Source organism: Salvia splendens, chromosome 13 (genome assembly GCF_004379255.2).
Source record: "Salvia splendens isolate huo1 chromosome 13, SspV2, whole genome shotgun sequence".
In the NCBI taxonomy this organism is placed as follows: domain Eukaryota; kingdom Viridiplantae; phylum Streptophyta; class Magnoliopsida; order Lamiales; family Lamiaceae; genus Salvia; species Salvia splendens.
Genome location: NC_056044.1, coordinates 24,976,797 through 25,037,744, shown reverse-complemented (window position 1 = coordinate 25,037,744; position 60,948 = coordinate 24,976,797). Strand labels below are relative to the sequence as shown.

At 37.6% G+C, this 60,948-nt stretch overlaps 2 protein-coding genes and 1 long non-coding RNA gene across 3 annotated transcripts; 2 read left to right on the top strand and 1 right to left on the bottom strand.

Moving 5' to 3' along the window:
• Nucleotides 1–11,890: 11,890 nt before the first annotated feature.
• LOC121762643 (kirola-like) lies at nucleotides 11,891–12,813 on the top strand. The gene is made up of 2 exons (XM_042158602.1): nucleotides 11,891–12,117; nucleotides 12,328–12,813. Exons 1-2 carry the CDS (start codon nucleotides 11,931–11,933, stop codon nucleotides 12,597–12,599), a joined length of 459 nt encoding a protein of 152 aa, XP_042014536.1. The 5' UTR covers nucleotides 11,891–11,930; the 3' UTR covers nucleotides 12,600–12,813.
• Nucleotides 12,444–33,488, bottom strand: LOC121762650. The gene is made up of 2 exons (XR_006042263.1): nucleotides 33,421–33,488; nucleotides 12,444–12,594 (listed from the first exon to the last, which is right to left on the bottom strand). It is a non-coding gene; the product is annotated as an uncharacterized LOC121762650 (long non-coding RNA).
• Nucleotides 32,636–33,636, top strand: LOC121762641 (kirola-like). The gene is made up of 2 exons (XM_042158600.1): nucleotides 32,636–32,890; nucleotides 33,154–33,636. Exons 1-2 carry the CDS (start codon nucleotides 32,704–32,706, stop codon nucleotides 33,423–33,425), a joined length of 459 nt encoding a protein of 152 aa, XP_042014534.1. The 5' UTR covers nucleotides 32,636–32,703; the 3' UTR covers nucleotides 33,426–33,636.
• Nucleotides 33,637–60,948: the final 27,312 nt, after the last annotated feature.

The window sequence follows — 60,948 nt, the reverse complement described above, 5'->3', positions numbered from 1 at the left end:
TCTCCTAAAGTCATCAAAGAGAAAAGACAAGTCATAAGAGTTAGTGAAAGAAGAGTCATTCTCCTCACCAAGGGCAAAAAGGATAGGGTGATTTAGAGTCCTCCCAAGGTTGATCTTAGAATCTAACAAGCAACTTTTTTTCCTCACATGCTGGTAGTTTTTCTCTCTCGGTTTCTTTGATTCACACTCACCCCCACCACTCTCTCTTGGCTTTTGCGTCTCACATTTTTGCCTTTTCTCACACTCTATTGGCTTTTGAAGCATGCCCTCACTCTCTAGCTTTTTCTCTTTCTCTCGATCCTCTCTCAAGTGCTTGTTTCCATTAGCAACCTCATGTAGCTTTGGTTTGGTGTTCAAGATTTGAAGGGCATTCAACGGCTCACATTCGTCTTCGGCTTCCACTATGCTAGACACACCATCATTGAAAGTTGGGTGTGCGTCTAATTCATGTATGGTCGTGGACTCTTTTTCATCGTCACATTGCTCTCCATCTTCGTTGGCAACAAAATCCACCCTATATTTGACACGCTCTTTAATGCGGTTAACATTGTCACGTTCACTTTGAATCAAGCTCTTTGAAGGAGCGAAATTGGATGACAACCACGACGAAACCTTTGTTCGATAGCTAGAATGAGATAGGTCCACCTTCTTTGGGAAAATGCTCTTTTGGCTCGTGTCACCACCACCAAGTCGGGGGTTAAAGCCTTTCCAACTCGAAGTAGTGTTTCTTGGATGAACTTGCTTGTTTATAGAGACACTATCTTTAAGCATGGTAGAGGTACTAGCTTGTATTATGGACACACGTGTATCTATCTTGTCCACCTTATTTATCAAAGTGGCCAACATCTCCTCAATTGAGGACTCGGCATACGAACCCATATTGATGTACCTACAAAACAAAATGTACAAAACTAGGGACAAGTCCCTTTTGTTAGTAACACAAATAACACACACACCCGAGAATTGAGAATTTAGTGAGGAGCTCACTTCCCATATTTTGTACCCCTTTTCCCCAAAACTCACACCCAATGTCACTCGAAGGGCTTAGAAATTTTGTTGGTTAGGATACTCTCCCTCACTTGCTCTCAAGATGATAATCCACAAGGGTAGCACAATTCACAAACAAGATATGCAACTATGCAAGTAATTACTAGTTCTAGAAGCCAAAAGATAAGTGAAAGTAAGGTGCTAGGCCAATGTGACAAATCAACAAACACTTTGTGTGCACAATCTCACCCAACAACAATAGACCCAACAATTGATGTAATTTTGGTCTACAACTTTGGAATAATCACATTGACATACCCAATGACACATATAACAATTTATAGCTAAAGCCCATGAATATATTTTGAAGTATCTCTTTTTTTTTTCTTTTTTTTTGATAATTTTCTAACAATTACAAGACAAGAACCAATGGCTCTTGATACCAAATAATGTAAATCTTAAGGATTCAAGACACATATGTTTGCCCCAGACTTGCTCTTGTAAAATTTCAATAACTCAAACAAACCCAACAAGAAATGAAACAATAAAAATGGTGGAAAAGGGAGAAGGTGAAGGTGTTATAATTTAGATAGATGCTTGGAACCTATGGACCTTCTACAAAACAATGAAGACAACCCAAGGCAACTTTCACCAAAGTAAGAATCTAATGGCTCCACAAAACTAGCAACACAAGAACTAGAATTGCATACCTTAACATTCAATCTAAGCCCGGCAATAGATTAAAATGCAACCACAAGGGATTTTGATAAATCTTCAAAGATGAAGAGGAATGCTCACAATGGAGTCTTTGGTAGGTTTACAAAATGTTCAAAGCTCCATAGAAAAAACCCTAACATGTCTATTTATACTATGAGAGAAAAGGAGCAAAATAAAACAAATCTTGGTCAAAAAGTCACATTCCGGACAAAACGCCCGACCGGGCGTTTCCCTAGGCTCATTTCGCCCGACCGCGCGAAGTTTCTGGACAAAAACTAATCTTTCGACAAATACGCCCGACTGGGCGTTTTGCATGAGGAAAAACGCCCGCCCGCGCGTTTCGTTCAGCATTGCGCGGCTTTCTTAAAACGATCATAACTTCCTCATCCGGGCTCCGATTGAGGCATGCAAGATATCCACGTGAAGCTCTTTCGATGATGAAGACAAAGATGATCTGAGGAGTGTATTTGGTTTTTATCTTCATAGTGAAATTCTAGTTTGAATCAGACCTCTGAATCTGGCTTGGCTCCTTGCCATGCCTCCACCTTATTCTCGGACCCCAATCAACCCATGGCCCGCGATGTCTTGGTAATTCATGATGTTGAATATCTAGATTCACATCAATTAGGATATTATTTGCAATAGCTACATACTACAACTTTGATATTTGGCAAATGGATGTCAAAACCGCATTTCTCAATGGAGAATTAGAAGGCGATGTCTATATAACACAACCTGAAGGTTTTGTATCGAAACAAAGGCCGAATGCACTGTGCAAGCTAAAGAAGTCCATTTATGGACTTAAGCAAGCTTCGAGGAGTTGGAATATTTGTTTTGACAGAACAATTAAATCGTTTGGTTTTGTCAGAAGTAAAGATGATCCATATGTTTATAGTAAACGTAAGAATGGAAACGTCGTATACCTTATCATATATGTTGATGACATCTTGGTTATGGGAAGCGATCGTTCCATGATGCAATCCGTGAAAGAGTGGTTGTCTAGTTCCTTTATGATGAATGATCTGGGTGATGATTCCTATATCCTTGGAATTAAGATCAATCGAGATAGACCAAATAGGATGTTAGGATTATCACAATCCACTTAGATAGACAAGTCGTTAAGGCGCTTCTCAAGAAAGGTTTTCTTCCAATGATTAAACTGTTTTGTTAAGTGTCTACAGTTTATTAGTGCATGGAGTATGTAATAGTCCTTGGATCTGAGGTCATTACACGTTTTGTTTGTTGAGTGATGTGCTTTGATCTTGTCCAACGCTTTGCCTCCCAAAGGAGGATTAAGACACAGACATGTGTTGGGTATTTCATAAGACAAATGAAAATGATAGTTGAGCCAAGAATGAGATTCATTCCTCAATTAGAATTTTGAAAGGACACTCAAATTCTCTATATTATTTGACCATTAAGTCATTGGCCAATGCAAAGATATATTCAATTAAAGTAATTGAATATGATCGAATCGGTCATTTAATAAAGTTGAGATAAAGTGATTGAGCTATTTCGATGACACATGACAAATCTTAGGCTCAATCGGGTGGTTCGTGAATGAAAGGATATTACTATAAACTTTGTGTAAAAGCTTGTTTACAGAATTCACGTAAACGTCCTTCATATATCGAGCTACGCTGTCAACGCAGTCTAGGAGTTTTGTGCAGACTTCGATTAGATCGTCGTCGATAATGAGGTCCTAAAGGGTCACACTATATGTGTATTTTGATCCTCTCAAGGGTACAAAGTTGGAACTATGTATTATATCTAATGCTAGTCCAACTGGGAGATTGAAAGAAAATGAGCTAAAATTAGATTAATATGGATTAAGTAATTATAGTTGGGCTACAATTATATTAGTCCATAAGCCCAACAATCATGGAGCTCTAGTGACTCTTCATCTATTTAATGGTTATTTATTCTCCATTGTAGGGTATGAGAAATAGCGTAACAATAGAGAGAAAATACGTAAAGCTTTGTAGAGAGAATTCCTAGCTTTCTTCTACATAGCAATTGTACCGGGATAGTTCGTGCATCTGATTGGATTGCACGTGGACCTCGATAGTAGTTGATTCAACTTGTAGGATTCAGTCAATCGAAGAAAATAAGACAACAAGTAAGATTTAATTCTGTTGTGTTTTACAAGCTCAACTTGTAATATTATTATGAATCTAGATCTGTTATTCTTGTATGCTATTTCCGCTGCTCTCATTATTACATGATTACAAGAATTCCTTACAAAAATAAAATGATAAATTTTCTTTAATGACAATATTCGATCCGATCGAAAATCCACAAATCAACATATTCAGAGAGAGAAATGCGTTTATATAATGAAAATATGCGATCCGATTTTCTCTTTCAATTTGAAAAAAAAAATGATAAAAAAACCAAAATTTGAGTTTATACTTACGCTAGACTCATTACATTAAGTTAACTGCATTAGCCCTAGTCCAGATGTCTCTTGGACGGTTGCGTCACGGGCGCATGGTGGTCTTCGCTTGTGGCTTGGGACTGATCCGTATCATTTGCCTTCTAGATAATAATAAAAATTTATTTTATTGGGTTTCAAAAAAAATTAAAAAATATATTGTGTTTATAATATAATGGTTAAATACTCTCCTGAATATCCCAATCTTGTGTTACTGACATGGATGAACTATGGTTTGGTTAGTTTTATAAATTTCTTTGGGTTCAATTCTTGTCTTTGATATGTTATTACATTTGTTATTGTAGAAACGTTTGGTTTTCAATAATATAATAAATTCTAAATTTCTAATGGAGTATGTATAGAGCAGTTAGGTTAACAAATATGAAAACTAAGAAGTAGGATGAAAACTTAGACGACGAATTTATGATTCTTGCTTATTTCAACTATAGGAATTGTGAATGGAGTACTACGCATTTACAGGATTGTTAAACTAATGGTTTTTAATGTCTTGCTATTTGTTTAGCTAACATCAATTTCCTCTAATTTATAAAGTATGTTTAACACTTTTAGAATGAAAAATAAATTAAATACAATCTTTGTAGCCATTGAATAAATTGAAATTCTGCTTAGGAATTATTTATAATATATGATCCAAAACATGTTAGGAGAATTTTTTTTTATCTTTGTGACTTTATGTTAAGGGTGAAGTTCCCTTAACACGATAAACGGTAGTCGCGGGAGTTTTGGCCGTCGATCAAACCAAGATTTAAGATTGCAAAAGAAAGTAAAACACGATAAAAGGAAAATAAGATAATTTGATATTTTTTGAATGATGGAAATGAATAACAAAGTCCCTATTTATAATGCTAAATACCCTAACTTAGAGAATAAGATACTAATCCTAATCATATATGAAAAGATACGGTAAATCATTAATTAACCAAATAATGATATGAGGGATATTCTCATATATCTGCACGTATCAACTCCCCCACGGTTGAAATCCACCTTGTCCTCAAGGTGGGAATTACGAAGCAACGAAGAGAGTTGAAATTGAACGCTTCCGCGAGGTATCTCCTCCTGGATCAAACATACGCCGAATAGTTGAATATCCCCATTCGCACACTTCTGGCCCCGAAATGTGTAAATCGAGATGGAGGAGTCTCAAACCTTCCTCGTGATCAAACTCCAGCTCCTTCACTCTTCTCCATCTTGTGATCCTTTGAAGCCTAAGGGAAGAATAAGCTCCCAACGTGCCACATCCACGAAATCTTACAACGGTTCCAACCCTCTTGGGCTCATAACCGAAGTGTTTCACTTGTCCATCTGAAAAGAAAATTTTGACAACCTTCATTGGAATAAATACAGCACCAAGTGACACTTTAGCCAGTACTATCACATACATCAAATGCATCTCCACAAATTGTTTCATGGAAGGATCACAATTTTCCAAGCAAATTTCCAACACATCCCGTGCATTTTTATGGAGCACAAAATGGAGCACAACCCTGAAATCCCCTTTCATAACCGGCATGAGAGTAGCAACAGGCAGCAGCATTTTATGGAGCACAAAATGGAGCACAACCCTGAAATCCCCTTTCATAACCAGCATGAGAGTAGCAACATGCAGCAGCATTGTTAATTGGGTATCAATCCTATCGAGGCTGCTCGACGGAGAGATTTCTTTTGGAAATGAAAGTCGTTGGTCTTCGGGTGCATGGGTGGATCCCAAAAACTAGGCGAGCGCGGCGGCGGCTGATACACTGTTTCCTGGCGCAGCCATGGCGGGTCCCAGGAAGTGGGTTGACGGGCTTGATAGGGATGGTGTTGTGGGTGGAGTCTCCCATCATGTGGAAATGGATATGATGGCTGTTGATCTAACGCTCTGATCGGATGGAGCGGGGGTTGACATACGGGCTGCCATGGGTGGTAATCCGCCTGCCGGAGTTGATATCCGGTGTAGTTGTACGACATGTAGACAGCGATTCGAAGGAAGAGCTCTCAATGAGAGCACCAATTGTTAAGGGTGAAGTTCCCTTAACACAATAAACGGTAGTAGCGGGAGCTTTGGCCGTCGATCAAACCAAGATTTAGGATTGCAAAAGAAAGTAAAACACGATAATAGGAAAATAAGATAACTTGATATTTCTTGAATGATTAAAATGACTAACAATGTCCACTATTTATAATAGTGAATACTAACTTAATGAGTAAGACAAAAGATATGGAAAAGATATGCAAATCCATAATTAACTAACTAACTAAATAATAATAATAATCGTATCACTTTACAACCCTTCTTGTTAGTTACTATCTCCGTCCACAATAAGAGTTCATTTTTACCATTTTAATCTGTCCCATAATAAGAATTCACTTTTATTTTTTATTTTTACTATAAATGGTAAGTATGTCTCACATTCCACTAACTCATTCTACTCACATTCATTATGACACTAATAAATAAAAGTGGGACTTTTACTCTATTAACTTTTTCAACTCACTTTTCTTTACATTTCTTAAAACCCCTGTCGAGTTAAACGTGGACTCCTATTATGAGACGGAGGTAGTAATAATTATGTGATCTATCGTAATCTAAAAATGAATGTTTTAGCTCAATTAGATATTTTTTTACCTCCCGGTGGATCAACACCCTTGATACCACAATTACAACTATAGTCTTGCAGTAGCCAGTAATTGTACTATTAGAGACAGTTTATTAAACATTGCATTTTCACATTTATATACAAACTCTAATTTACACTATGTTTTGGCACCGTTGCCGAGGAGGTAATAGATTAGTATTTAATTTAGTTTTTTGTTTTCAATTTTTGTTTTTTTTTTTGTTTTAAATTTTGTTTTCAATATTTCATTTCTTTGTTTTCATTTTTTTGTTTTATTTTGGTTGAAACCTAGGGAATCCACAACCGTTAATGCACACCTGATCTAGAGGTACACCATTATTTGGACCACTCTCTATCAGTGCCATTGGGATACCGATCATGATAAAAACTTGCGATAATACTTGTTTATATGTTTTTGTTATAATCATTTATGAAGTCAATACGAGTATAAAAATCTGTTCATAACAATAAGATCAAAATAGTTAGGGCTGACAATTTTTGACACGACACGATAACACGACATGAACCAGCACGAAAATAATGGGTTTGGGTAAGAGTTTATTGGGTTCGTGTCCTTATCGGGTCGACCCGTTAAGGACACGAAAGTTTCGTGTCATGTTCGTGTCGTGTTCGTGTTATCCGTTAACAATACGTGTTCGTGTCGTGTTCGTGTTATCCGTTAACAAATAATATTTTAATATTATTAATTCTTATTATTTTTATTTTTAATAGGTTTAACCGTTATCAGGTCATGTGTTATCGAGTCGTTATCGTGTCATCTCGTGTACTTGTTGTTATCGTGTCGTGTTGACCCGAATTGGTTCGTGTTATTAATGGGTTCGTGTCGTGTTCGTGTCGTGTTCGTGTTCGTGTTTGAGGTTTTCTTAACGGGTCATGTTTGTGTTTGTTGTTATCGTGGTCGTGTCGTTATCGTGTCGACACGATAACGACCCGACACACACGATTTGCCACCCCTAAAAATAGTACGTTGTGGTTCGGAACAGAGCAAAAACCATTTTAAACAGGATGAAGGCCCATATTCCCCTAATAATTTAAATTTTTATCTATATATATTACATAATTATAATTTATTCATATCCAGTTGCCAGCACAATTCAATTCGATTCTTCCTTAGTCTACGAAAATAAGTGTATATATCTCTAGTTTCTCTCGCATTTTCTACTGCTAATGTTGCTGTTGATTTCAGATTTTAACAACCATTATCGTGTAAATCTCTTGTTTCTCTCTTCTACTATCGATGTCACAGCCGGTTACGTCGATGACACCGGAAAATATTCCATAATTGTTAACAAAGGTTTAGACCCGAGTGTAAAAATTCTAGTTCCACCATTGATTTTAGAGGAGACAAATATATATGCAATTATTTTGAGAATCTAAGGAAAGACATCTAGTGAATAAATTAAAATAATTCTCTAATTTTACAAGAAGCAAAATATATACTCCAAGTATATAATTTGTATTTCGAGAATTTAATGAAGACATTCATTGATTTTAGAGAAACAAAAATATATAGTAGTAGTAGTATCTGTTCTGAGAATTTAAGGAAAGACAATTAGTTAATAAATTACCAAAATTAGTCATTAATGATTTTACAGGAAACCAAAATAATAGGTAAATAGGAGTAGTATATAAGGAAATTTGAGTGGATTTAGCCCTCCTTGTGATATGCTAGACAAGATAACGTTTCGGATGGGGCCATGCTAATTAGTAGGCCATTTTTGCCATTAACGATTTTGCCAACTCTATAAAACGACGAATATTTTGTGGTTTAAGCACCCAGAAAGTAAAAGTATATGTTGATTGTATCAAATTATCACCACACTTTTTTGACTAAGAAATTTCCTCATGTTTTACGTGACACAGCCTACACAGTAGCTCATGCCCAGCTAATTGAGAGTACTATTTTTATTTATTTTTCCCTTTTATACGATAGTACTACCTCTGTTTCACTCAAGATATCCACATTCTTAGTGACACGAGATTTTAGGAGGAGTTGTTACGTGGATGTAGATAGAAAAATATAATTTGAATATTTTAATGAGAATAAATAGATTTATTTCTAAATATAGAAAGTTGACATCTTAAGTAGGATAAACTAAAAAGGAAAAATAGATATTTTGAGTAGGAGGAAAGAGAGTATTATTTTTTTTAGATGAACACATATGTACTAGATGTTCTAAACCAGACTTTCGATCCAGTGTCCTAATTTTTTGTATACCCTTACCTGTGTATCACATTTATTTTTAAGAATATATTTGGTTTATCGCTTTCAGATTTTAAGAATGTATTAGATGCTATATATAGAATATGGAAAGCTATTAAACCTTTACATTTTATAAACGAAGATATTAATATGGACAGCTAATTATATATATTAAAAAATAAAAAAAGTCTTAAAAAATAAAATTATGGTTAGGAAATCCTAGAAACTCAAAAGCCTAGTATTATTTTCTATGGTTAGAAAATCTTAGAACTCAAAATGAAATAAAATAGAAATTAAAATATTAAAATTAAATCCAAGAAAAATAGTAAAATGATTATTTTCACAAACTAGGAAATTAGTTTTGTTTCGCAAGTATTGTGAGAATTTCATTTCACTTCGACATCGGCTGAAATTGCATCAGTATTTTTAAAATTTTAATGCTCCTACTCTTTAACTTTATACTAAAACCTACATCCCCTCGTACGATTATACCATTAAAATACATGGAATCTCAAACACGTTAAGATGATGAGTAAGAGTTGAAGGTTTCCTCGTAAAATTAGAATTTGGAAGAAGTTGGAGACTGAAGAAGGCTAAAATTTTATCCTATTTCTTCTTCACCCTATGATGTTGAATCGCTAGCTTTTCGAACTCAATTCCATCAATAACAAATTACTACTATATGTTTATATCTTATAGAGTGGAGTAGTACACTTATTTAGAGAGTAATAAATTTTAGTAGTATATTACTACAAAATACTCTATGTTTATATATTATTAATATATGATCATTTGAACAAAGAGGGAACTATATAAATGGTTTTTGGACAATTACATTTGTACTACCGCAGTACCTGGTAAATTTTATTAGCACCAATAGAACCCGGACAATAAGGATAATCATGTGTTTTGGTCCTTTTGCATATTTTTAGGACATTAATTTCTATCATTTCTCAATTTCTTTTTTTATCTTTAAAGGCATATTCATCCATTATTTTACCTCTACTTTTACTTTCACTTCTTTATTCTGTTTTTCTTATTTCTACAAATCATTTTAAATTTTTACTATTTTTTTAACCCTTAATCACATTTATTGAATTATATGGAAAGAAATATTAAAATTCTTGTATAAGCCAAATTAATTTACTCCAGCTTATTATAAATGATGGTGTAAAAATTTTTTAGACGGATAAAATAATTTTTTGTCAAATTTATCATGAATAGATCTAGAGAATATTATTCATGTTAAATATGTTTATAAGGCAAAACAAGTATAAATGGTCAATAAATAAATAATTTGTTGAATGATAAAAATTAAAAATAATTTATAGAAGCGAGAGAAAGAAAATAAAAGAATAAGAGAAAAACAATGGACATATATGGCCTTAAATACAAAAAAATTGAAAAGGGTAGAAATGTCCTAAAAATGTGCAAAAGGATAAAAAAACGCCCTTACCTCTATTGTCCAAGTCCTAAAATTTTGGTCAAATTCTATTTCTTCCACAACCTTTGAAATTGAAATTTAAATCACAAAGTTTTGGTTTTTTTTAGTTGTCTCATCCATGTACACTATATCATTTTCTTAATGATGTTCAAAATGACGTGTTTTATTTTAACACTCTCTCCGTCACACTTTACTTGAAGCAATTATTTCAGCACGAGATTTAAGAAAGTTGTGTTTAGTGAGTTAAATAAAGTAGATGAGAGAATAAAGTAAGAGAGAGTAAAGTAGAATAAAGAATAAAGTATGTGAGATTAGATGTCTTGTTTATAGCTAAAAAAAGAAATGACTCAAGTAACTTGGGACAACTCAAAAAGGAATACGACTCAAGTAACTTGGGACGAATGGAGTATAATATACAAACTTAATTTTTGTAATATCTAAAAATTTGTTACTCGTTAATTAAATTGTACTATATAGACAATATGGGGTGTATTATGGTCCTCACAGCTCTTTAGTATCGAACACAACACAAATCACAACTCTTGGATCCTTGGATTTGATGGTTGTGGTAATCTACATTATTATACTAAGATGCTACATTATTAGACTAAAATAATACATTATTTAACTAAAATAGTACTCCCTCCGTCCCATAGTAGATGTCACACTTTCCTTTTTAGTTCGTCCCACAAAAGATGTCATATTTCCTCTTTTGGAAAAAGTTCATTCTCACATCAATTATAAAATTATATTTTCTCTCACCACTTAACACACAAAATAATATCTCATAAAATCCCGTGCCATCTCCCAAGTGTGACATCTACTATGGGATGGAGGGAATACATTACTAGCTAAGAATGTGAATATCTTGAGTAAAACGAAGAAAGTAATTTTTTTCTCTATAATGAGATGAGTCATATGCTCCACTGTCCTCCAAAAATTAGTCTTATTTTCTCTTTCTATTTGTCTACCAAAATTAGTCCTATACTAAAAATAAAAATGAATTGTTACTTTCAATTATTACTTACTTTGTATATTTATCTCTCCTATTTTATTTATATTTTATTTTTTATTTCTTTTACTCTCCTCATTTAATCTTTTTATCTTTTATATTTTTATTATTTCGCATGATATCTGATTATTTTTGGAGGATTGAGGAGAGAGGGGATTAAAATATTTGAAAAATGACAGCATATCTCATCTGTGCCATCATATAGCTCTGGGCGGAGCAAAATGATTAATAATTATTAAAAAAAAGGACGCAATGATGAATAACTAAAAATAATTAAAATAAACTTTACAAGGGACCCCATGAGGCCGATTACAAAAAATAATATTTTCATATAGATAAAAAAAAGGAAAAAAATTTGGAAACTTAGACTAAAATATTACAATTGGGATGATCACGTGAGCCTCGCCTATATAAAGGGAAGATGGCAAAGACCCTTCTCTTCACCTGCAATATATCTAGATAATATATTCATACTATATATTTACCTTGAGATGGGATTACATGGGAAATTGGTTGCAGCAATAGAATTCAAAGCCGGTGGAGATGTATTCCACGAATTTGTAAAGCACAGGCCACATCAGGTTTCCACAATTAGCCCTGAAATAGTAAAAGGATGCGATCTTCACGAGGGTGAATTTAGTCATGTTGGTTCTATCATTTGCTGGGATTATATCCATGGTATGTATTCATGATAATTAGATATGGAGTACTACAATTCATGTAGTACATCTTTATTTGATTATAAAGTGCATACTAAAATTCAGATAAATTGACCTAATTTTTTTAGTATTTTTAGTCCCACGTCAACTTATAAGTAAAGGAGCTATAAAACACTATAAAAAAGCACCCATTTGCAATAAAAATAAAAACGTTGTGTGCAACATGCAGATGGAAAAGTGAAGAAAGCAAAACAAGTGATTCAGTTAATTGATGAAGAGAAAAAACTGATCCAATATAAGGTGATTGAAGGAGACTTGTTGGAGCTTTACAAAGATTTTGTTATAACAAGTCACATAGAGACAAAGGATGGCATTGATTTGGTGACAAGCACCTTCGAATACGAGATGGTAAATGAGGATGTGGAGCATCCCTTTTCAACTCTCTCATTGGTCGTTGACGTCATCAAAGCTGTTGAAACTCATCACCTTGCCCAACCTTGAATCTACTCTGTCATATTTTAAATTAATTATGATGGTTTGCTTGTGCATCGTTGAACTCAATAAGAGTGTTTCTACCGTGTGCCTGATTGTGTGTGAGAGAAACCCACTTTGTTGTGTATGTTTATTTGTGGCACTTGTTTTTCCTATTTGATATTGAGTGTAGTTTGTTTGTGTTTATTACTTCTAGTATATAGTGCTATGAATGTTTATTTTATTGGGACTATAGGGGATATTCCTTACAGTTACAGAAATCGGTTAAGACATTCTCTATATAAGTACGTAGGAGTACGGTCCAATTTTTAAAAATATTAGCAAAAAAATATCATCTGTATAGCTTTAACAATATTAAATAGATTATTAAAATATGTGATTTTTTTTATTGAGGTTCGAGGTAACGTTACGAAAACTAAGAATTTGAAATTAGTATTTTAGAATGTCTAAAATTAAAATTAGAAATAAAATGTGTAAATACAATTAGTAATAGTATATTATATATCAAATTTTAATTTATCGAATATTATTGTGAGGTAAGCTAAGAAAAATAATATTACTATTTTATAAAGGCGCAAAGAAAACATTAAATATATAATATTAAGTAGATAAGTTAAGAACATAGCATAATTTATTTTATTAATGATGATTACTATTTCACTAATGATTATTACTCCCTCCGTCTTATTCAAGATGACCGTCTTTCCTATTTTGTTTGTCCCCAATCAAGATGGTCACTTTCCAATTTTGGAAATAACCTCTTCTCTCATCTCTCCTCATTAAAATATTCAACTACCTTTTTATTCTCTACTTTGTTCCACCTAACAACACTTTCTAAAATCTCGTGCCACTCAAGAATGTGGTCATCTTGAGTGGGACGGAGGGAGTACTATTTCATGATTATTTTACTTTCTTTAATGATTCATTCTAATAAAATAGATTGATATTAAAAATGTATTCTTGATGTTTCTCAACTTATTATCATTATCAGTTACTACTATTTCTTTATTCATTCTAATAAAATAGTTTGATTAAAAATTTATTCTTGATGTTTGTCAACTTATTATCAGTTACTATTTCTGGATTCTCGAGGCATTACATTTCTAAGACCATCTCCAAGAAAAAAAAAGTAAATTGAGAAGGTATATTTTTCATGTACCTTCTCAAAAAGATAATTAGACTCTAAGAGTATTGGCAATGGTGGCCGATCGCAAGGGCCGAGCGATCCGCCACCCCATTGTGGAGAGGGTCCGATCTCCCATCCCATGCGGCTTCTTGTGTTGATAGGTTATATGGCGCTGTATAGAAATCTCATAATATTTGCAGAATTCAGGACTCAGTGGCATGTTGCTCGGTGCTTCTTTGTTGTTGTATAAAAACGAAACTAAATATTTGGTATATATTTTTAAATGCACGGAGTATATTTTATTATTCATTTATTTGCTTCATCATGGAAGTTAATGAAATCCACAAATTAACATATTGAGAACGAGAGTTAGTGCTTTCACACAGCGGCCTGTGAGAAAATAAAATGCTAATTTTCTTTTTCTTTAATGACAAAGAAAATGAGTTTAGAAAAAAATGACAAAGAAATCCGATTTTCTCTTGCAATTAAGAAAAAAAATGACAAAGAAAACCAAAAATTGAGTTTATGCTTACTCTCGACTCATTACGTACATTAGCCCTAGTCTAGATATCTCTTGGAATGGTTGTGTCGCCGGCACATGGTGGTGGTCGCTTGTGGCTTTGGACAGATTGTATCATTTACTTTCTTAAAATTAATAAAATTTATCTTATTGGTTTTAAAAAAAATTATAAAATATATTGTGTTTATATAATTGTTAATTATTCTCCCAACCTTTTGTTACTGACATGAATGAACTATCGTTTGTTTAATAGTTTTATAAGTTTCTTTGGGTTCAATTCTTGTCTCTGATGTGTAATTACATTTGTTATTGTAGAAGACGTTTTTGATAGTATAATAAAATCTAAATTTCTAATGTTGTATGTACGTAGCAATTAGGTTAATAATTATAAAAACTAAGAAGTTAGATGAAAACATAGAAGACAAATTTAGGATTCTTGCTTATTTCATCTAAAGGAATTGTGAATGGTGACTAATGTTGTATTTAGCTATTAGGTTACGCATGTTGGAATCTATGTCCGGTTAAAGGATTTTGACCAATTATAATTTTAACGAGACATTTAATTTTATGAAATTAAATGATATAGCGTCGATCTACGTTCGAAGTAGATGACCGTGGTATATTCATTTTCTCAAATCCGATTCAGGGTGAGTGAGAAATAATGGATTAAAGTTGTGCAAAATTGCAAGCTATTTAAATGAGCTATGAGAAAAGCTATGGGATTAATTAAGAGAGTTAATTATCCCACATTGAAACTTACAACCTTATTAATCAAGTATTTAATAAGAAGGATTATTCCATGTAATAATTCTAGTGGACTAAGATGGGCTGTAGAGCTCACACGCGCGTGTCGCCGCCGCCCGCCCCGCTGTGAGCCGCCGCGAGCACGTGCCCGTGTCCTTGTCCTTGTCCTTGGGTGGTCTTTGGACTGTTCTTTGGGCCTGATTGTGGGGCTTGGTGCTTGGGTTCGACCCGAGGATGATCTAGTTCTTTTTAGACCACCACCGTTTCCACGTCAGGGAGCTAAATGGGATGACACCTCATCAATATGACGTGGATGAATTCCACGTTGTGAGCGGACCTAGACGCCCATCGTGTCCCGGTACGTCTGTCTAGGAGCAGCCTCTCGTATCGCCTTGTAACGGTCGGAGGTTATGGTCTTGCAATGATGACAACCATCATAGCTGTTGAACCCTGCAGTGGACTGAGCCTATAAATAGGCTAGCCATTCCATGCATTTCATACACCACTCACAAAGCATTTTGCACCATAAGCTCTCTCCCTCTCTGCATTGTCTTTCTGTCGAAGCTCTGTCCTCTCCTCCATCAAGTTTGCCGGTGCTCTGCTGATAGCGGTGCAGCTTCACCAAAGACGTAGCCGTTTTATCTTTGGTGACGAAACGCCAATCCGAGAGCACTACCGGGGCTTATCTTATCTTGCGGAAAGAGGACTCCTCGACTCGGCTTTTCCTTCTTTTCGGTTTACTGTTTTGAATTTGTTATTGTAATTTTGTTTTAGTTCTTCTTTCTGTATTCCTTCTTTTGGGTTGTATTATGCTCGGCTTTTATCTCTTGTACTCCAGAAACCAACAATCACAAGACGAGATAACTTGCCTTTGAAGGAATTTGGACCTTTAACTGAATCTAATTACTTTCGAAACTTAATAACGTTGTTTGGAGATGTCGACTGACTTCAATACCGTCGCTGCCACCACCGACTCCGCAACTCCCTCCACCATGTCGACCACTGCACCGGTCAACACGTCGTCAAATCCGACGATGATGCCCACCTCCCGGGTTCACTACCTCTTCATCAACAACCTTATTGGGGTTCATGACCCCCTTTGGACTCACTGGTGGATCCACCTCGAGTGGATCGATTGGTTCCACTTTTAGTGGTTCCATAGGATCCTTTAATGGATCAGGTGTTGGGCCCTTCGGGTTCAACACGGGTGGTGGTTCCTTCGGGTCCGGTACGACCATGGTGGCCTCTATGCGCAACATGAATGGTAGGGGCTCTATGCCCAACCAAAATGTTGGTCCCTTCGGGGGCAACGGAATCGGTTCATTTCATGGACCAGGCACGACATCATTGGCACCAAGAATGATGCCACCCGCCGAGAAACCACCAAAATTTGGAGGATCAGACTTCCAAATGTGGTATCAAAAGATGTTGTTCTACTTGACAACATTGGGCGTCGCCAAATTCCTCACGAAAAACGAGCCACCCACCCCAAGTGATCAAGAGACGAGGATCGAGGTCATGGCAGATTATGAAGCTTGGCAGAAAGGAGATTACCTTTGTAAAAATTTCATTCTAAGCGCATTAGATGATAGTTTGTACAATGTATACTTCGTTGTAACCACATCAAAAGAGATGTGAGAAAGCCTAGAAAAGAAGTATATCATAGATAATGCAGGTAATGAAAATTTTGTAGTAGCCAAATTTTTGGACTACAAAATGGTCGACTCTCGACCCGTTATGGAACAAGTTCAAGAGTTTCTAATGCTCATGCATGCACTTGTGGCCGAAGGGATGACCTTGCCCGACAACTTCACAAGATGCGAGATAATTGAGAAGCTTCCTCCTAGTTGGACGGACTTCAAGAGCTACCTCAAGCACAAGCGAAAGAGGATGACCCTTGAAGACTAGACCGTGAAATTGCACACAAAAGCGACCAAAAGGCTAAGGGCTACAGCCCACTTGATGCAAAATCCAACTTGTTGGAGAGGGACGGTCCCTCCAACAAACGCCCTCGCCCAAGTCGTCCCAATAATAAGGACAAAGGGAAGGGAAAACAACCTGCAAAGAAATTTGAAGGCGACTGCTACAAATGTGGCAAACCTGACCAATTTTCCAAAGACTGCCGAAGCAAGAAGAAGAAGCTGGCTGCCCACGTCGTTGAGCAGGAGTTCAAGGACTGGGATGAGAGTGACCTCATTGTTGTGGTCACCGAAGAAGTGAACCTTGTTGATAACAAGGGTGGCTGGTACATTGACACCGGTGCTACTGCTCATGTCTACTCCGACAAGAGCAAATTTACCACCTACAATGCTGTTGAAGGGAGGAAGATTAACATGGGGAATCAAGCATCATCCGAAGTCCTTGGCATTGGAAATGTTATCCTCATGATGACGTTCGGTGTCACAATCACTTTGAAGGATGTGCTGCATGTCCCGGACATCCGCAAGAACCTAGTGTCAGGATCAATACTAGTTAATAAGGGGTTTAAACTTGTATTTGAGTCCGATATGTTTGCATGGGAAGTCCCTCGGAAAAGGTTATGTAACCGATGGACTTTTCAAGCTTAGTGTGGCTACACGCCTTGTCCCAAAGCCATTGGCTAATAATAATAAAGCATCTACTTCCTCTTACTTGACCGAGTGTTCAAATTTGTGGCATTGTATATTGGGACATGTAAATTCAAAAGCCATTAAAAGATTAGTAAATTTATATTTTTTAAAGGCAAATGAAGTGGATACCCAAGACAAATGTGAAATATATCTTGAAGCTAAAATGACTAAGTTACCGTTTCACTCAGTTGAACGGAACACAAAACCCCTTGAATTAATTCACAAGGATGTATGTGATTTAAAGTTAGTGCAAACTAGAGGTGGTAAAAAGTACTTTATCACTTTTATAGATGATTGCTCAAGATATTGCTACATTTATCTTTTAAGAAGTAAAGATGTGCAATAGAAGCGTTCAAAAATTATAAGAACGAAATTGAGAATCAACTTGGTTGTAAAATCAAAGCGATTCGAAGTGATAGAGGAGGCGAATATGTAGCCCCGTTTGAGAAGTTATGCAACGCAAGTGGTATAATTCATCAAACAACTGCTCCATACTCACCACAATCTAATGGTGTTGTAAAACGCAAAAATCGAACTCTAAAAGAGAAGATGAATGCGCTGCTACTCAGTTCAGGATTTCCCCATAACATGTGGGGGAAGCTGTCTTGACGGCAAACTATATCCTAAACAAAATCTCACTCAAAGGAAAAGACATCACTCCTTATGAGTTGTGGAAAGAAAGGAAGCCATCCTACAAATACCTCTAAGTGTGGGGGTGTTTGGCGAAAGTAATGGTTCCTCCACCCAAAGAAGTTACAATTGGCCATAAAACAATTGATTGTATCTTCATTGGATATGCACTTAACAGTAATTTATATTGATTTGTTGTTCACAAGTCTGAAATATCGATTGTGACAGTAGGAACAACAATCGAGTCAAGGAATGCCGTATTTCTAGAAAATACATTTCCTTGCAAAGACAAAGAAGAGGTCGCAACCAATTCTGAGACGAGAATTAAAGATGAAACCACTAGTTCTAAATCAGTGGATGAAGAACCTCAATCGCGAAAGCGAGAAAGGCCTGATCCAAGTGATGCAGTACTAAGACGTGGTAGTAGGGTCAGAACGCCAAAATCATTTGGTCCTGACTACATTGCTTTCATGTTGGATGAAGAACCAACATCAATAAAAGTAGCCTTTGATGGCCCAGACTGGCTACATTGGAGAGAAGCTGTTCAAAGCGAAATTGACTCAATTTTGCTAAACCACACTTGGGTGTTGGTTGATCTACCCGAATGTGCTACACCTTTAGGGTGTAAATGGGTACTTAAAAGGAAATTTAAGGCCGATGGAACAATGGATAAATATAAAGCCCGACTGGTAGTAAAGGGTTTTAAACAAAAGGAATGATATGACTTCTTTGATACCTATTCACCTGTAACGAGGATTACATCTATCCAAGTGCTTCTTGCGATTGCTGCACTGCATAATCTTGAGATTCATTAAATGGATGTAAAGACTGCGTTTCTAAATTGTGAATTAGAAGATGAAACCTATATGGAACAACCCGAAGGGTTTGTAGTACCTGGACAAGAGAAAAAGGTATGCAAACTGGTGAAGCCCCTATATGGATTGAAACAAGCGCAAATTTGATAATGTGATGTTATGAAATGGGTTTAAAATCAACGAATGCGACAAATGTGTCTATATTAAGAACACGGATAATGGATGTGTGATAATGTGTCTTTACGTTGATGACATGTTAATCATGGGTAGTAATACTCAAGTAATTAACGAGACAAAAGCCATGTTAAAGAGAAACTTTGACATGAAAGACATGGGTCTAGCCGATGTAATTCTTGGAATGAAAATTCTAAGAACATCTAATGGAATCATCTTAACACAATTTCATTATGTTGAGAAAATTTTGAAGAAATTTAATGCCTATGATGGCGCGCCGGTTAAGACTCCAATTGAACTCGACGCTCACTTGAGCAAAAACAAAGGCGAACCCATTGCACAAGAAGAATATGCACGGGTCATTGCTTGTGTCATGAACAAGTTGAATCGTTACACGAGTAATCCAAGCAAAGAGCATTGGAGAGCTCTAGTAAGGGTTTTGAGATATTTAAAACATAAGGGTACTGTGATGCGAATTGGATATCTGACAACAAAGACTTACTTTCAACAAGTGGATATGTATTTACTATTGGGGGTGGTGCTGTCTCGTGGAAATCCACGAAACAGACATGCATAGCCCGTTCAACCATAGAATCGGAATTCATAGCTTTAGTTAAAGCTGGGAAAGAAGCCGAGTAGCTTAAGCACTTCCTTGAAGATATTCCAAGTTGGTCTAAGCCAGTGCCACCAGTGCTGATCCACTGTAATAGCCAAGCTGCTATTGGAAGGGAAAACAATGGCTTCTATAACGGTAAGTCTCGACATATTCGTCGACGACATAATAACGTGAGACATTTGATCATAGCAGGGGTGATTACAATTGACTATGTAAAGTCAATAAATAATCTATCTGATCCGCTAACCAAATGGTTAAACCGTGATCAAATGGACAACTTGCTAGAGGGAATGGGTTTGAAATCCACAAACTAAAGAATTGTCATAGTGGTAACCCAACCATGATGACTGGAGATCACAAGAACTTGGTTCAACGGGAAAACTAAGCTTTGAGAGTTCGTGTGAAACACTTATCTATATCTGTTCCCTAGAGAGCAATAGATTGTTGAAAACTTGCCTAGTGGTGAAGTTAAGTCTATGACTTTTAATGATTCCTAAGGATCTCAAGGAGATTAAGTTCTCAAGAAGACCGAGTAGGGCAAGATACTCGACTAGGAATCACCTATGTAAGTGTGAAGTGTGGCCGCTTCAAATAAACACACTTATGAATCCAAAGTGGTGTCCAAGGCCGCAAAGGGCACAAAACGTGAGAACGAATGAGGTTGAGGTGTTTAAGTGTTAACACCATTGTCTCGGTGCATGCCGTGGAGGAATAGTTCAAAGCATCGCACTACTAGGCCGCTTGTGTATCCGATGGCGTTGACTATGGATGGTTAAAAGCTAAAAAACTACCTATCCTTCTGCTTATATACCTCTCGAGGTTTGATCTTGTGTCTGCATGCATATGCATTTGGCTATTTCCACTCATGTGGGGGATTGTTGGAATCTATGCCCAGTCAAAAGATTTTGAACAATTATAATTTCAACGAGACATTTAATTTTATGAAATTAAATGATATAGCATCGATCTACGTTCGGAGTAGATGACCGTGGTATATTCATTTTCTCAAATCCGATTCCCGGTGAGTGAGAAATAATGGATTAAAGTTGTGCAAAATTGCAAGATAATTAAATGAGCTATGCGAGAAGCTATGAGATTAATTAAGAGAGTTAATTATCCCACATTAGAAGTTACAACCTTATTAATCAATTATTTAATCAGAAGGATTATTCCATGTAATAATTCTAGTGGACTAAGATGGGTTGTAGAGCCCACACGCGAGAGCCGCCGCCGCCCGCCCTGCCGCGAGTTACGAGCAATTGGCAATTGGCAATTGAGTGGTCTTGGCAATGGGCTGTAGAGCCCACACGCGAGAGCCGCCGCCGCCGCCCCGTGCCCTTGGACTTGGACTTGGACTTGGACTTGTGGACTTGGACTTGGACTTGGACTTGGACTTGGATCTTGGCAATTGGCAATTGAGTGGTCTTTGGACTGTTCTTTGGGCCTGGTCGTGGGGCTCGGTGCTTGGGTTCGACCCGAGGCTGGTCTAGTTCTTTTTAGACCACCACCGTTTCCACGTCAGCGAGCCAAGTGAGATGACTCCTCGTCAATATGACGCGGTAAAGCCAACGTGGCTGATACATGATGAAGTCCACGTTGTGAGCGAACCTAGACGCTAAGCGTGTCCCGATACGTCCATCTAGGAGCAGCCTCTCCAGCTCTCGTAACGCCTTGTAACGGTCTGCAGTGGACTGAGGTCTTGCAATGTTGACAGCCATCATGGCTGTAGACCCCTGCAATGGACTGAGCCTATAAATGGGCTAGCCATTCCATGCATTTCATACACCATTCACAAAGCATTTTGAATCATAAGCTCTCTCCCTCTCTGCATTTTCTCTCTGTCGAGGCTCTGCCCTCTCCTCCATCCAGTTTGCCGGAGCTCTACTGATAGCGGTGCTACTTCACCAGTGACGTAGCCGTTTTATCTTTTAGGACGAAACGCCAATCCGAGAGCACTACCAGGGCGTATCTCGTCTTGCGGAAAGAGGACTCATCGACTCGGCTTTTCCTTCTTTACGGTTTACTGTTTCGAATTTGTTATTGTAATTTCGTTTCAGTTCTTCTTTCTGTATTTCTTCTTTTGGGTTGTATTACACCCAGCTTTTATCCCTTGTACTCCAGAAACCAACAACGCATTTGTAGTATTGTTAAACTAATGATTATTAACCCCTTGCTATTGTGTTTACCTAACATCAAGTTTAAACTGAATCAAATTGAAAAACTGAAAAACGTAATCAAATTTAAAATTTCAGTTTTGAATAGTGTGTAGTATGTTTATTTTTTTGTGTAATGTGTGTATTTTGTGTATAGTTTATGTAGTGTGTTTATTTTATGTATATCGTGTGTACGTGTGTGTGTATTGTGTGTGGTGTGTGTATTTTATGTATAGTGTGTACAGTGTGTGTATATTGTGTGCAATGTGATATATTTTGTATAATGTGTGGAGTGTGTATTTTTTGTAAAATGTGTGTAGTGTGTGGAATGTGTGTAGTTTGTGATAGTGTGTGTGCAGTATGTATATTTTGTGTATAGTGTGTGTATTTTGTGTATAGCATGCGTAGAGTGTACAGTGTGTGTATAGTATGTGTATTTTATGTAAAGTGTGTGTGAGTGTGTATTTTATGTACAGTGTGACAAATTTTTCAAATTCAATTTCATTTTAATTATTCCATTGTACTAAACATAGGATTTGGAATTGAATTGCATAAATTCCAATTTCAATTCAATTCTTATTTCGTATAACAAACGGAGCCTAAGGAAATTTGAGTAGCCCTCGTAGTGATATGCTAGGTCCGCACCTTGAAACAAGATGACGTTTCGGATGGGCCATGCTAATTAGTAGGCCATTTTCGCCATCAACGATTTTGCCAACAACATTTATTTTGTGGTTTAAGCATTTGTCCCTACCCACAAAAGTAAAAGTTAGAGTAAAAGTAAAAGTTAGAGTAAATGTAAATGTAAATGTAAATGTAAATGTGAATGTGAATGTAAATGTAAATGTTTTATCACCACACTTTTTTTACATTGAAATTGCCTCGGGTTTTACGTCTACACAGAAACTCATAACACTTGATATATAATCGCCCACGTGTATAATCCAGCTTTATTGAGAGCTATTTTTTTTTTTGCCTTTTTATACCATAGTATTTTCTTAGATGAACACATATGTACTAGATGTTCAAAACCAGACTTTCTATCCTTACCTGTCTATCACATTTATTTTTAAGAATATACTTGGTTTATCACTTTCAGATTTTAAGAATATATTAGATGCTATGTATAGAATATGGAAAGCTATTATATATATAAAATAAACCTTAACTTTTTATAAACGAAGTATATTAACATGGAAAGCTAATTATATGGAGTGTATTAAAAAGATCAAAAACTGTCTTGAAACAAAATAAGATTCTGGTTAGGAAATCCTAGAAACTGAAAAGCCTATTGTTTTCTATGGTTAGAAAATCTTAGGAACTCAATATGAAATAAAATAGTAAATTAGGAAATTATAATTAAATCCAAGAAAAATAGTAAAACGATTATTTTCACAAACTAGGAAATTAGTTTTGCTTCGTAAGTATCATGAGAATTTCAAGTCATTTAGAGAATGTTTTCGACATCGTCGTCATCGGCTGAAATCCCATAATATATTTCAAAATTTTAATGCTCCTACTCTTTACAGAAATTGCGTCAATATTTTTATAATTTTAATGCTCCTAATCTTTCACTTTATACTAAAACCTACATCCCCTCGTAAAATACATTAAAATACCATTAAAATACACGGAATCTCAAACAAGGTAAGATGAGTAAGAGTTGAAGGTTTCCTCATAAAATTAGAATTTGGAAGAAGTTGGAGATTAAACAACACTAAAATTTTATCCACTTTCTTCTTCACCCTTGATCGATTTTTTTCGGTGGGGTCTTTGGTAATGGCATGCATGTGTCCTCAATGGTGTAAAAACATGACACCACTACTAGCTGAAGAACGAAAATTATGGCTGAGATCTTTTCGTGTTCAAAATTTGTTAATTACTACTCATACTATATGTAACTATATTACAATGTGTTAAAAACAAATTACCTCATTCCAAAAAAAGAGCACATTGAGTGACACAAGTCTTAATGCATAATTAATAAAATTGGACAGTGATAAAAGAAAAGTAATTTGAATATTGTTAATAGAACATGTGCCCCTATTTTAGAGGAAAAAGTTATCGAAAGTTGAAGTGTCTCCTTTTATTATGAGACGAACCAAAATATAAAAAATAGTCTATTTTTATAGGAAATTGCAAACTTAAACAATTAATACTATGTATAGCAAAATCAATAATGAATTAAGCCACGGCTTCATAAAGTTAATCATCAAAAATCAACAAGAAAAAGTCGTTTCGTCTTTCCGATGTTTAATCGCTAGCTTTTCGAAATCTATCCCATCAATAACCAATCCCATCAATAACCGATTACTAGTACATGCAATTTATTTATAGAGTAATAAATTTTAGTACTCCCTACGTCCATAATAGATGTCACACTTTCATTTTTAGTTTGTCTCATAAAAGATGTCACATTTCCATTTTTGAAAAAAGTTTCCTCTCATATTTATATAAAAATTATATTTTTCTCCCTCCATTTAAAACACAAAACAAAACCTCCTAAAATCACGTATCGTCCCACAAGTGTGACATCTTTCATGGGACGAAGGGAGTAGTATATTACTCCCTCCCTTCCTTAATAGTGGTGTTACTTTTCAATACGAGACTTAAAAGAAAATTTATTTTGGGTGAGTTAAGTAAAACGAGAATAAAATAGAAAGGAAAAAGGTAAAGAGATGAAAAGAGAACAAAGCAAGAGAAAAGAAATTTTTACCAAAAAAGGAAATGACTCAGCTACATTGGGACAATCCATGAATCTAAAAAGGAACACGACTCAACTACAGAGAGACAAATGAAGTACAAAATAATCTATGTTTATATTGTATAAATAAATATACTCCATCCATCCACAAAAAATAGATAAAGTTGTAAATGACACGGATTTTAATACGTAATAATTGAAGTAAGAGAGAGAGGAGTAAAATGTGGTGGAAGTAGTGTTAGTAGATTATGAGGTCCACGTTTTAAATGATGTGTATGATTTTATTAGTTTAAACTTTCTATTTTTAGAATTAGTCTAATTTTGGTGAACAATAAAAATGGTAAAACTTATCTATTTTACGGAGAAAATATATAAGATCATCAGAATAAAGAGAGAACTACGTAAATAGCTATGGGACAATCCCATTTGCTTTTCCGCGGTACCTGATATATTTTATTAGCACCAATAGTACTTGGACAATAAGGGTAATCACGTTTTTTGTTTTTTTTTTTTATTTTTTTTATTTTTTTTATTTTTTTTTATTTATTTTTTATTCCCGTAATCACGTTTTTTGTCCCTGTGCATATTTTTAGGACTCTATCATTTTTCAATTTTTTTTTCTTTATAAAGCATATTCATCCATTATTTTACTTTTACTTTTTTATTCTCATTCTCTTACTTTACAAATCATTTTAAATTTTTATTATTTTTTAATCCTTAATCACATTATTTGAATTATATGGAAAGAAATATTAATATTCTGTATAAGCCAGAGTAATTTACAGACAGCTTATTATAAATGATGTTATCAAATTTTTTAGACATATATAAAATATTTTTTTGTCAAATTTATCATGAATAGATCTAGATACTATTTATGTTAAATATGTTTATAGGGCAAAAAAATATAAATGGTCAATAAATAAATACTTTGTAGAAATAATAAAAATTAAAAATAATTTATGAAATGAGAGAAAGAGAATAAAAGAATAAGAGAAAAACAATGGACATATATGGCCTTAAATAAAAAAAAATTGGAAAATGTAGAAATGTCCTATGAGCAAAAAGACCAAGAAAATGATTACCCCTATTATCCAAGTACTAATGGTGCTAATAAAATTTACCAGGTACCGTGTACCATGAAAGTGCAAATGCAATTGTCGTGAGAGTTCACGGTGGAATAAAAAAAATAATAACCATTTAAATTATAATATTTGATCAAATTCTGATTTGTTCCACGACCTTTAAAATTGAAATATTAAATCACAAAATTTCATTTTTTCTCAATTATCTAATTCATGCACAATATGACATCTTTTAATGATGTTCAAAACGGCGTGTTTTATTTTAATAATAATGTATAAACTTATTTTTTGTATTGTCCAAAAATTTGTTACTCTTTAATTAAATTACACTCCTAATATATAGACATATGTTATTGATGGAATTGAGTTTGAAAAGCTAGTGATTAAGCATCGGAAAGACGAAAATGACTTTTTCTCGTCAATTTTTCGATGATAAAGTCTATGAAGCTGTGAATTAATTCGATATTCATTTTGCTATACATAGAATAAATTGTTTAAGCTTGCGATTTATTATTTTTGAAAATTATATTCTCCGGTCCCATAAAAATAGACTATTTTTGCTATTTTGGTCCGTCTCATAATAAAAATAGACACTTCAATTTATAGTAATTTTTTCCTCAAAAATGCGATAGACAATACGCTCCACTGTCCATTAAAAATAGTCTTATTTTCTATTTATGTTCGTTTACCAAAATAAGTCCTATACTAAAAATGTATAGTTACTTTCAATTTATTACTACTACTTATACTTTTTTTTTAATCTTTTGCTCTTCTATTTTATCTATATTTTCTCCTTTTATTTCTTTTACTCTCCTCATTTAATCTTTTTCTCTTTTATATTTATCAATTTCGCATGCTATCTAATTATTTTTGGAGGATAGAGGTAAGACGAGATTAAAATATTTATGAAAAATGACAGCATATTCTAATCTGTGCCATCAGGCCATCCACAACGCTGTTCCTATACCGTTCCTAAATCGTTCCTTAAACTACTATTTGCGGCCCCCACTGTACTTTTTTACTCCATTCCTTAACTAAGGAACGGAACCTGCAACCCTCCGTTCCTTAGTCGTTCCTTAACCGTTCCTTAAATTACTATTCATTCAATTTCATTTCTTATTTTTATTTCCAACCCAATTCAATTAAAACAAACACACTTTATTAAAAAACACACAACATTAAAAAAATTACAACTTAAACTTAAAAAAAATAAAAAACACACAATTAAAATCCTAAAAAAATAAAAAACACATAATTAAAAGTGAAAAAATAAAAAAACTACTCCGCCGGCTAATCATCCTCCGGAGGCGGTCGAGGTTGAGGGGGAGTCGGAAGGCCAAGTTGTGTTGCCATATGCACAATTCCGTTCCACCAGGCCGCGAATTGGGCGTACGAGAAGCGGGAAGTGTCCGCCATTGTGGCGGTCATGTACGCCACCATAAGTGTGTCCGAGCCTCCCCGCGAGCCCAATCCCGAGGCCAGCTGGCTTGATTCGCCTCGGCCCTTCCTCGCTCTAGCCGCTTTCGTCCCTTGCGGCCGACGGCGCCCACGGCTGGATCCCCCGTATTCGCTGGCCGTACCCGCAAACACCTGCGGTTCACCCTCGCTGCCCTCCCCGGTGTCACCAGACGAGTAGTTGCCGCTCACCGTGTGCTTCGTGCGCTTTGAGGTTGAGCCCGAGCTGGAGCGGACACCGCCGGCCCACCTTTCCTCGTCCTTAACGAGCTGCCAAATATCAACAAATTTGAACTGTAGACCGGCGTCCTGGTGGAAGGCGCGCAAAGCCGCCCTCATAATGTCGGCGCCCGAAGCTCCGCTTTGGTAGTGCGCCGCTTCGGCCGAGTAGATGCCGCAGAATTTGTTGACCTGTAAGTCGACTCGGCCAAAGTGAGCACGGAGCATTGTATATTTGCGCTTCCCGGTCCCTTTCGGCTTAGTCTGGTGGTAGACATCACGGACCTTTTCCCAGAAGCACTTGGCGGCTTGTTGATTCCCGACGATGGGATCGTACGAGACGGTGAGCCAGGCGTTGTACACCGCCTTTGTTTCTTCGTTGCTGTACGGATGCCGGCCCAGATCCTCCGGTTCCTCCTCCTGTTCCTCCTCCTCCTCCTCCTACTCCTCGGTCGCCTCAGACGCAGCCCTGGAGCTTCCACCGCCTCGGCCTCCTCCCTGGGTGGGTTCAACGGGGATATCCTCCCGAATCTGGGACAATCCCTGAGAAGGCCGCGAGGCGGAGGGTCGAGCGTATGCATCCACATCGAAAGTGGGTGGTTGGTACCCACCCGGCGTCGCCGACCCTTGGGTGCCCGGCGACGACGAACCGGAACCACCAAGTGCGTTGTACATGGTCTCCCAATCGCCGAACGCGTTGAGATCCCACCCACCGGAGCCGCCACCGCTGTAGTTGCCGTCGCCGGACATTTTGTGAAGAGATTGAATATAAAAATTGGAGAGGAAATGAAGTTGATTTAGGAAGAATAGATGTGTAGTTGTGTGTGAAATGAGGATGAATTAGGAGTATTTATAGAATAAGAAAATAAAAAAAATAAAAAACGGTAATAATACCGTTAATTTTTTTTTTATATAAAATCAAATTTTTTTTAAAAAATAATTATTGCGTCAGCACGTGACGTCGCCCACTCGCGGGCCTGCGAGTGGACGTCACGCACGACGCGGGGGGAGAGCCATTTCGCCGAAGCGCGTGGTGGCACAGACCGTGCCGCGAGTCGTGCCTTCGGCACCCGGCACGGCATGGGAACGGAACCTCGACGAAACCATGCTCCGCAACGCGTTCCGCTGCTAAGTCGTTCCGGCGGAACGGCACGCGGAACGCCGGCGGCCCGCGTTGCGGGTGCTCTCATCTAGCTCTGGCAAGAGCAAAATGATTAATAATTACTCGTATTAAAAAAGGACGCAATGGTGAATAACTAGAAAATAATTAAAATAAACTTTACAAGGGATCCCATAAGCTTTATATATAGAGTCCGATTACAAAACATAATATTTTTATAAAGATATAAAAAGAAAAAAAAATTAGAAACTTAGACTAATATTCATATATAATTCTCGGTATTACTAACTTATCAAATATGTAATTTATTTTATATATATAATAGCTTTCAATATTCTATTAGCATCTAATATATTCTTAGAGTCTGGAAGTGATAGACCAAATATATTCTTAAAAATAAATGTGATAGCAGGTAAGGATCGAAAGTCTGGTTTCGAACATCTATAACGAAGTATATTAATATGGAAAGCTAATTATACGGAGTGTATTAAAAAGATCAAAAACTGTCTTGAAACAAAATAAAATTCTGGTTAGGAAATCCTAGAAACTGAAAAGCCTATTGTTTTCTATGGTTAGAAAATTTTAGGAACTCAATATGAAATAAAATAGAAAATTTGGAAATTATAATTAAATCCAAGAAAAATAGTAGGAACTCAATATGAAATAAAATAGAAAATTAGAAATTAGGTAAAACGATTATTTTCACAAATTAGGAAATTAGTTTTGCTTCGTAAGTATTGTGAGAATTTCAAGTCATTTTGACAATGTTTTCGACATTCGTCGTCATCGGCTGAAATCGCACAATATATTTAAAATTTTAATGCTCCTACTCTTTACAGAAATTGCATCAGTATTTTTAAAATTTTAATGCTCCTACTCTTTAACTTTATACTAAAACCTACATCCCCTCGTACGATTATACCATTAAAATACATGGAATCTCAAACACGTTAAGATGATGAGTAAGAGTTGAAGGTTTCCTCGTAAAATTAGAATTTGGAAGAAGTTGGAGACTGAAGAAGGCTAAAATTTTATCCTATTTCTTCTTCACCCTTGATCCAATTTTTTTTGGTGGGGTCTTTGGATGACTAATGACATGCTCTAAGTCATTGAGGTGATGCTAAGGTCATGAATGTGTCCTCAATGATCTAAAAACATGACACCACTACTAGCTGAAGAACGAAAATTATGGCTGAGATCTTTTCGTGTTCAAAATTTGTTAATTACTACTCATACTATATGTAACTATATTACAATGTGTTAATAACAAATTACCTCATTCCAAAAAAAAGAGCACATTGAGTGATACAAGTCTTCATACACAATTAATAAAATAGGACAGTGACAAAAGAAAAGTGATTGTAATATTATTAATAGAACATGTAGCCCCTTTACTTTAGAGAAAAAAATAATCAAAAGTTGAAGTGTCTCTTTTTATTATGAAACCAGCCAAAATATAAAAAATAGTCTATTTTTTATAGAAAATCGCAAGCTTAAACAATTAATGCTATGTACAGCAAAATCAATAACAAATTAAGTCACGACTTCATAAAGTTAATCATCAAAAAATCGACAAGAAAAAGTCTTTTCATCTTTCCGATGTTTAATCGCTAGCTTTTCGAACTCAATCCCATCAATAACCAATTACTAGTATATGCAATTTATTTATAGAGTAATAAATTTTAGTAGTATGTATATTACTTCCTCCATCTCTTAATAGTGGTGTTACTTTTCCACACGAGATTTAAAAGAAAATTTGTTTTAAGTGAGTTAAATAAAGCAATAATAGAATAGAAAGGAAAACGATAGAGAGATGAAAAGAGAGTAACGTAAGGGGAAAGAATTTTTTACTAAAAAAAATGGCTCAGCTACAGTGGGATAATCCATGAACTCAAAAAGGAATAGAACTCAGCCAGTGGCAGACGCAGGATTTAAACGCACGTTGGGGGTTCCAAACTGTGATTAAATTACGCCTTCTGCATGAATCGAACTCCCAGCCTTTTTGTTGGGAGACTAAAGTGCCAGCTAATTGCACCAACAGATCTATTTTCTTTTTTTTGACCTATAATATATACAGTAAAAGTTGTAAAACTTGGGGGTTCCATGGAGCCCAAGGCTCCACATAGGTCCGCCAGTGAACTCAGCTACTGAGGGACGAATGAGGTACAAAATAATCTATGTTTATATTTTATAAATATACTCCATCAGTCCATAAAAAATACACAAAGTTATAAATGACACTGGTTTTAATATATAATAATTGATAAAGTAAGAGAGAGAGAAAAAAAATGTGGTTGAAGTAGTGTTAGTGGATTATGGGGTCACGTTTAGAATGATGTGTATGGTTAGTATTGATTTAAAACTTTTTATTTTTAAAATTAGTCTAATTTTGATGATCACTATCCAAAATGGTAAAACTTGTCTATTTTCCGAAGGAAATATATAAGATCATCAGAATAAAGACTAAACTATGTAAATGACTTTGGATCATTGCATTTGCATTTCCGCAGTACCTGAAGGGTTATCACGTTTTTTGTCCATTTGCATATTTTTAGGACTCTACTATTTTTCAATCTTTTTATCTTTAACAGCATATTCATCCATTATTTTACTTTTACTTCTTTATTCTCATTCTCTTACTTCTACAAATCATTTTGAATTTTTATTATTTTTTAATCCTTAATCACATTTATTGAATTAGATGGAAAGAAATATTAATATTCTTGGATAAGTCAGAGTAATTTACGACAGCTTATTATAAATGATGGTATCAAATTTTTTTAGACAGATATAATATACTAATTTTTTGTCAAATTTACCATAGATCTGGAGAATACTATATAGACTACTTTTTCTATTTTGGTCCATCGTAACACTTCAATTTATAGTAACTTTTCCTTCTAAAATGAGATGGGTCATATGCTCCATTGTCCATTAAAAAATTGTCTTATTTTCTATTTAGGTTCGTTTACCAAAATAAGTCCTATATTAAAAATAATAGTTATTTTTAATTTATTACTACTATTTATACTCTTTTTCTTTCTAATCTTTTTTCTCTCCTATTATATCTATATTTTCTCCTTTTATTTCTTTTACTCTCCTCATTTAATCTTTGTGTCTTTTATATTTATTTTGCATGATATCTAATTATTTTTGGAGGACAGAGGAGAGATGAGAATAAAATATTTATAGAAAATGACAACATATTCTAATCGGTGCCATTATATTAGGGTTGGCCATTCTTGGCACGACACGATAACCCGACACAAATCCGCACGAAATTAATGGGTTTGAGTCAAAGCTTATTGGGTCCGTGCTTATCAGGTCGACACGTTAAGGAGACGAAAAATTCGTGTCGTATTCGGCTTACCTGTTAAGAAATAATATTATAATATTATTAATTTTTAGTATTTTAAAAATGATTTTTTTGTTGAATTTCTTTGCTATGAATCTATTGATTTTATTGTTCATCAGATCACATTGTGTAATCAGATTTTAGGTTTTTAATTAGACTCTTAAATGTCAGATTCACGGTTTTGTAACGTTTATTAATCAATAGAAGTTGTTATCGTGTTATTAGGTCGTGTTGTTATAGTGTCGTGTCATGTACGTGTTGTTCTCGTGTCGTGTTGACCCAAAGTGGTTCGTGTCGTTAATGAGTTCGTGTCGAGTTCGTGCCGTGTTCGAATTTGAGGGTAGCGGGTCGTGTTCGTGCTCGGGTTTGGGGTTTTCTTAACGGATCGTGTTCGTGTTTCTCCTTATTGGATCGTGTCGTTAACAGGTTAACCCGATAACGACCCAGCACGCACGATTTGCCAGCCCTACTTCATATAGCTCTGGCACGAGCAAAATGATTAATAATTACTCCTATTAAAAAAGGACGCAATGATGAATAACTAGAAAATAGTTAAAATAAAGTTTACAAGGGACCCCATAAGCTTTATAGAGTCCGATTACAAAACATAATATTTTTATATAGATAAAAAAAGGAAAAAAATTTATAAGCTTAGACTAAAATATTACAATTGGGGTAATCACGTGAGCCTCGCCTATATAAAGGGAAGATTGCAAAGAACATCTGTGTAGCCTTCTCTTCACTTGCAATTATATCTAGATAATATATTCGTATATTTTTACCTTGAGATGGGATTACATGGGAAATTGGTTGCAGCAATAGAATTCAAAGCCGGTGGAGATGTATTCCACGAACTTTTAAGGCACAAACCACATCAGATTTCCACAATTACCCCTGAATTAATAAAAGGATGTGATCTTCATGAGGGTGAATTTGGTCATGTTGGTTCTATCATTTGCTGGGATTATATCCTTGGTATGTATTCATGTGTCTCTTCCACATCATCATTATAATCACTAGATATTACTGCAATTCATGTAGTACTACATCTTTTATTTGATTATAAAGTGCGTACTAAGTTTCAGATAAATTGACCTAATTTTGTTATTATTTTTAGTCCCATGTCAACTTATAAGTAAAGGATTATGTACCATTTCACGCCTACAAAAAGATACAATTATTTGACCCTAATGAATCCTAATACTGATAAAAATAAAAACGTTGTGTGCAATATGCAGATGGAAAAGTGAAGAAAGCAAAAGAAGTGATCCAGTTAATTGATGAAGAGAAAAAACTGATCCAACTTAAGGTGATTGAAGGAGACTTGTTGGAGCTTTACAAAGATTTCGTTTTTACAAGTCACATAGAGACAAAGGATGGCATTGATTTGGTGACAAGCACCTTCGAATACGAGATGGTAAATGAGGATGTGGAGCATCCCTTTTCAACTCTCTCATTGGTCGTTGACGTCATCAAAGCTGTTGAAACTCATCACCTTGCCCAACCTTGAATCATTTCCAACTCTACAAAGGAGATGTCATGTTTTAAATTATGATGGTTTGCTTGTGCATCGTTGACTCAATAAGAGTGTTTCTACCCAGTGTGCATGATTGTGTGTGAGAAACCCACTTTGTTATGTATGTTTAAAATTTCAAGCTATTGTATGTGTGGCACTTGTTATTCTGATAAAATTTGAGTGGAGTTTGCTTGTGTTTCATTAATACTATTGCTATTCTACGAGTAGTATGCTATTCTACGAGACTATATTATATGAGTAGGGAGTTGTACGGTATTATTTTTAAATTATAGTAGTATGAAAAATATTAACTGCATAGCTTTAAAAGTATTAAATAGATTCGTAAAAGCATGTGATAATTTTTTTTTATTGAAGTAACGTTACAAAAATTAGGAATTACGAGTATTCTGAAAAGTAAAGAATTGAAAATAAATTTTTTAAATTTTAAAATAAAAAGTGTAAATAGTAAATACAATTAGTATTAGTATATCAGGGTGTGATCAATTGTTAACTCTATCTTTAATTTTGCTAAGTACAACTAATTTTAAACCATAAGATTTGTAGAGATCCAGTGGTTTATAAATTGCCATGTGTAATTTCATTTTATTATTATTTAAATTTAAAAAGATATGAAAACTATTAAAATTAGGGTTTTGGATCGAAATGTCAATATAGTGTATTAAACATATCAATACGATTCATTGAATATGTCAACACAATTTCATAATGGCATTGTATAAGCATTACATTGACATATTATGATAGCTACGTTGACATTAAATTGACTTTTAAAAAACACGAAAATTCAAGAAATTTTTTTCAAATTTTGACATCGGAACATATGCGAGTAAGATCTCATTAGAATCCTTATTGAATTATCTTTAATTTGACATAAGTTGTGTTAAAAAAATAATTTAAATTGAGATAATTATAATCATTTACAGTTTAATGATACTTTTGGTTGAATGATATTGTGCCTTGATTTCATGATTTAATGTTTATCATTTAGTTGTAGTTAGCAATTTAAGGGTGGGTTAACAATATAACATACCCCTAGAATATCATATATCAAATTTTAATTTGTCGAATATTATTGTGAGTTAAGCCAACAAAAATAATAAACACAAAGAGAATATTAAATAATATACTCCATCCGTTCCATTCAAGATGTCTGCATTCTTTAATGGCACGTGATTTTAGGTGGAGTGGTTGAGTATGATAAAGTAGAGTGATAAATGTGATTGAATATTTTAATGAGGGGAGAGGAGAGAGAAATTTGTTTCCAAATATGTAAAGTGGACATCTTTGAGTGTGACAAACTAAAATTTAATGGTGGACATCTTGAGTGTAATAGAGGGAGTATCTTTAAATATTAAGCAAATGAGTTAAGTACATGTGATATGTTTTTTTGTCGAGATTCGACTGTAACGTTCTAAAAATATGAATTTAAAGAAATTAATATTTTGTAAAGTAAAGAATTAATTAAAATTATGAAATTCTTAAATTCAAAATTGTAAACTCAATTTGTATTAATATATAATATATTAAAATTTTAATTTGTTTCATATTATAGTGATTTGAGCTAAAAATTCTAATATTTTATAAAGAAAAAGAGAAAATATTAACTATGTAGCTTTAAAATATTGAATAAACCAGTTAAAAACAAGTGATTATTTTTTTATCGAAGTTCGACATAATGTTCCCAAAATTAAGAATTTAAGGAAATTAAAATTGTTGAATACAAAGAATTAAAATCGAAATTATGAAATTGTTAAATTCAAAACCGCAAACACAATTACTATTAATACATCATGTATGACATTTTAATTTGTTGCATTTACAGTGAATTGAGCTAAGAACTACTCCGTCCGTTTCCTAAAAATAAAAATTATTTCCTTTTTTATCCTTTTCAAAAAAATACTCCATCCGTTCCCTCATAGTTGAGTCATTTTTTCATTTCGAGAAGTTCCGTCATAGTTGAGTCATTTCCATATATACTACTCCCTACGTCCCATAATAGATGTCACACTTTCCTTTTTAATTTGTCTCACAAAAGATGTCACATTTCTTTTTTTGGAAAAAGTTTCTCTCACATTAATATTAAAATATTATTTTCTCTCTTCACTCAACACACAAAACAACATCTCCTAAAATCCTGTGTCATTTTCCAAGTATGCCATCTATTATGGGAGGAAGTAAGTAACTTTTTTCTCTTTCTTACCTTTCTCTTTCTTACTTTATTCTCTTTACTTTATTTTTTTTTTACTTTTTTATCTATTTATTTAACACACTCAACATTCATTTCTTAAACTCCGTGCTAAAAAGTTTTTAATCAACTATGAGGGAACGGACGAAGTAGAAACTTTCCATCTTAGGAAACTTCTTTCTCTCTAATGAGGTGTGACTTATTTTCCACCAACACATTTTTCTTTATATCTCTCTTTTATTTTACTAATTTTGCATTAAAATCTGTGTCGTTTAAAAAGTTCTTATTTTTAAAAAACGGAGAAAGTATAACACTTTATAAAAAAAATATTAACCAAATATATTTCAAAAGTATGGGATATATGCCTATCCTACAATGCTCACTCTCTGATTTTTCATTCTTGCTTCATAATTTCGCTGGAATTGAATTTCCTCAGCATAGCTAGTTCTTGTTATTTATTTGTGGCATAGTCATCAATAACTAATGCAAGTTTTAGATTATTTATGGAAAATTTTAGTTGGCATCCTTATTTTTTTAATGGTCTACACATTCCTCTAACTCATCCCCCTCACACTTTATAATAAAGTTAATATAAAAATAGGACTTACATTTCATTAACTTTTTTCACTCACTTTCCACTACATTTATTAAAACTCATGCAAAGATAAACGGTGACAATTAATGGGAGAATGTGAGAGTATTTAATAAGTTGGTGAGTTCTATTTCCCATTTATAATACATCATTCGTTCTATAGTAGTAGAATCATTTCATTTTCTTCACTGATTTTGGAAAAAATGGTATTAATAAATAGTTAAAGTGGAGAGAGAGTAAAGTAAGAGAGAATAACGTAGAGAAGAGTCTTATCTACCTTATTCTCTCTCTTACTTTATTTTTTCTCCACTTTAACTATTTATAATTATTTTTTCAAAATGAATGCAGGAAATGAAATGACTCTACTACTGGGAACAGAGGGAGTATTACAACTAATTTTTCTTTTTATTTTTCTCACACTTTACCAATTTTAAATCAAAACTCGTGTTATCCATTTACCGTGAAGAGTTAAAAGTATATGGAGTACCCTATAAACAAGGTAGGCATAAACATGTAAGCTACTCAATTAATATACTCAAGACTTTGTAACATTTAGAAAGCTCAATACAAGTATATTGAAACTCAACCACTTAGATCGACGAACCTCGGATGCATGTATCAAGGGGTGGGTAGGTACGGTATACCTTACCGAAACCACCATACCGTATACCTTATCGTAAATTCGGTATGCGAACAAATCATACATTTATCTTATCAAAATTTTCGGTATACCGAACTTCGGTATACCTTATTTTCGGTATGACCAATTTTCATACCGATGCAGTACCTCATTTTTGGTATACCGTACCAAAGTTCGGTATACCGTACTTTTGCGGTATATCTTACTTTCAACAACAATGAAAATACATAATTTGAGTTTTTAGAATATTATTTATATTTTATTTTAAAAAATATATATATTACATATATTTTATTCATAATTATATTTATATTTCACAATAAATTTTATAATTTTAAAAATATATAAAATATATTTTATACTATTAAATTTATATTTTACTGTATATACCTTAATTTACGGTACATACAGAACTTCGGTATGAAGCGGTATACCGCGGTATATGAAAATTCATACTGTTACCTTACCGAAATATTTCGGTAAGGTATTATACCGTACCGAAAATCACGGTATACCAAAAGTTCGGTATTTTCGATATTTTTTCGGTACGATAAGGTCTGTATTTTGGTATTTCGGTATTTTTCCCCAGCCCTATGTATCAGTACTCGAATAACTCTCCACACATTCTCCAAAAATTCAAGCAAAGAATAGGAACTCAATATACCGTATACATATATAGTTGTTGGTCCGTGTATTTGAACCAAGTTCGCATTATCTCAGAGCATAGAATATGGGGGGCTTAAGCCCCTCCAACCTCATTTTTTTTATTGTGAAATTATATTTAGGTCTTACTAAGTTGAAGTAACTAAAAATGAAATTATAAGGATTCTATTATTTTTATCAGAAGTTGCCTACCTACAATTTAAAATCAAGTCTTAATCCAAGATCATAGCCAACCATAACATACCGACAATATGTACAAGAAAAATGCTAATATTATTACAAAAAACATTGTTTAACACATATATACATAGTTTAATAACTAATATTTCACACCTCCACAGCTGATACCAAAGGGAGTTCGACAAACCTTAATTGGCGTCTCATTATGTTCATGTTCGTCTTCTCTCTTTGTGATCAACTCTAGCTTTTAGTCGAAATCTTATTGCTCGTATGAGGGGACCACGAGAGGTGCATAAATGGGACGTTTCGAGTCCTAATACAGTCTGTCCAACGAATCGAATATGCTGTCTTGGGACGAAAACTGCAACTCCTTGTTGGAAAGAGATCCGGAGCATCTACAAAATCAAAGGAGAATATTACGTATTGAATGAAGAAGATTACGGAGTATCTCTACCGCTAATTAGGAAGATTTAATTGGGAGAATATCTTACCTTGTATAGTCATATTCTAGCCTATATATCTTGTACTATACCATTGTGAATAATTAAGCAATAAAATTACCCAATTCTACATGGCATCCGAGCAGGTTTGGCTCAGAAAATTATCATCATAGCCCTAGCCCCAAATATATAACTCTAGACCGAAACGGCGAGAACCAACCAGAATCAAGATGACCGACGAAAACAAAGACGGAATCGAACCAATTGCCGAAAAAATCAGATCAAGCAAGAGCGTTACTGTGGCCTTCAAGCTTAATGGATCGAATTACTCACTGTGGGCTCGCCTAATGAAGGTAGCCATTGGCGGTAGGGGGGTCTACCGTCACATCACGGGCATCCCAACTCCACCAAAACCGGGAGAGAAGGGATACACCGATTGGGAGGAGATAGACTTAATAGTCTTCTCGTGGATCATCGACAACATGGAGACACATATCATAGCCGACTTTGCGCATTATCAGACGGCGAAATCCCTGTGGGATACGCTCGCCGTGACGTTCGCAAGCTCGGCAGATTCGTACCTGATTTATGACCTGCGAGAGAAAGCAAGTAGAGTCATCCAGGGAGACTCAAGTTTAGAAGCCTATTGGAGCAAACTCCATGGGTTATGGATGGATATCGACCGATACCCACATAGGACGGTCGATTGCTGCGATAAGGGAGTCTCACAATATCGAAACATCAAGTCAGAATTAAGGTTGTTCAAATTCCTTACCGGACTACACGAGAAATACGATTGGGTCAGACGTGAGATCCTCAAGGAGGATCCGTATCCCTCAGTCGATGAAGCGTACGGGTGGGTGAAACGGGAGGCAGCTCGATTGAAAATCATGTCGCCGGCGTCCGAATCTCCCACCGTCGCTGCTGGAAGCGACTCATCATCGGGAGTAGGGTTCGGCTTTGGAGCCAGAGAACACCGCCAGTCGCAACCTCAACACCGCAGCCAACCACCGCCGCCACGCCAGAACGCCACCCGCGGGGGAAACACCAAACCGGACAAGTCGAAACTTTGGTGTTCCCACTGTGGAATGCACAAACACACCAAAGACACATGCTTTCAATTGATCGGGTATCTCGACTGGTGGGAAGAGGAGAAATCGGCAAAGGCGAGAATGGCGATTGGAGAAGGCGGACGAAATGGAGATGGAGCATGGGTAGAAGGAAACCGAGAAGCAGTGCAGGAACGGAAGCCCGAAGCCGGCGGCCTCCAAACCGGCGGAGGGCGACGCGGCGACGGCGGAGGAGGGAGGACGGCAGAGGCGATGGTGGCCTCACTGAAGCTAGGCAGCGGCGTGGAGGAGGAAGGAGGTAATGGGCTGGGGGAGTCGAACCCTAGCCCTAAAACTAACCTCTTTCAATTAAATCCCCAAACTTTTCCTAATTTGCAATTTAGTCCCCCGATTTTGCATGCTCAGGAAATTAAACCCCACACAAAGAAAATCTTCAATTTTGACCCCCAGACTAGGAGAATTTCTGATTTTGACCCCATTATATGTAAAAATTCATTTGCTCCCTTAGAAAACTTGTCATATGGTTTTGAAACCCGAGATTGTGATGAATTTGATGACACCGGGTGGATTTTTGATTGTGGTGCCACGGATACTATGACCTTTGATAAAAGGGATTTTGTGAAGTTTTACGAAACCCATAAATCACACATTCAGACAGCCAATGGGGGGTTAACTCCAGTTGAGGGGGCAGGGACTATAGAATTATTCCCAAATGTGCAGATTACGAACTGTCTATATGTGCCGAATTTATCTCAAAAATTGATGTCCATTAGTCACGTGACTAAGGAGCTAAACTGCACCCTACTGATGCAACCAAACTTCTGTCTCTTACAGGATATCCGGACGGGAAAGATTATTGGACGTGGCACTGAACGCCGTGGACTCTATTTTGTAGATGAGATCGCTCGACAAGATGGTACGCCGATGCTTGCTCACGGACCCACCAATCAGGAGACTTGGCTCTGGCACCGAAGAATGGGTCATACTTCTCCGGGTTATTTGAAAACTTTATTTCCCAAACTTTTTGTTCCGAAGGATTTTTCTTGTGAATCGTGTGTTTTAGCCAAGAGCCACCGTAACTCTTTTAAACCCAATGATACATGTGTTGACACTGTTTTCTCTTTAATACATTCTCATGTGTGGGGCCCGGCACCTATTGGTACTAGTTCCGGATTTAAATACTTTGTGATATTTGTTGATGATTGCAGTAGGGCTACATGGGTATATTTTATGAAACATAAGTCAGAAGTTGTTGAAAAATTTACTATGTTTTATAAAATGATCCAAACCCAATTTCAAACAAACATTAGAATCCTACGGTCAGATAACGGGGGGGAATTTGTGAACAATTCTATGTCTCAGTTCTTTAGGGATAACGGGTTGATCCACCAAACTTCATGCCCTCACACACCAGAACAAAATGGGGTAGCGGAAAGGAAAAATAGGATCATCCTTGAAATGACTAGAGCACTCCTTTTTTATTCCAAAGTCCCACCAATTTTTTGGCCTGAAGTAGTGGCTACTTCGGTTTACCTTCTCAACCGTCTTCCCACAAAAACACTACATCGAAAAACACCCTTGGATCATCTAGCTACCTTAACCCAAATTCCGGCAGCCTTATCCCTTCTACCAAAAATTTTTGGTTGCACCGTCTACGTTCACATTCCAAAACAAGAAAGAACCAAATTTTCTCCGTGTGCAATTAAGTGTGTATTTATGGGGTACGGGATTACTCAGAAGGGCTATCGTTGCTATGACCCTAAAACTAGGAAAATTATCACTACCATGAACTGCAACTTCCTCGAAACAGAATTCTTTTACCACCTTGGGACTCAGGGGGAGAGTGAGAGACAGGGGGAGACCCAAGAAAGCGACTCCCTTCGGTGGCATGTGCCAAGTCACTTTGATATGGGACCACCATAGCAAGTTGGTACCATTCATGAGTCGAATTTGTCTACAGAAATGAGCTCTTCAGCGCTTCCGCCGCGTTCCTCTGATCCAACCGAACCGGAATCCGAGGTAATTTCTGGCACACCTTCTGAGGATACGACTATTATTCCTAACCCCCCTGATACAGAGGAAGATACCACTATTGATCAAGACACAGGACAGTATGTGCTTCCGCCGCGCAGTACAAGGGGAGTCTCCCAAGAGATATTCACCGGAGAGAATAGGAAGGAGAAATAGATACTCAATAGCAAGCTTTGCTGAAGCAAACATCTCTAAAATGGCGAGGGCATTCCAGATTGCATTGTACGAGGAGGAGATACCTCGAACCTTTGAAGAAGCTATAAAAATCAAACATTGGAAGGAAGCAATGCTGGTTGAGATGAAAGCCTTGCAGAGAAATCACACATGGGAGATCAGTCCACTACCCGAAGGGAAGCATACCGTAGGGTGCGGATGGGTCTTCACCATCAAGAGGAGACCGGATGGAAGTATTGAACGGTATAAAGCTCGACTGGTGGCGAAAGGATACACTCAAACTTAAGGTGTCGACTATTCTGAGACTTTCTCACCAGTTGCCAAAATGAACACTGTAAGAGTACTTCTATCTATAGCGGCAAATAAAGACTGACCTCTCCATCAGTATGATGTCACTAATGCTTTCCTTCATGGAGAATTGAAAGACCCGATTTACATGGAAGCTCCACCAGGTTTTTCAGAGGAGTTCGGGCGAGAGAAGGTATGTAAGTTAAAAAAGACCCTATACGGGTTAAAACAATCCCCAAGAGCATGGTTCGGCAGATTCACGGAAGTAATGAAGAAGTATGGGTATCAACAAAGCAGCTTCGATCACACCCTCTTCATCAAACGAGAAGGTGAGAAAATTACTTGCTTGATAATTTATGTGGATGATATGATTATCACATGGGATAATGACGCCGAGATAGAGCGACTAAAGGGGCATCTGGCAGCGGAATTTGAAATGAAGAATCTGGGTGACATCAAGTACTTTCTCGGGATCGAAGTACTTAGGTCTGGAAAAGGGATTTTCATTAGCCAACGCAAGTATGTGCTGGACCTCTTGGCAGAGATAGGAATGTTGGACTGTAGGCCCGCAGACACTCCTATAGTTCAGAATCATGGGCTCCAAATCACGAAAGGTGCGAGCTCTACGGATCGGGGAAGATACCAGAGACTCGTTGGGAAACTCATCTACTTATCCCATACGAGACCAGACATTGCCTATGCTGTAGGAGTCCTCAGTCAATTCATGCACAGTCCTCAAGAGGAACATTGGGAGGCAGCGCTTAGGGTGGTACGATACTTGAAAGGAACTGCTGGACATGGAGTGTTATTTCGGAAAAATGGTCACCTAAACATCCACGGATATACTGATGCAGACTGGGCAGGAAACAGATGGACAGACGATCCACTGGAGGATACTTCACCTTTGTTGGTGGGAACTTGGTAACTTGGAGAAGTAAAAAGCAAAAGGTAGTGGCACTCTCAAGTGCCGAGGCTGAATTCCGAGGTATTCGAAGTGGCTTAACCGAGATACTGTGGCTTAGAAGATTAATGAGAGAGTTGGATTTGGAGTCACCGAAGACTTGCAAGCTACTATGCGATAACAAAGCTGCGATCAGCATTTCAGAGAATCCAGTGCAGCACGACAGAATGAAGCACGTCGAAATTGATCGACACTTCATAAAGGAAAACCTTGAAAAGAAGATAGTGGAAATCCCGTATGTGAAATCTGAAGACCAGTTAGCCTACATCTTGACTAAGGCCGTCTCCGCAAAGAATTTCCAAGAAGTACTAGGCAAGTTAAGTTTTGGAGATCCCGTCACTTAACTTGAGGGGGAGTGTTGGAAAGAGATCCGGAGCATCTACAAAATCAAAGGAGAATATTACGTATTGAATGAAGAATATTACGGAGTATCTCTACCGCTAATTAGGAAGATTTAATTGGGAGAATATCTTACCTTGTATAGTCATATTCTAGCCTATATATCTTATACTATACCATTGTGAATAATTAAGCAATAAAATTACCCAATTCTACACTCCTGTGACTGAGGGATAAGAAAGGACATACAAAACCTATGAATAGTGAGATAAAAGACATGATGTTACAGATTTATAGAAGCGGAGGATGGGCTTACGTTGAAATCTGGCGCAACGTCGAGATCTAAGTTCTCAAGCTCGCCTATTCCACAATTGGTGGTGTCTCTGTTGTGCACGGCGTTCAAGTCACCAGATGCATCTTTAGACTCGACTATCTCGTTGCAGGATAGGGAGTTCGGTCGATTGAAATCATCAGCTTTGGTGTTTCCAGCCAAGCAAGTGGTGAACTCAACATCTTCTAATCGGGAACTATAGGAAGCGTGATATGGTTAGTTGAGATGCAAGAGTGAGTAGCAAAAGTGTATGTGTGCCGTGTGTGTGCGCGCGCAATGTGTACAATGCATGTGGGTATGTGTGCAAGTGTGCATGTTTGTGATTGGTGTGTACGTGTGTGCAGTGTGTGCAAAACTCCAAGTATTTTATGATATCAAACACTGAATTTGGAATTAAAAACTCAAATTCAAATTTCACCACTCTCAATTCCAAGTACTACCAAACAAAGTGATACAAGACATATCTTCCATATCTCCCATATATTAGTAATTAATATCTTTACAATATATTTTGGTTAGTTGGTTAAGATTAGATTAGATTTATTTATTTGAGGATTCCACATTATAAATATGTGGGAATATTTCATAATTGACAATCAATCAAGAAATAAAATATTCTCACACTCTCTTCTCTTTTTCATTGTGCACAAACGCACAAACCCTAATTTCGATGCCGGATTGATCGACGGGGAAAAGCTCCCGCGACCGTTCGACGCGGAATCTATCGTTGAGGAACTTCGTCCTTAACAAGTGGTGATTTCATTCTCGAACTCATGGCCGAAGTCAATCTTCGTTCATGGCCGGAGATATCGCAAGCATCCGAAGGCTTGCAACTGAATTCAACAGCAACAACGTTGGAATATATCCACGCTAGGCTCGCCCGACTCGAGACCCGATTGGAATATATTCAACAGCAACAACGTTGGAATATATCCACGCTAAGCATGAGCGCAGGGTAGCAGCAACGCACCCTCTGTTGCAACCCGAACCTGATCAACCCGATGCTTTGCAATGGCAGCAACCACAACGACCGGAGATACACGATTGGCGGTGGTAACAACATCAGCCCCACACGCAGTCGGTCCAGACGCGACGTCCAACAAGCTGGGACCCACCCAGCTATTGCTGCCCGCAGACCTTCCACGCCGGTTATCAACAATGGCTGCCGAATTACCATCCGCCGGAAGTGCTGCACATGCAACCAACGTACCAGCCACCGCAGTTCAACCGATCGCTGAGCCCCTGCACGACGTCGCTGCCTGCCATTACCCAGCCACGATCCGGTTCAACGCACCTGCCTCAACAGTCCCGGGAGTTTATTGATTCGGGGCAGCCACGATATCTCAACATTATAACCAACCTCTTAGTTCGATCGCCCTCTCCTGCCCAACTTGCTGCCGTAAACGATTACAACGAGAACATTGATGATGAAAATATAGCAGCGGAGAACATTGATAATACTCCCACGATGGTATTGAGTGAGGATATTCCTGAAGACATTAACGATGTTTCTAACAATGCTACTCGCAATGATGGTGTTACTCTTGATGTTCTAGACGACGAGCCCTATAAAGAGATCCTTATGAACAAAAATATGATGCCTCAAGTGCTCATTGAGGCATATGATGACAAGATTGGTGATGGAATTATTGTTCCAACACATAGTGAATTGGAGATACAATATGATATAGAGACTTTGCTTGATGAGAAGGTTGTCGGCTATGCGGATATCTGTATTCACGTTAAGGGCCTATCTAATAGAATTATTGGAGCAACAAATATTAAGAGCTCAAGATCCCATATAAATATTATGTTCACCAACATAATTGAATCATGGTGCCAGTCTAGCAAGCAAAGTTTGTTTTATTATCGGCACCGACCGTGCACGTTTGATCCAGGAGGGGAGGTCTCGCCAAAGCTTATGTTCGCGATGCTCTTCATTGTGTCGTGGTTACCATCTTGAGGACAAGGTGGATTTTAACCGTGGGGGAGTTGATACGAGATATATCTTCCATATCTCCCATATATTAGTAATTAATATCTTTACAATATATTTTGCTTAGTTGGTTAAGATTAGATTAGATTTATTTATTTGAGGATTCCACATTTTAAATATGTGGGAATATTTCATAATTGACAATCAATCAAGAAATAAAATATTCTCACACTCTCTTCTCTTTTTCATCGTGCACAAACGTACAAACCCTAATTTTGACGCCGGATTGATCGACGGGCAAAAGCTCCCGCGACGTTCGACGCAGAATCTATCGTTGAGGAAATATAATACTTTCTCTCACTCATCTTCTTTTTCCAAACGTGCGCAATGCACAAACCCTAGAGTTCGACGCCAGATTGATCGACGGGCAAAGCTCCCGCGACGTTCGACGCGAACTTCGTCCTTAACAATTGGTGCTTTCATTTCATGCTCATCCTCCATCTTCAATCATCTTCATTCATGAATCCCAATGAGGAAATCATTTTATCTTCGCTATGTGACCGGCTAATGGCTTTCTGCAACAGATTAAACAAGAGATTGGACAAGCTTGATGAACAGCAACACGCCCATCATCAATACGACCTCCCTTAGCCTGTGCGGTCATTCCATCCCTACCCGCAACCACCGCTGCCCTACACGTTGCCGCAGGCAAACCCAAATTCTTGTAGGGACCCACCATGGGCGCACCTGCCCACTGCGCCGCTGTAATATCCGGCACCGTGGCAAACAACGGTTGAACCTTACTTCGACAACCAGCCACAACCCTACTTCCACAACACTGACCCATACGGGCAGCCGACGTCCCAGACCTACACCGATCCATGGCAGCAGGAGCAGCTCGTCTACACACCGCCGCCGCCGTCACACGACTACCACCAGCCGCCACAACTTTCCTCCCAACAGCCGCTGCTAACAGCAGCCCTACCCCACCAAAATTACCCGAAGGTGCCTCCTCCAAAAACTTACCAGCCACCGTCGCCGTTGATTCCTGATTGTGATCGAGTTGAGGAAGGCTTTGCTGATTCTACCAAGTTGATTCCTGATTCTTCGGTTGGTTTTGGTGGAGTTGAAAAGGTTGAGAAGATGGAGAAGTCCAGTCCGGATTCCGCACGCAAAGAGAAACCGATTCAAGGTTGCATCGAGATTCAGTGCTCGCGACAATTGAATGCTTCTCGAATCAAGACTCTCCAAGTCCAGATTGGTTTGGGTAGTTCCATTGTGGACAACGCATCGCTGAAATTATTGAGTGATTCATCTCATGTCAGGGTTGTCGCAAGTATGAATCATCGATCAATATCGCTCGACGCCGATGCACGATTGATCCCTCCGCAAAACAAAACTTCGTATTTGGGCATTCATGGACGCCTTGACAAGCTCCATATTGATCGATTACTTAATCGAGTTCAAATTTAGGAGGAAGAGGTATTGTTGGATGGCGAAAGAGATAATGGATCGAAGCTCCTATGCGTCATGGACTTTGATAATTCTCCACTTGGTTATATTTCAACTATATGGAATAACAAGAAGGTGCATAGGGGACTTGCCTGAGTCAAATGGATATTTATATGTTGAGTCTTATGGTGGAATGAATCAACATAGCACATCGATTGGGATTGTTGTGGCTATGGCTGCCTACACCAATGCAATTCTAGCCCATTTTGTGAAGTCGGTGGAGCACGATGTTCTTGCTAAGCTGCTTGACGAGAGGATCATAGACGTTCGCCATGCTTCGTGGTTTCCACCTTGAGGACAAGGTGAATTTTAACCATGGGGGAGTTGATACGAGCATATTCCTAAGATTATCTGTAATACCCCGTTAAAAAAAAGAAAAAAAAAACAACTATTTATTCCAAATTTGTAATCAACTACTTGGTCAAATATATTTCTCCAAACCCCATCAACAAACGATTTCCCCATATCTCCACTCCCTAAAATCTCTCCAACCACCAAATCCATCAATATCTATCAGTTTTGCCTATATATATATTCAATCAATCCCACGACCTTTCTACACATAAATTCAATACAAGAAAAATCAGGAACTAAAATTTAGAGAAAGAACTGAGTTGGAGAAGAGAGTTTTCTGCCGCCTAAGAAGGTAATCACCGATCAATTCCCAGCCTTAAATTCCTTGCATTCATTTAGGATAATTCTGAATCATCGTGCTCTGTACAAAGTTTCAATCTTTAAGTTTAGCCTTTGTCTCAACTGAAAATTTAATCATCCGAGAAACAAATCAAAATCAATTAGGAGAAATAGAATTAGAATGAATTGGGGAGAGGGACTTACCGGTTGTGAGACGAGACGCTACCGACGGAAGAGCTGACCGCATGGAGCGGCGACGAACAACGGCGGCCAGAGGCGGTGGTGCGCGATGGAGTCAGCGGCAGCGGCGGCACTGCAGGGAGATGTCGGCAGCAACCCTGATCTTCATTTTAAATCCAACCCCTTTATTAAATTTGTGTGATTTTAAAATAATAGTAATAGTTTATTATGAAGGGGTTGGCAGCGGAAGCGTGCATAAATCACTGATCACATAAATTTGATCTATTTAGCTGATTATTTAGACAAATTCTATTCGCGTAATTATCACATGTATCATGCTCATAACTTGAATTAAAATCATGCTTTAGAATACAAAATCCCTAAAACATGCATACTACGTAGTTTGCCAAATTACCTCGTTGATTCGATCAAGAATCGAAGATAGCTTGCGTCTTCTCCACGTGAAGATCTTCAGTACTCGACCTCGGACCTTCTGACTGGTGTCCCGGACTATATGCTGATATTTGTGTGGGCAAATCTCACCAACGTACTAGGACTTGAATAACAAAGACAGAAACTGCTCACGGAGGAAGCACAAATTTCAAACTCTCTCTCTCTCTAGATGGGACGAAAATTTTGATAGGAAAAATTGTGTTTTCTGTCTCCTTTATTCTCCTATTTATATAAGTTACATATTGGGCCTAGTCAGGGATCTAAGGAAGAATTTGGATCATGCCTCACCCAATTAGCTTTTTACTAATTAAATTGAACCCACAATTTAATATAAGTTTATATTGGAATATTACAAGTAGCCACTACAGAAGTAATATTGCACTGCCTTCCAAATCCGAAATTACAAGTATTTTGGGTTTCCTTTAATTGCATTTAATTTATTTCCCGCGCTTAAGATAGAAACATTCATTAATTAATTATTGTCTGCTATGGACTTAATTAATTAACATATTTTAATTTCCAAGAGTGGACTTAGCAAGAAACTCTTATTCATTATTCATAGAGTAATTAAACTCTAACTAGCTAGGTTCCGAATAATAAAACCTTGTTTCGAGCTCCTCTTGTGGATGTTATCAAACGAGACTCTCCTCGCGCACGATTCAACGAATCCTAGCACCGCTAGATAATGATCACCACTACCCAATATACCTGGATCGTTGGGTGACGAAAAACCCACACCTTTGGTAAGTCAAAGTAGTAGATACTCAATATCGTATGCTCAATGCTAACGTACATTGATTAAGAAATTAATTATCAAGACCTCGTCTTTCAGTAGATAGCATAAAGACTCGTCTTGCTGTTAGATCCATTCAGTGCTATACCACACCAGCTGAATTAAGTCAGGATCAAAACAAATATGATCAGTAGCTCCTGTGTCAATAACCCAAGTGCAAGTAGATTTCGTAGCCAAACATGACTCGACTACTAGAGCTTGGTGCATACCTGTAGCCTTGCCCCTTTTAGGACAGTCTGGCTTCCAATGCCCCTTCTCACCACACTTGAAACACTTCCCCGAGGGCTTCTTATTTGCCCTATTCTTCTTCTTTCCCTTAGCCACTTTGCCCGATTCTGAGTTCGGTGCCTTCCTTTTTCCTATGCTAGGCTTGAAGCCAGAGGAACGAGGTGCCGAAGTCATCATGGCAGCCTTAGCCTGGACCATAAGGTCCTCTGCTGACGGAAGTTCAGTCAATAGTTCTGCCAAGGTGTAATTCCTTTTGTTCATCTCAAAGTTGAGCTTGAACTGCTGGAAGCTAGGGGGAAGACTTTGAAGGATGATTGTTACCTGGGACTCGGGATCGATCGTCCCTCCCAACACCTCAATATGGTTGAGGTGGCCCATCATCTCGAGGACATGGTCCCTCACAGACGAGCCTTCCTTCATTGTCTTTGACATGATACTGCGAAAGGCTTGAGACTTAGCCGTTCGATTCTGAGTACCAAAAATATTCTTGAGATTCTGCATAATCTCGGCGGCAGTTTCCATGGCAGAATGCTAATGCTTGAGTACTGATGACATAGATGCCAACATGTAGCACTTAGCCATCTCATTCGCCTTATGCCACCGTCTGTGTGCATCTCTGAGTCCTACCGCAGCGTTAGCCGCTGGCACTGGAGGTCGCGGGGTTGTGAGCACAAAGTTGTACTCTTCAGTAAGAACGATGTCCAAATTTTGTTTCCATTCTATGTAATTTTGGCCCTCGAGTTTGTTTTATTTGAGAATTGCAGAAAGAGGATTGAACGACATATTGACGATTTGGTTTGCACTGCAAAACAGAATATTTACCATTTGTCATAAACTTATGTAAGAAGTTTGATTAGATTAACCATAAAACTTTCAAAATCTTACAACTGTAAAATTAAAATTTTGTACCCTCCAGAGGAAGTCAATACGCATTAAAACTTACATTTTTACTGGTCACAACACCGACGAATAGTCCAAAGACCACAGAGTGGCATGGCCGCTTAATGTTGCCTAAGCACAACCATCTCTTTAGCATTACAGAGTCTCATTTCTACAACACACTCCCATAACAATGCTCATGTGCTGCTAACAAGATCAAGCTATCTCATAAATCCTCTGTGAACTTCTGAATCTCGTAGTTTCTTAGGATTATTGTCCCCACAGAGCAGGTGGCAATAATATTGGAAACTACATTCTAGTTCATACTATTTATATTTGAGAAGTCCGCCCTCATGAACTTGCTATTTTCTTAGGATTATTGTCCCCACAGAGCAGGTGGCGATAATATTAGAAAAAAGCTTCATAAATTGCAGACCAATTGATGGAGACCATATACAAACTTTGAGTTCGTAATTATAGCTTAGATATTTGGGTTAGGGTTTTTCTTTAATAATCCTTAGCCTTAGGGCAGAGAAAGGCTTGATTATATTCTGTTGGTATTTAATTTGCTGGATAATTAAATCTTTAGTTTAATGTTGTTATCTTCCTTTAGAAAACTGTTATTCTAGAATTTAATTATTATTCATGTCTACTATAAGGTATATCTAAAATAAATAAATTATTTAATCCTTAATAAGACATGAAAAATAAATTCAAATTATTTCCTTGTTCAAGATTAGGAAGAGATATTTTATTATTTAATGTATTCATACATATCTATCCTTTTTAGGATCTTAGATATATAAATATTAGGAAACTATTAAATTATTCTTATCCATATCATCTAGGAATCAAAATAATATTATTTATTTCCATAGATATAAAAAATAATAAAAATATTCCTTAAATCTAGATAAATATTAGGAAACTATTAAATTATTCTCATCCATATCATCTAGGAATCAAAATAATATTATTTATTTCCATAGATATAGAAAATAATAAAAATATTCCTAAAATCTAGGCAAATCTTCCAAAAAGATTTTATTTCCATTAAATAATAATATTTCAATGATATCTTTTAATAAAATAATTAAATAATCATTAAAATAATCTTTCATCGTTTTCTCATCGTATGAGGTTCGCACGAACGATGAACGATGAAAATCCGACGAGTTCGTCGTCGGATCACGACGCATGAAGCGTCTCGGACGTCTGCGCACATTCGAACTAGCACCTGGACGCGTCATCTCGGCCAGCAGCTCGCGTCGTCGCGCGCTGCTCTCGGCACTACGTCGCGCCACTGCTGCTCGTCTGGTGCCGCAATCCTCGGCCAGCCGTCTCGACGGGTGGCGCGAGCTCTCGACCAGCGACACACTCGGTGGTGCGTTCGCTCTCGGCAAGCTCGGACCATCCGTCTCGGCCGTCTCGCCCCCAGCGTCTCCCACTACCCGAGCCAGCGGCACGCACACAGGCGCGACACTCTCGGCCAGCCATCTCGTCGGGTTGCGCTGGACCTTCCGCCTAGGGTTGGTCTGGCGGCTCGGCGCCTCGGCACATTCTCGGTCGAACTGTCGCGCCATGCCTTCCACCGTGTCGACCTTGACTCGGGGGGCGTCTGGGTCATGCGGTCTCGGCCTGCGGCGCGCACGAGCCCTAGCTCGCCTGCGCGTCGCCCCGTGATCGCGAGTCCCCGGCTCCTAATGTCTCGACATCCCTACCTCGATCGCACGTGGTACGTTCTAGCAATTCAAGTTCTTTGATTCGATAGTTCTTGAGTTCAACATGCATAAAATTAAACAAAACACAAGAACATTCTTCGCAATCAAATTGGACATGCATACATGAATTTAGCGAAATTTAAATCCAAATAATCAGAGCCAAAGACTGGCTCTGATACCAATTGAAGGGGTTGGCAGCGGAAGCGTGCATAAATTACCGATCACATAAATTTGATCTATTTAGCAGATTATTTAGACAAATTCTATTCGCGTAATTATCGCATGTATCATGCTCATAACTTGAATTAAAATCATGCTTTAGAATATCAAATCCCTAAAACATGCATACTACGGTGTTGGTAGATTGTGATGGCTCAAGCACCAAGTTCGGCAAGCTCGCCAAGCTCGGCAAGTTCGGCAAGCTCGTCAAGCTCGGTAAGTTCGGCAAGCTCGTCAAGCTCGGCAAGTTCGGCAAGCTCGTCAAGATCGGCAAGCTCGTCAAGCTCGTCAAGCTCGGCAGCTCGGCAGATCGGCTGTTATGACAACTCGTTTCCGGCAGCCGTTAGATCTGTTTGTTAGTCAAGTTTTAATCCTAGCCGTAGGATTGAAACTAGCCGTTAGTTTTAGTTTCTGTTAAATAGTTTTTTTCAGTAGTTAGTTTTACATACTGTAGCTCATCTTCTCGCTCTCGTTTTTCTCATTCCAGTGAATAAAATTTCCTTTACAATTTCATTCCAATCTTCAACCGATTATTCTTGCTACTCAAATCGTTCCTCAATTGTTTACAAATTGGCGCCGTCTGTGGGAATCGGGAGGCGCGATTGATTTCTGATTTGTTCTTTCGGTGGTGAGATTGGAGGGTGTTATGGCTTCTAGGTTTGAGGCCGAGAAATTCACGGGTATGAATGATTTCGGCTTATGGCGGATGAAAATGCGGGCTATGCTGATTCATCAAGGCCTTGCTTCGGCGTTGGAGGCGGGCGAAAAGGAGGACAAGTCGGAGAAAGGGGAGAAGATGGATCTTGACGAAAAGGAGATCCTTAAACGAGCTGAGATCGAGGCGAAAGCTCATAGTGCAATTGTGCTATGCCTCGGGGATAAAGTTCTTCGAGAGGTTGCAAAAGAAAAGACTGCAGCCGGAATAATCGCGAAGCTCGAAGACTTGTACATGGCTAAGTCCTTGGCCAATAGGCTGCTCATGAAGCAGCGGTTATACTCCTATCGATTCTTGGATGATAAAGGGATATTGGAGCAACTTGAAGACTTCAATAAGGCGGTCGATGATCTTGAAAATATCGACGCCTCGATAGGGGATGAAGATAAGGCAATATTACTTTTGAATGCTCTGCCGAAGTCATTTGATCAGCTACGAGATGCCATATTGTATGGCCGAGAGGGTACTATCACCCTTGTTGAAGTTCAGTCGGCCATAAGAGCAAAAGAAATTCAGAAGTCAGGCTCTAAGAATCCAGAGGCTATGGCTGAGAGCCTAAATGTCAAGAAGTTCAAGGGAGTCAAGAGAATTCAGAAGCCGAGCCAAGAAAATCAGAAAACTCCATCAAATAATCAAAAGGAAACCCGCTCATGTCATTGGTGCAAGAAGCCGGGTCACCTCAAAAAGGATTGCTTCGCATGGAAAAGAAGGCAAGCAAATGGTGGTGGAAACCGTGTTCCATCCACTGACTGTGTTGAGGAAACTGATGTGCCAGAAATTCTGAATGTGATGGAGGGTGGTCTGGGAGGATCTTGGATCATGGACTCGGGGTGTAGTCTACATATGAGTCCGAATCTTGGCTGGTTTGAGGAGATCCAAGAGATGACTGGATCGGTTATATTGGGCAACAACCAAGTTTGTACCATCCAAGGTATAGGCAAGATCAGGCTGAGAATGCAAGATGGATCTGTGAAGATTATAAGTGAAGTGAGATATATACCTGATATCAAGAGGAATCTCATTTCACTTGGGCTTCTTGAACGCAAGGGATATACATTCTGCTCTACTGGGGGAAAAATGACAGTTTCCAAGGATCAAAGAGTGGTGATGGAAGCTGAAAGGAGGGGAAGCTTGTACTATCTACTGGCTAGTGTTGAAATCCCTACTGCACAGGCAAATATTGTGAAGGCTGATGACTTCAAAATCTGGCATATGCGGCTTGCTCATGCAGCTGAGGGAAGTATTAAAGAGCTGGCCAAGAAGGGGATTATACAAAGTTCTGGGCAGATGGACACTACTCCATGTGAGGAATGCATTTTGGGTAAGTCCAAGAAACAGCCCTATCCCAAAGGCAAGCACACTTCCACATCCACTCTTGATTATGCCCATAGTGACTTGTGGGGTCCTGCATCTGTGGTGTCAGTAGGTGGAGGGAAGTATTATATGAGTATCATAGATGACTACTCTAGAAAAATGTGGATATACATTTTGAGAGAGAAATCAGAGGCTTTTAGTAAGTTCAAGCAATGGTGCCTGGAAGTGGAGAAGGAGAAGTCAGTGGTTCTTAAATGTTTGAGGACTGATAACGGCTTGGAGTATCTCTCCAAAGAGTTTGATAACTTTTGTAAGGAGAGGGGAATTAAAAGGCACCGGACTGTACCTCTGAATCCTCAGCAGAATGGCATAGCAGAATGGCATAGCAGAAAGGGCAAATAGAACCATATTAGAGAGGGTGAGGTGTATGCTCCTCTCATCTGGACTTGAGAAGAAGTTTTGGGCCGAGGCTGCATCCACGGCTGTGAAACTTATCAACAAATGTCCCTCATCAAGTATAGAGGGAGACACACCTGATTTTAGATGGTATGGCAGCCATGGAGATTACACCACATTGAGAGTGTTTGGCTGCAAGGCATATGCTCATCTCAAACAAGGGAAGTTGGATGCTCGGGCTATTAGGTGTGTGATGTTGGGATATCAACCTGGGGTGAAGGGATACCGTTTGTGGTGTGTAGAGCCAGGGAATCACAAGATTGTGATTAGTAGAGATGTTGTATTCTCTGAAACTGAAATGCCTTTTCTGGATAAGAACAAAGTGATAGTTGAGAAGCCTGATTCTGTGACTGATTCTGTTGATAAAGCTGACTTTGAGGTGGAGCATGGGAGGCATGAGAAACGTGGGGAGAGTGAAGAAGTCACTGAGCCTCAGAGTGCTCAGAATGAGACACAAACACAGCCTCCAGATAATCTGGAAAACTACCAGCTGGCTAGGGATCGAGTCAGAAGAAAGATCAAGCTGCCATCAAGATTTGGTGATTCTGAGATGCTATTTTATGCATTATGTGTGGCTGAAGATGTTGAGTATATAGAGCCATCCTCATATAAGGAAGCAATGGAGAGCAAAGAATGGGAAAAGTGGATGAAAGCAATGGTGGATGAAATTGATTCTCTACTAAAAAATGGCACTTGGATATTGGTTGAGAAACCTGATGGAAGGAAGGTTATCAGCTGTAAATGGATATTCAAAAAGAAGCTGGAAGGTGCTGAGGGTGATCAGATCAGATTTAAAGCCCGGTTAGTGGCTAGAGGATTCACTCAAGAGCATGGAGTTGATTTCAATGAGGTCTTCTCACCGGTTGTAAAGCATTCTTCCATTCGAATGTTGCTGGCTTTGGTTGCTAAGTTGGATCTGGAATTGGAGCAGCTTGATGTGAAAACGGCCTTCTTACATGGAGGACTAGAGGAAACAATCTACATGGCCCAGCCTGAGGGCTTCATCAAAGCAGGGAATGAAAATAAAGTATGCTTGCTGAAAAGAAGTATATATGGTTTGAAGCAGGCTAGTAGACAGTGGAATAAGACCTTTGATGATTATATGATCAAGATTGGTTTTCAGAGATCAAGTTATGACTCCTGTGTATATGTCAGAAAAAGGGGCATACATCCTACATATCTTCTACTTTATGTAGATGACATGCTTGTTGCTGGAGCTAGCAGGAAGGCAGTGCAAGAAGTGAAGGATGAACTCAATGCTGCGTTTGAAATGAAAGACCTCGGGCCAGCAAGGAGAATCTTAGGCATGAACATTATCAGAGATAGAGCTAAAAGGCAATTATGGCTCACACAATCTGATTATATATCAAAGTTGCTGAGAAGGTTCAAGGTGGAGAATATGAAGGCAGTGGCTACTCCACTAGCAATGCATTTCAAGCTCAAGGCTGATCAGAGGCCCAGCAGTGAGGCTGAGTCCAGAGAAATGATGAAGATACCCTATGCTAATATAGTAGGGAGCATTATGTATGCTATGATCAGCACCAGAGCAGATATAGCACAAGCCACAAGTGTTGTCAGCCGGTTTATGGCAAATCATGGAAGAGAACATTGGATTGCTCTCAAATGGTTGATGAGGTATCTAAGGGGTGCTGGGGATGTAGGCATTCTATATGGAGTGAATGATGGAGGTGGAGCTGATGCTATTGTGGGATATTGTGACTCGGACTTTGCTGGTAACTTAGACAACAGAAAGTCTCAGTCGGCATACATATTCACAATGTTTGGGTCTGCTATTAGCTGGAAATCAAGTCTCCAAAGTGTGGTGGCACTTTCCACAACGGAAGCAGAATTTATCTCACTTGCTGCTGCAATCAAAGAGAGTTTCTGGTTGAAAGGAATGTTGTCTGATCTTGGGATTGAGCAAGGGGCGATAGCAGTTGGCTGTGACAATAATAGTGCCCTATTTCTGGCCAAGCATCAAGCTTATCACGAGAGATCAAAGCACATTGATGTGCGGTATCACTTCATCAGGGAGGAGATTGAAAGAGGCAATGTGAAAGTCTTCAAAGTTCATACTTCAGAGAACCCGGCAGACATGTTAACTAAACCATTGCCTAAGGAAAAGTTTCTGCTATGTTTGAAACTAGTGGGACTGGAAAGGAAGAGTTTGGTTGGTGATTGAGCAATCAAGGTGGAGTTTGTTGGTAGATTGTGATGGCTCAAGCACCAAGTTCGGCAAGCTCGCCAAGCTCGGCAAGTTCGGCAAGCTCGTCAAGCTCGGCAAGTTCGGCAAGCTCGTCAAGCTCGGCAAGTTCGGCAAGCTCATCAAGATCGGCAAGCTCGTCAAGCTCGTCAAGCTCGGCAGCTCGGCAGATCGGCTGTTATGACAACTCGTTTCCGGCAGCCGTTAGATCTGTTTGTTAGTCAAGTTTTAATCCTAGCCGTAGGATTGAAACTAGCCGTTAGTTTTAGTTTCTGTTAAATAGCTTTTTCAGTAGTTAGTTTTACATACTGTAGCTCATCTTCTCGCTCTCGTTTTTCTCATTCCAGTGAATAAAATTTCCTTTACAATTTCATTCCAATCTTCAACCGATTGTTCTTGCTACTCAAATCGTTCCTCAATTGTTTACATACGGAATTAGCCAAATTACCTCGTTGATTCGATCAAGAATCGAAGATAGCTTGCGTCTTCTCCACGTGAAGATCTTCAGTACTCGACCTTGGACCTTCTGACTGGTCCCGGACTATACGCTGATATTTATGTGGGAAAATCTCACCAACGTACTAGGACTTGAATAACGAAGACAGAAACTGCTCACGGAGGAAGCACAAATTTCGAACTCTCTCTCTCTCTCTAGAGGGGACGAAAATTTTGATAGGAAAAATTGTGTTTTCTGTCTCCTTTATTCTCCTATTTATATAAGTCACATATTGGGCCCAGTCAGGGATCTAAGGAAGAATTTGGATCAGGCCTCACCCAATTAGCTTTTTACTAATTAAATTGAACCCACAATTTAATATAAGCTTATATTGGAATATTACAAGCAGCCACTACAGAAGTAATATTGCACTGCCTTCCAAATTCGAAATTACAAGTATTCCGGGTTTCCTTTAATTGCATTTAATTTATTTCCTGCGCTTAAGATGAAAACATCCATTAATTAATTATTGTCTGCTATGGACTTAATTAATTAACATATTTTAATTTCCAAGAGTGGACTTAGCAAGAAACTCTTATTCATTATTCATAGAGTAATTAAACTCTAACTAGCTAGGTTCTGAATAATAAAACCTTGTTTCGAGCTCCTCTTGTGGATTTTATCAAACGAGACTCTCCTCGCGCACGATTCAACGAATCCTAGCACCGCTAGATAATGATCACCACTACCCAATATACCTGGATCGTTGGGTGACGAAAAACCCACACATTTGGTAAGTCAAAGTAGTAGATACTCAATATCGTATGCTCAATGCTAACGTACATTGATTAAGAAATTAATTATCAAGACCTCGTCTTTCAGTAGATAGCATAAAGACTCGTCTTGCTGTTAGATCCATTCAGTGCTATATCACACCAACGTCGTCCTATTTCAATAAGGCTTAGAAATAATCGGACTGACAGTGCAACCTTTCGCGATAGGTAGTCTAGGGCTATCTAGGTTGTGAAATTCTTATTTTTCTTTGTTTAGAACTGGCCGTGTTACCTTAAATTGGACGACGCCCACAACCGGTCTACTAAAACAAAGACTTAGACTTTGTTACGTTTGCTTATACATTTAAATATGCAATAAACAACCATTAAATGTAAAACATAACAACATTATGACAAAAAATAATCTGTTGCATTTATTGGAAAATAACAATTAGAGTTTTACAGTATCCAATCACTCGAAAGGTGATTTTCTAGTATGCGAAACCCTAATATATTATTACTTTATTGTTTTATTGTTTGATAAAAGTGGGAGGAAGGGCAGTACGTGTTGCATGTTGGAAAGAAGGGAGTATATGGTTTAATTATTTATGTCTTTATTATTTGTTGTCCGATTTCAAAGTGGATGGTGGAGTGAAATGGATGGTGGAAGGGTGTAGGGGTGTTGGGAGTATATGTACTGTTTCTTTTCTTTCCTATTCTTTAGTTTCAAATTTTTGGGCCACTTTAATTTACTTTTTATGTGTTGGGCTCATAGGTGAGAGTCTAGTGTTGGGTTGGGATTATTTTGTTTCGTGGGAGGTCTTGGTTAATAAATTTATGCCAGTGTATTGAATATTTTGCAAAGCTGAGGTCGGGCCGAGTTTTTAAAATACAAGAATCTAGAAACCTTTCTAAGAGGAGATGAGGAATAATACGAGCACACACGTAGGATGCATGCATTCTAATTATATGTTTTCTTGAGTTGATGAGTTTATTATTTTATTTCAAAAGGGTTTTCTTTCGCAAGCGAGTAAGACAAAGTGAGAGTTTTCAAGTTAAGAATATTAAGAGAACGAGGTGGTCTTTCTATCCTACATTATTGTGTAGGCTTACTTTTAAATTTTCGCAAGATTTTTCAAGTATGAGTTATGTGCTTAAATTCCAAATATGTTGTGTCATGCCGTATTTTGTTTTTGAGGATGTGTCTATCTGATCGCCTAGTGGGGAGTGAGTCCCTACTAGAAGTTATGAGTTTAATCGAATTTGGGTTTGTCTAGGGAGTAAGTCCCTATTCAAGCTAGTGTACACAGAGGGGATCGTGCGCTATCTTTCGAGTTGGCCGGTCCAGTGATCGAGAATGTGGCCACGTTCTCGTTTCACATATGAGGTTCAGATATGGTACGAGGAGAGAAAAAAATGGGTTGTGCGGCCATACTTTTGAGCGAGAAAATGTTTTGGTGACTTGGTCTTTTGTAAAACCCCGAGTTCACTTTTAAATGCTGACACAATATTTTATGAAAATTATTTTGGCATGTGTCCACTGAGTGCATCAAGTACTCAGCCCTGCATTTCTTTTTAAAAATGTGCAGGTTGAGCGTGACGGGTGCGGTGGGTGTTGAGCAAGACCATTGAAGAAATTTAAGTGTCTAGAATGTGTCATGTCTTCACACGTGGCATATTCCTTCTCTCAAATGTTTCCGCTGAGTAGTTGTCCTTCTTTTGAGTTTTTGTATCGCTGAGATAATATTCATTTTTGAGTTGTTGATTGTTGAGATTCTCTGATTTTATTCGAGCTATTCCCATTTGTTTCGAGCTATGGTCGAGTTGTATTGTTTTCCCCTTTCTTCCCCACTTCTTTAATCCTCCCCTAGTCGCAATCAACCGTGTTTTCTATCCTTAGAAAATGCGGGCGTGACATTATCCCCATATCTATGTTATTTAGTTAGTTATTGATTTACCATATCTTTTCATATTTATTAGGATTATTTTCTTATTCCTTAAGTTAGGGCATCCACTATTATAAATAGTGGACATTGTTATTCATTTGGATCATTCAAGAAATATCAAATTATCTTATTATCCTTCTATTTTATTTTCACGCTTTTATTTCAATTCCGTATTGTTCTCGGTTTGATCGACGGGCAAAGCTCCCGCGACTACCTTTTATCCCTCCGACGATTGCAATCGCGACGCCGGAATCTTGTTAAGAGAAATCATATCTTAACACAAAGCCTTACAATTTCTACAACTTCAATAAAAATGAATAATGCCACAAAATATAAAGAAGCAGTGCTAGAAGATTTTGCCAACCTGAAGTAGTCACTGAAGGAAATAATCGTTCGAGTGGCAATCCGAATACGGAGTTTGGTCCTGACGAGGAGGGTCGGGAGTGGTCAACTTAGGCGTCATCGGGATTACAGGAACTGCCTTTACATCCGACTCTTCCTTCACCAAAGTAAGACTTCCAACCTTCTCACTCTCCTTCTCGGGCTGATGAAAGATCTTCGAGACCACATATTCTCCCTCTTCCTCGTCCTTGTTGCTCCCGAGATGGTACTGATGCATAACCCAATTGCACTTCTCGGCCTTGCACCCCATGTTCGATGTCTCGTAAAGAACCATGATTTTCTTAAAACCTATATGGATCCCATTTTCCACCACCGGCTTGGTTTTGCCCGTCTTGTGTGTCACGACCTCACTTCCTAAGGATAGAAAGTATGGTGAGTCGCGACTAATGAGGGAATTAAGAAGCGGGGAAGAAAGGGGAAAACAATCAAGGGGTACGATACGTAGATCAAAAGATGAACTTTATTACCAAATTATAGTCTGAAATAACGAAGCAACAAAGTTCGTAGGAAAAAATAGTCCAACAGAATAAAGATAACATCAGAGTTCTAAAACTTGACGTAGCGGAAGTATTTGAGAGTCAGCTACTACTATGTATGAAGACACAATAGCAACCGGAACGTTTATTAAATATGGTCTCAGTCCAATGCTCAACATCCCCCGTCTCCCCTCCACGCTCAACCTGCACATAGGGAAAACATATGCAGGGGCTGAGTACTTGATGCACTCAGTGAACTCATGCCCAAAATACATTTCATCAATAAAGTTATGTCAAGCCATCATTGAGTGAAACTCGGGTTTTACT

Bases quoted from the DNA above. Each gene is read 5' to 3' on its own strand.
- LOC121762641 (XM_042158600.1), top strand. From the start codon at position 32,704: ATGGGATTACATGGGAAATTGGTTGCAGCAATAGAATTCAAAGCCGGT. The intron at 32,891-33,153 runs GTATGTATTCAT...TGCAATATGCAG, and splicing joins TTGCTGGGATTATATCCTTG to ATGGAAAAGTGAAGAAAGCA.
- LOC121762643 (XM_042158602.1), top strand. From the start codon at position 11,931: ATGGGATTACATGGGAAATTGGTTGCAGCAATAGAATTCAAAGCCGGT. The intron at 12,118-12,327 runs GTATGTATTCAT...TGCAACATGCAG, and splicing joins TTGCTGGGATTATATCCATG to ATGGAAAAGTGAAGAAAGCA.